At 44.9% G+C, this 71,705-nt stretch overlaps 1 protein-coding gene across 4 annotated transcripts; it reads left to right on the top strand.

Annotated features, from left to right (window-relative positions):
• The first annotated feature begins 36,779 nt into the window (after positions 1-36,779).
• BTBD3 (BTB domain containing 3) lies at positions 36,780-65,436 on the top strand. 4 transcript variants are annotated; one of them, XM_054983877.1, is made up of 6 exons: positions 36,780-36,841; positions 50,803-51,064; positions 51,496-51,586; positions 52,223-52,341; positions 57,071-58,189; positions 63,332-65,436. In XM_054983877.1, exons 2-5 carry the CDS (start codon positions 50,922-50,924, stop codon positions 58,101-58,103), a joined length of 1,386 nt encoding a protein of 461 aa, XP_054839852.1. In that variant the 5' UTR covers positions 36,780-36,841; positions 50,803-50,921; the 3' UTR covers positions 58,104-58,189; positions 63,332-65,436. The 4 variants fall into 4 exon arrangements, with proteins under 4 accessions (XP_054839852.1, XP_054839835.1, XP_054839843.1 ...); XM_054983860.1 differs by lacking the exon at positions 36,780-36,841 and having other exon boundaries at positions 50,745-51,064; positions 63,332-63,543; positions 65,233-65,436; XM_054983868.1 differs by lacking the exon at positions 36,780-36,841 and having other exon boundaries at positions 50,745-51,064; positions 65,233-65,436.
• Positions 65,437-71,705: the final 6,269 nt, after the last annotated feature.

The following is a 71,705-nucleotide window of genomic DNA, read 5'->3' as shown; positions in this document are numbered from 1 at the left end:
GGGGAGGCTTGTCTTGCCAGGGGTGGCATTTTGCATGCAAGATGCCCCCCAACCCTTAGGGGCCCTTCTCCCACCCTTCCTCCCACCCCCCCACCAAGGCACAGCCTGCTCCCACTTGGGGGGGGGGCATTTCATGGCCTCCCCAAGTAGGTGCTCTTTTCTCTACTACTTACAGCTGGGGGAGGCTTGTCTTGCCAGGGGTGGCATTTTGCATGCAAAATGCCCCCCAACCCTCAGGGGCCCTTCTCCCACCTTTCCTCCCACCCCCCACCAAGGCACAGCCTGCTCCCACTTGGGGGGGGCATTTCATGGCCTCCCCAAGTAGGTGCTCTCAGCCCCCAAAGTCCACCTCCTACAGCCCCACACAAATCCAATTCCCCCCCAGCTGCCACACACAGACCCAAATCCCCACATTAGCCCCTCACAGACCCAAGGTTACACAGCAGGGGGGCACACCAAAGGGCATGGCAGCAGTATCTTACACAAAACTAACACAACTCACTTCACATCAGAGAATCACCCAAACACAATTGCTGTCAAAAACGGTGAAGTGGGTTGTATTATTTTGTGTAGTACACTGCTATCATGTCCTGTTGTGCCCTCCTACTGTGTAACCTAAAGCTGTTCAAGAAATAAAGTTTTTTTGACAGGAATTGTGTTTTTGTGATTCTCTGATGTTAAGTGAGTTGTGTTATTTTTGTGAGGTGGAATGCTGGAATGTCCTTTGGTGTGCCCCCCCCCCCGCTGTGTATCCTAAAGCTGTTCAAGAAATAAAGTGTTTTTGACAGGAATAGTGCTTTTGTGATTCTCTGATGTGAAGTGAGTTGTGTTATTTTTGTGTAAGATACTGCTGCCATGCCCTTTGGTGTGCCCCCCTGCTGTGTAACCTAAAGCTGTTCAAGAAATAAAGTGTTTTTGACAGGAATTGTGCTTTGTGATTCTCTGATGTTAAGTGAGTTGTGTTATTTTTCTGTGTGGGGGACTGCTGGTGTAATGTGTCATAATGCTTTGCCTACTTGTACTTTGAAAGGGAGAAAATAATTTTTTAAAAACTTTATTTTGTGTTGTTCATGTTTTATTCTTTGTTGTGCGGTTGGTTCCCATCATAGGGAACAATGGGGCATCTCTGTAGGTGGTGGGGGAATTTGAGGGAGGGTGTCTGTGGTTCAGGTGCTCTTTCCCAGGGACCAGCTGGCACTCAGAAGTGTGCCCACCATTGTGGCACCCCTGGGCGGTGCAGAATTGCCCAGGGAAAGAGAGTTTAGAAGTTCCCAGCATAGGGAACAAAGGGAGAGGGCTGGCCTTTGCCAGCCTGTTCCTGGGGTTATGGGTGTGGGGCTGCTGGGGGTGGATTTGGTTCTGTGAGGGTCTAATGTGGGGATTTGGGTCTGTGTTTGGCAGCTGGGGGGAATTGGGTTTGTGTGGGGCTGTAGGGGGTGGACTTTGGGGGCTGAGAGCACCTACTTGGGGAGGCCATGAAATGCCCCCCCCAAGTGGGAGCAGGCTGAGCCTTGGTGGGGGGTGGGAGTAGAGGTGGAAGAAAGGGCCCCTGAGGGTTGGGGGGGGCATTTTGCATGCAAAATGCCACCCCTGGCAAGACAAGCCTCTCCCAGCTGTAAGTAGTAGAGAAAAGAGCACCTACTTGGGGAGGCCATGAAATGCCCCCCCAAGTGGGAGCAGGCTGTGCCTTGGTGGGGGGTAGGAGGAAGGGTGGGAGAAGGGCCCCAGAGGGTTGGGGGGCATTTTGCATGCAAAATGCCACCCCTGGCAAAGGAAGCCTGCCTCTTCATTTTTTCCCCATAGGAAATAATGAAGAAGAAGATGAGCAGCAGCAAGATAACAATATGCTCACTCTTCCCTTTCTTATGCGAGGATAGGGGGACCTGGTTTGGGGGTCCATAACATGGCCCCCCAAAGTCCAATCGGTCTGAAACTTGGGGGGTTGTTAGAGAGGGGTTAGAGGAAGGTCCCCACCAATATTGGGATGATTCGGTGGGAAAATGCCCCCCCCCAGGCATCCTGGAAGACGGAGGCATTTTCCCATTGAAAAACCCGAAAGAAAGCTGAAACAAGCAGAAACAAACCCGAAAGCCGAAAGCCGAAACGGCTAGCTGTTTCGGCTTTTGCCTGTATCCGAAACAGATTCTTGTTTCGGGTAAACCCGAAACAAGAATAACGAAACAGTGTGCCTTTGCACACCCCTAGAGATAAGGGCCGATTCCAGACGACTAACCTGAAGGCGCTGCATGCCGCCATGTTCCAGATCGCGATGGGGAAAACGCGAAATATTGTGTTTTCTCGCGCGAGTTTGGTGCGACGTGTGAATTTCAATGGCTTCCCTGTGCAGTCTGACAAAGTAGTTGGAAGTGTTGTCCAGTATTTTGGTGTCCTGGAATAAGATACTGTGCCCTGTTTGCGTTAGGCTATGTTCAGCCACTGCTGATTTTTCAGGTTGTCCAAGTCTGCAGTGTCTTTCATGTTCTTTTATTCTTGTCTGGATGCTACGCTTTGTGGTCCCAATGTAAACTTGTCCACAGCTGCAGGGTATACGGTATACTCCTGCAGAGGTGAGGGGGTCTTCACAAGCATAAGCAAAACTTCAACAGGAAAGAAGAAACCTTAAGAATGAACAGAGCATGGTTTCCAGTTCTGAAAAACACCAGGCTAACAAAACACTCTATACTCAACAATAGCCCTGCAGAGAAGATTAGCACATCAAGCCCCAATCCATATGCAAAAGAACCTCCTCAGGATACAGTGAAGCCTCCCGCCATTAGCATTCCACACCCTGGGAAACTCTTACAGAATGACTCAGCTCAACCCCACCCCTCCTGAGTAGATATAAATGACCTGCCAACATCTTTTCCACACTGTGACACTGAGAGATCTCTGTCTTATGGTGCTACACCTCTGAAGATGCCAGCCACAGCTGCTGGTGAAACGTCAGGAACTACAATGCCAAGACCACGGCAATACAGCCCGGAAAACCCACAACAACCATCGTTCTCCGGCCGTGAAAGCCTTCGACAATACATCAATTTTAATTTGTTATTTTTCAGCCATTTTACTATGGCTGTCAGGCAGCGATCTAAGATTTCTACTGCATCCTGTCAGGACCTGAATAGCGAGATATAGAGTTGGGTATCATCTGCATATTGATGACATCCAGCTCCATAGCTGCGAATGAGTTCTCCTAAAGGTTTTACGTAGAGGTTGAATAACATGGGAGATAAGACTGCGCCCTGCAGAACCCCACAGGATAGTTCCCATTCTTGATATAGCTGATCTCTGATGGTAATCCTTTGAGTCCGTTCCATGAGAAACTATTTAAACCAGTCCATTGCACATCATTTGATGCCCGCTTCTGTTTCTAAATGCCGCAACAGGATGGCATGGTCTACTGTGTCAAAAGCTGCAGACAGATCCAGGAGGAGCAATAAGGAGGCATGGCCTTTGTCTACATTCAAACGGAGATCATCCACTAATGCTACTAGAGCTGTCTCTGTCCCATGCCCTGGTCTGAATCACTTTGCCCAGAATGGGCAGATTAGAGACTGGACGATAATTGGCCACGTCAGTTGTATCTAGAGATGGTTTTTTAATTAGTGGACGGATAGCTGCCTGTTTGAGCAGCTGGGGGAAGGTGCCCTGAGTTAGCAATTAATTTACAATACATCTCAGTGGTTCACTTATGTGATATTTATTTTAACAGCCAAGATGGGCAAGGATCAAGTGCACAAGTAGTGGCTTTCATAGATGCCAGGATCCTGTTAAGGTCTGTCATTGTAATTGGTTCAAAACAGTCCAAATATAGGCCAGATGGTGTATTAAGCATTTCTTCTATCTTGTTTTTATTGCAGCTAGCATCTAGATCAGAGTGTATTTGTGCTATATTATCAGCGAAAAACTTAGCAAAGGCTTCGCAGCTAATTGTCTGTTCTTGGGTCTGTAAAGGTTCAGATTTAGGGATTAGAAGGTGTCTGGATACCCTAAACAATTGGGACAGTTGTGAACTATCTGATGCAATGGTTGCCGAGAAGTAACATTTCTTTGCCACTTTCATTTCTGCTTATAGATCCTCCAGTGTGTTCTGTAGCAAGTTCTATCAATTTCTGTGCTCATTTTACGCCAGTGTCTTTCTAGACGTCTTCAAGCCCTCTTCAGGTCAGCCAGCTCTGTGCTAAACCATGGTGCCGGCTTCCATCCCAAGGGCCAGAGGGGTTGACAAGGAGCAATGGTGTTGATAGCTTCCAGGAGCTTTTTGTTCCACGCTGCTACAGCAGCTTCTGGGGAGCTTGTGTCTGGAATTCTAAAATCCCCCAAGGCATTTTGGAATCTGGGTCTATGAGCCTTTGTGGGTGAATCTGGACCCCCTATTTTGTGGAGTGTTGGGGCCATATTCACTTTTGTTTTCAGCAGATGATGACTGGACCACGATTCAGGCCAGGTCTCTAATGTTGAAATAAGACTTTCCTTCAAAGGGTCAGTGCAAATTATTAAGTCTAGCGTGCGGCCTTTTTCATGTGTAGGGCCTGACACTATTTGAAAGAGGCCCAGAGAAGCTATACATTCCTGAGCCAGGCTTGACTTTGAACACTCAGCATGGATGTTGAAGATTTCTGCAGATGCCATCTTCACAACAATCTGCACCTAAAGAACAGTCTCTCTTCTTTGGCATCTGGTGCAAATACCTCAAGAAATTCCATCCCAGATAAGGTTGTCTGGAATAATACAGGACTAGACTTGGGCACGAACAGCATTACGAACAGAAAAAACCCACGAACAGCCTAATCAGCTGTTCTCGAACAAGCTGTTCGTGAGGCCCCATCCTAAATGAACAGGTGGTCGTTGCAAGCCTCGTTCGTTGCCTTCGGCAGCCTGGCAAGCAGACAGTCTGGCACTTGCAATCAATCCCCTTGGCAACCGGAGGCAGGGAGGGACCGGACTCTGTCTGAACTCCTTCTGGCTTTCCTTCTGGCTTTAACCCTTCAAAGTACTTCCAACAGAGAGTCTCATTTTTGCCACTGTGGAGAAGAAATGACAGCCAATGGGGAGACCGATGGAGCATGCCTTTCCCAGGGTGCAATCTCTCTGAAACTTGGGGGGTCTTCAGGGGACAGTGAAGACTATGTCCCCTGCAAATTTGGTGGGTATTGGACATTGGGAAGGTCACTTTTGTAATCCCTCAAACTAACTGCCAGCAGACACTGCTGTTTTTGCCGGGACAGGGCCCTTTAAACTATCAGCTGGCAGGCAGCAGGGGGGAATGCCCCCCTGCTGCCTGCCAGCTGATCGTTTAAAGGGATCTTTAAAGGGCCAGGTAAGTGGGTTTGAGGGGAGGGGGGCTAAGTGGGGTGGTTTGGGGTGGGGGTGGTTTTGTCCCCCACGAACAACGAACAACGAACAACAAGCATGTCCGGGAACAGTTCATGTCCATCCATGTTCGTTGTTCGTTGTTCGTGGATGGCAACGAACGATGAACAGGGTGTTCAGGTTTTTTTTCTGTTTGTGCCCATGTCTATACAGGACCTTGGTGAGAGGGGGGAGCAGTATTAAACCCCTTTTGCTCCCATCCTTGGTGATGATGTCACTAACAGAAGTGATGTCATTGCACTGACCTCACTTCTGGGTTCCCATGCTGGCTGGCCACTCTTGTTGGCACCGTACAGCTTCAGGAGGCCAGCTAGGCACCTGGGCTTGTTGGCCACTCCCACCCTCTCCCTGGCAAAGTGGAATCCCCCTACTTATTTGCAGATGGCGCCACCTGTCGTCCATGGCTCCATGCTGAGGAAGAGATGCATCTTGAGGGGCCTGGCAAGCTGGCTGTGTTACAGCTTGCCCAACTGGGTGACTAACAAGTCAGCCCGGGCAAGCTCAAGGTCATTGCCCTGTTTGAATTTGGGGCTTCCCCTAGCCCCAGCACAAGTCCACCCTGTGGCTGGTGCTCAAGGCTCCCTGAGTGGCACAAAATGCCAAGGTGATGGGAGTTAGTGCCTCTATGAAGGAAGCCACTGTGCAGCAAGTGTCATTGCCGCCGCCACAGATGGAAGGTAGCCATGATGGGGTAGGACTGGTACACCCCCACCTGCAATTCCTGATCGACAGGATGCTAGGGCAAGTGGCACCATAGGGGGAGACTCACAGAGAGGGTGCTGGAGCCCCTGGCTGCAGGGTTGTCTCAAACCATGGGGGCATGGCTAGGGAGGCTGGGCTAGAGATGAGGCAGGGAGATAAAAGGGGTATCTTCATCCAGGCCAGGAAGGATGAGAGGGGAGAGACTGCTGTGAGCAAGAAGAAGGGGCCAGCCAACAGCAGTTTCTGAAGGGAGCAAAGAGGCTTGGGTGACACAACCTCTGAATGCTCCCAATTCTGAGGCCGGGGGGAACCCCTACAGCAGGAAAGGCCTGGACGATGGAGGCCCCACACCTACTAACTTCCATTAAGCTGTTAAAATCAGGGGCCTGATTTTACTTTTTAAAGTAAAATTAATTTCCAGTGACTTCAAATGTGTTAAAATGAGTACCAATCAGAAACACACATTTTCTTGAAGTGTTAACCATATGCTAAATCCCCACTTGGCTTATCTAGAAATGAAATTTTCCAGTGAAAGGCTTTTCCTTGTTATGAACACTTGAAAGTTACAGCTACTTGAAACGTATTTTACCAAACCAATTTCACATATTTTGTAGTGGAGTGTTTTGAAGAGAAAGATCACTACAATTATTTCCAAAGCCATAAACATGGCAGCACAAAACTCAATTCTTGCATAAAATTTATTACATCCAATTAAGTGGCTTGCCTTTTTTTTCTCCTTTGGCTGGACCCCAACTGCTGAGCATTTTAATTCTCCAACACAAGCAGAATGTCCATAATACTATAATTAGTTGTGGAAGCTTGTAGGGTGTTTTTTTCCCTTAAGACTACTAATTAGGCAATTGTAGCAGAACAATAATTGAAAGTATAGGGGGCAAGGAAGTTAGAAAGTTAATGTTGTTCCTTGTCAACCAATAGGAACAGAAGAAAAATGGATTAAACTTAACATGCAGCGCAATCAAAGAAGGGTCTTAAGGCTCCACAGATGCCTTCTCATCTAGTACCATAATAGCTCACCCTTTGGTTGCAGGAAAGATTGAAAGACTGTGGCTATCCAGAGTGATTTAGAATTTTTTCCATTAATACCAAAAGGGGATTTACACAGCCTTTCAAAATAAACCATTGTATTCCAAACAATGCTTTGTAGAAATTTTTCATCCATAAGGGGTTTCTTCAACTCCTCTATGTCTTAATCTTTCTTAACAGCAGGGAAAAAAAGTATCTCTGAATAAAGCAGTTGATTAAGACAGTCAGCCAAGACTTGGGAGATCTAGTTCTATTCCCAATCTGTAATGACTATATACTGTAGATTAAGTCAGATGGATTTAATTTGCTGAATTGAAGTACAGTTGCCTTGAGGCAATGCAAAAATGTTCCAAGTATTTACAGTCTCCAGAAAGTCTTCAAGCAGGTTGCAGAACCCAAAATCTTCCCATTTGCTTCCTTTCTCAGTAGCTGGAATTCAGAGCTGTGCTACTTTGTTGCATGGATTGGTCTGTCCTCAACAATCAATGTCTAATTCTTCACATGTCCAAATTTGTGAATACTTAAATCCAGGGGTTGGAGCCATGGGCAGATAAGATAGATCTTTCTGCAAATCTGGAAAAAAAAAGTTTCAAGAAGAATCTGAGATCATTAAAAAAATACATTGGGAGTTTTAAAAAAGCCGAAATAACAGAAGAAGCATCTGGAGCTTAAAGAAATAAGTGCCCTTAGTGGCCGTTGCTAGGCAACCACAACTGGATTGACTTTAGTTTTTCACTTTGAGCTTTTTTGTTTTTTCGTCAGGAGTTTTCCATTTCTTTTGAAACCACTTTTACCCCATCTCTTTCTAGAAGACAATTTTTGAGTCGATATTCAAGTCTTCAAGACAATTAATGAGACTTCACAGCTGTCAAGAGAGTGTAAGTTGCTTACTCTTTTTTCTATCACTGTGAGTTAGGGTAACTTGACCTTTAATTCTTACAAGATTGAATATAGCTGAAGACTTCTATGCATTAAAGAGGAAGGATTGTAAAATTTGTTTAAAATTATGTTAGAGACATGTTTATCCTCTCTGCCAAACTTCAAGTAGAAGCCAGATGAAGAAAAAGAAGCCAAAAAGAGAAAACATGAAAAAGAAGGGAGGTTAATTCCACTTAATTAATTTATTAGATTCCTACCTATTTATCTTATGATATCAAAACAGCATATTTTGTTAACAATGAGTTATGGGGTCACTGTTATATGGTTATATGTAGTGGCAAGATCAGTGTTTGAGTCAAAATTATACCATCAGAAAATTTTAAGAGCAATTCATTGTTAATTTAGCAAATTTATGGATTTAACAATTGGTTTGGCAAACAAAGACTAATTAATTGCATTAGCATTGATGTATTAGAATTAATTAATTAATGGTATTAGATTTGATGTAGTAGAATTGATAAATCAGCTTGCCTTTTTAAAATATAATAAAAAGGGGAAAGATGCCAAGACAAAAGAACCCATCATCTTCTGGAGAAGTCTGATTAAAGATAAATCATTGTCTAGCTTTATGGTTAATTGGAAACCCCTTATTGACTTTCTCCATGGGATGAAAAAAAAATGAATTGATGATTTGTGGATTTGATTTTTAAGAAGATAAATTTGGGAAAAATAAATAGAAGGGGATAATATTAAAAAGGTAAATTTGGGAGGTATCAAATCTACAAATCCAATGTTTGTAAAGATATGGTAGGTGCCTAGGGAGGTGGTGGTGAGCCCCCCTTCACTGGCAGTTTTCAAGAAGAGGCTGGATGAATCTTTGTCAGGGATGCTTTAGGCTCATCCTGCATTGGGCAGGGGGTTGGACTAGAAGGTCCGTATGACCCCTTCCAGCTCTGTGATTCTGTGTTGTAGAGAATAAGGGAAAATGAAATGTATTATTTTTCTTTGATTTTTTCTTTAATTTTTGTTCTTTTCTTTTTCTTTTTTTCTTTTTCTCTTTTTCTATTTCTTTTTCCTACTTTCTTTTTTCTCTGCCCTTTTTATTGGGCTTTTAATCTTGTTAATAAAACAATAAAGTATTCAAAAAAATCTTTGGAAGAAGTCTCCCCAACAGATGTTGCCTTTCTCTCAAAAATATAAGTGATTTTCTGGTGACAGAACAGATTATGAATAAACGAAATGAATCAGAACTCTTGTTAGTGAGTGCCTTAGAGAAAAAGTTGAAAAGCAATAAAAAAGAACCTAACAGGTGCCATAAAGTTTACACAAGTTAAAGGACCCCAAAAAAGTAGTAAACCAACTAAAGACTAACGGTGAAATTTTGTAGTCAAACTGCACTTTTAACAAGGCTAGACAAAAGTGAATAACTAGAAGATAAAACTGAATAAATTAACAAAAAATTTTGTAGATCTTGCCTTCAAGAAGTCAAAGGGAAAAAAAGAAGTCAAAGAAAAGGAAGAAGTTCATCGTCATCATCATCACAACTGCGCTTATATACCGCTCTTCTAGACAGATTAGCACCTCAGCCAGAATGGTGAACAAGTTAGTGTTATTATTATCCCCACAATACACCTGGGGCTGAGAGGAGTGGCTTACCCAAGGCCACCTACTGAGCTCATGGCAGTAGTTGGATTTGAACCGGCAGAGTGCTGATTCTCAGCCAAACCACTTAACCACTGGTTGTTGTGGATTTTCCGGGCTGTATAGCCGTGGTCTTGGCATTGTAGTTCCTGACGTTTCGCCAGCAGCTGTGGCTGGCATCTTCAGAGGTGTAGCACCAAAAGACAGAGATCTCTCAGTGTCACAGAGTGGAAAAGAATTTGGCAGGTCATTTATATCTACTCAGGAGGGGTGGGGTTGAGCTGAGTCATCCTGTAAGAGTTTCCCAGGGTGTGGAATGCTAATGGCAGGAGGCTTCACTGTATCCTGAGGAGGTTCTTTTGCATATGAATTGGGGCTTGATGTGCTAATCTTCTCTGCAGGGCTATTGTTGAGTATAGAGTGTTTTGTTAGCCTGGTGTTTTTCAGAACTGGAAACCATGCTCTGTTCATTCTTAAGGTTTCTTCTTTCCTGTTGAAGTTTTGCTTATGCTTGTGAATTTCAATGGCTTCCCTGTGCAGTCTGACAAAGTAGTTGGAAGTGTTGTCCAGTATTTTGGTGTCCTGGAATAAGATACTGTGCCCTGTTTGAGTTAGGCTATGTTCAGCCACTGCTGATTTTTCAGGTTGTCCAAGTCTGCATTGTCTTTCATGTTCTTTTATTCTTGTCTGGATGCTATGCTTTGTGGTCCCGATGTAAACTTGTCCACAGCTGCAGGGTATATGGTATACTCCTGCAGAGGTGAGGGGGTCTCTACTGTCTTTTGCTGATCGTAGCATCTGTTGTATTTTTCAGGTGGGTCTGAATACTGCTTGAAGGTTATGCTTTTTCATAAGCTTTCCCATCTGATCAGTAATTCCTTTGATATATGGCAAAAACACTTTTCCTGTAGGAGACTGTTTTTCCTTGGTTGTTTGATTTATCCTTGGTTTACTCGCTCTTCTGATTTCATTTCTGGAGTAGCCATTTGCTTGAAGTGCATAGTTTAGATGATTAATTTCCTCGTTGAGAAAGTGTGGTTCACATATCCGTCACATATCCATTCACAATCGCACTTATTAATCAGATTTTTCCAGACGATGTAACAGCCTTATTCCACCATTGTCTGACAACCAGTTACTTCCAATGTGATAACGAATTCTATGAACAGATGGATGGGGTGGCCATGGGAAGCCCTCTCAGCCCAGTTATAGCAAACTTCTACATGGAACATTTTGAAAAAACAGCTCTAGAATCAGCACCCCACAAACCTGCAGTCTGGTTCCGGTTCGTGGATGATACCTTTATAATTTGGAGCCATGGTGAGGAAGAATTGATGTAGTTTTTAAACCACCTCAACAATATCCACCTGAACATACAATTCACCATGGAGAAAGAAAACCGAGGGTAAACTTCCATTTCTAGATATCTTGGTCATCCGCAAAGCAAACTTTCAGTTAGGTCACAAGGTCTACAGGAAACCAACTCACACGGATCGGTACTTACACAAAAACTCCAATCACCACCCTTGACAGAAAAGAGGCATAATAAGAAAATTAGTAGACCGTGCAAGACGGATATGTGAACTGCACTTTCTCAATGAATCACTGATCAGATGAGAAAGCTTAGGAAAAAGCACGGCTTACAAACAGTATTCAGACCCACTAGAAAAATACAACAGATGCTACGTTCAGCAAAAGACAGTAGAGACCTCCTCACCTCTGCAGGAGTATACCGTATACCCTGCAGCTGTGGACAAGTTTACATCGGGACCACAAAGCGTAGCATCCAGACAAGAATAAAAGAACATGAAAGACAATGCAGACTTGGCCATCCTGAAAAATCAGCCATGGCTGAACATAGCCTAACTCAAACAGGACACAGTATCCTATTCCAGGACACTAAAATACTTGACAACACTTCCAACTACTTTGTCAGACTGCACAGGGAAGCCATTGAAATTCATAAGCATAAGCACAATTTCAACAGGAAAGAAGAGACTTTAAGAATGAATAGAGCATGGTTTCCAGTCCTGAAAAACACCAGGCTAACAAAACACTCCACACCCGACAATAGCCCTGCAGAGAAGATTAGCACGTCAAGCACCAATCCAGATGCAAAAGAACCTCCTCAGGATACAGTGAAGCCTCCCACCATTAGCATTCCACACCCTGGGAAACTCTTACAGGATGACTCAGCCCAACTCCACCCCTCCTGAGTAGATATAAATGACCTGCCAAATTCTTTTCCACACTGTGACACTGAGAGATCTCTGTCTTTTGGTGCTACACCTCTGAAGATGCCAGCCACAGCTGCTGGCGAAACGTCAGGAACTACAATGCCAAGACCACGGCTATACAGCCCAGAAAATCCACAACAACCATCGTTCTCCAGCCGTGAAAGCCTTCGACAATACACTTAACCACTGTGTGCTACTCCTGAAGAATTATTCTCTGGAGTTTTAGGTTCTGTCTATGCTGAATGTAAATGTAGTATCGTTGCGTTTTAAAACAAAGATGGTTCTAGGTTAACCTGTACTGAATGAGTAGCAAAAGGGTTTGTGTGTTATTACAGGAAATTACATACATCTCAAGCTGTCAGGTGTTGACAGAGTAAATCTTGAATTTTATGAAGCTTTTATCTTGCTTGTTGCTCAGCCTTTATTAACAGCAACAAACACAATTTTTAGAGATAAACAACTTTCTCAGTTACGGACAGAGTAAAAAAAATGATTGTAATACCGAAACCCAGAAAAGATTTAACCTAGGTAAGTTCCTGTCACACTCCTTGCCTCTTAAATTATGATTATAAGGTACTAACATCGGTATTGGCTAATAAAGTGAAAAAATATAAGTAGACCTTCCCAGAACAGACAGGTTTCATCCCTGGGAGATTAGCGTGCGCGCGCGCACACACACACACACACACACACACAATACAAGGAACATTACCAGTTTAATAGAATGTGTTTAATTAAACAAGATGAAATCATTATTTCTCTTCTAAGATGCTGAGGAAGCCTTCGATAGAGCTGAACAGCAATTTCTATTGAAGTGTCAGGAATGGATGCCTTCAGATTTGGGGAAAGATTTAAAGATTGGGCCAAAAGCATTTATATTAGCTCAGCATTAACCATGCAAAATCCTCACCAATAGATGTTAACCGAAGAGTGGAGCGTTACTTTTTAAATCTGGAATACTTAGCATGCTCCGTAAGGAAGGCCCAAAATATGACAGGAATTTGGACTGGAACAAATCACTACCAATTTAACCTTTTTGCAGATGATATAACTCAGCTGTGACCTGCTAGATGACCCCTCACACACACATACATACTTAGAGTAACCCTCCAGGCATCACCTGGAGCCCATACCTTTTTTATTGTAGCTCCCAGCCCATGTTACAGGCTTCCCCCGATATGTGTTTAGGAGGCACTGTAGAGCTGTTCTATTTTGCCAGGGGTTTTGCAGCTGCATATGGTGGTTGAGACAGGTGAGCCATCCAAGAGGCCACCTCCCATAGAGAGGTGTTACCCCCCTGATCTGCAATACATCTGGCAGCTGGCCACCCCACCCTATGGGTTTTTTTTTGGTATTGATGGATTTGTGAAATATGTGAGCTGCTGTGTTTTTACTGAATGTTGTTGATTTATTGTCATGCTATCTTGTTTTTAGCTTTTATACTGTGTTCATTGATGTAATTCACTCTGGGCCTGTTTGTAGGGAGAGCAGACAATAAGTGTAATTAATTAAATGAATATAGGCTATGCACAAGGCTGGTGCTCCTGGCAATGAAGACACACACACAACTGTTTGGGAGAAAATTGGCCACAACTTTATTGACTACAGCCACTGTAGCATTGACACAGCACAGTGCACAGATCCTCAGCATCGAATGACCCACCTGCTGTTCAATGGCATGTCTATCCCAGCCTGCCTGCTGAGCACCATGCGTGGAATAGTAGGAGAGCCAGCCCAATGCCCCATAGTGAAGTGGTGACAGGCATCCCAGCCAACGGTGAAGGAGGCTGCTGGTGTGCAGCCAAGCTCACCTCTCTCCCCCTCTCTATGCATCCCACGGGGGGCCTTGAAGGAGCATGTGAACCTGCTCTGCCCTTGGTGGATGGCTGCTGCCTCAGCAGGAGCTGCTTGCCCACTGACCAGCCTTGCCTCCCAGCTAAATGATGCCTACATGTGGGAGTGGGGGGATGTTGAGTTTTATTGCATTCTGGGGGGTTTTTCCCTCCAAAATTTGAATCTGTAACCCACCTTCAACAATGCAAAAGGCAGGATATAAATATTTTACTAAAATTTGGTTTGGGGGTATGCAATTTGAAAAACCGTTTAGAAGTATACAAGAATACCATCCTATGCAATGCTAAAAGCCCACAACTCACAGAGATGTGAATTCCTGCACTTCCTCCCATTTATTACACCTCTCTGGTTCCATTTGAAGCTGTAATTCCTTCTGGGGGGAAAAACATACTATTTCAGAAAGGCTCTCACCCACTTTTCCTTGGAATAATATCAGGTACTCTTCATCTGGCAATTTATGGCAATTTCTTCATTTCTGCCCTATTGGCATGCTGTAATTTCTTTTTCTACTACCTACTGCCAAGCATGAAATATGACAGATTACCAGCACAAACAGAAGTGCACTAATGGAAATGGGTTTGACTGTCACACCACTTTTGGAGCAATTTTTGGGACATACAGTCAGGATGGAATCAAAATGCATGTTATCCATGGACCACCCTTTAATATGCAAATGCGGGCCAGTTTACAAACATAGAGGTTTGTAACACGGTTTGTCTGCTCAGAAGCGCCAAGTACTATTCAAAAAATTACAGTAATGACAAAAGCAAAGAGCAGTTAACTTTGCTGTTTTAGTTTCCTGCTCTTCACAATATTTTTGGTCCTTTATAGTTAACCTGGAAGTTTTCCCTCCACTTATTCTACAAGCACTCTCTTTGCATGCTAGTCGCAGATCTCAATTCTGCATCCATTGACCTTAATTAAACTCATTCCTGTAAAAATGCACACACCAGGCAATTCACTGAATAAATAGCTTCACAAATATTGCCACCGAAAAGCTTTAAAGACACATATCAAGCTCCTAATTGGTAATGACGGATTTTAAATTGGTGCAAGACCTTCTCTTTCTCCTCTCAGAAAGATGGAAATGACAGTGGTGGCGAGATGTCCTAAACAACCTGCTTCAGAATAGTTGTTCAAATGACCGTGAAAGCATATGGCAGAACCTCATACATAAATGGACATTATTAGCAGCTACAGAATTGTACCCCAGAAGAGGAACAGAGAATAGCAGGGAATGCAGATGGCCAGTTAGGCGTCCCCATGAAGGGATGGCATGGCACAAAGACGTCCAGGTTTCTGTTTTTAATGGGGAATGATTGGCAGTGGCAACAGATCCACACACAATATCAGGCCTTTTGTTGTATTCTATTTAAATATACAGGGCTCATTTTGAGGGGGAACGCACAGGAATGCAGTTCTGGCAGTTCCCCAAAGAGGTCACATGTCAGGTGGCCCTGCCCACCTGACTCTTGGCCACTTGGGGCCCGTTTCATCCTGGATTGGGCCTCTGACGGGTGGTGGATCACTCTCCTGTTCAGCAGCGGCCCGATCCTGACCATTTTGGGCCCCTTTTTGGCTATTTTCAGCCACTTTTTGCCATTTGGGGCCCCTTTTCGGCCCTGAATGGCCAGGGTTGGGTCCAAAACAGCCAGGATAGGTGGTGTCAGGGGGTGTGGCATATGCAAATCAGTTACGCTAATGACACATTTCTGGTGATGTCAAGGGGCGTGGCATATGCTAATGAGTTATGCTAATGAGTTCCTCCAGCTTTTTTTCTACAAAATGACCCCTGTATATATATATAAATAAATAGTTTGCCATTTTGAATGGTGTAAGCTTTACAGCTTCTTGAAGCCTGTCTTGCCTTCCTTTTTGTGACTGCATGAAGTTGAGGGGTGTTTTAACATTCAAGAAGCTACTGATGGCATTTACTGGCCTGCTCATTTTGATGCCTGCCGGTCTTTGATATTAGCTGCCTGGGCTCTTTGAGGGAACAGCAGAGGCCAATATGAACTGTGTAGTACCTGCAGCAGCAAAGGAAGGCAAGGAGAAGTGGTGGCAAGTGGGGCCAAAGATTTGGCTCCACCTTTTCTCTGTCGAGATATAGGCCTCTTACTTGCCCCAGGAGGAAAACATTGAAAGGCCCTTGTTTCCTTCCCAGCTGGAAGCCTGATGCCACACTTCCAGGCAGAGGCCTATATTAACTGTGGAGGGCATGTGGAAGGGCCAAAGGAGGACTCCATCATAAGGGTGATGATGACAGCCCTCTACGGGTGCCTCACAATAATAACTGATGGTAAGACCACACCATCAGCTGGAAGATGGGCGGCTGGGGGTTGGATACCCAAGACAGTTTATACTTCTTTCATGGATCTGTACTTTTGGAGGCTGGGAGGCATAAAGGTCATATCCCCATCATTAAATTTATTGAGTCAAATTAATGTTAACTGTAGGTATCTCAAGTTGCCCTCAATAGTTATATAGGCAAAAAGGAAATGTATTTTTCTAAACAAGTCAAGAAAGCCTTTATTGGCATATATAAAATATAAAATTTTTAAATACAGAGACTCCATACAAAATGAGATTAAAATACAGATAGGAGCAGGACAACAGTGCAACAAAACCAGTACAGAATATTACTTGATTTTTCTAAACAAATGCTTTGTGTCTGGATTGTTTCGCCTTTTCCTTAATTATTATTCCTGTCTTGATTAGGTTCTCTTTTTGAACTTCTTGCGAATCAGGGTAAATACTGTGATCCTCTAAGGAATTAAGATCATTTTATAGGAACTGATTTCTTTTTCTAGTTTGGTAATTAACTTTCAGTTTAGTCGAATAAAATTTTCTATAAATGGTGTTTCTGTTGATACATTTTTTAGCTTAATTTTCAACTTGATTTTCAGACTTTATGTTTGTAATAATTTGCTGTAATCTTTAGCACTAGGATTTTGGGGGTTATTAATGTTTAACCCTTTTATAGTTTCAGCTAATAAAGGGAAAATAATTATCTAGCAATGTACACCACCAAAGTGCTAAGATGGTAAAGAAGATAAAGATGTTGGGAGGTCAGAATCTTTGCTGGGATATGTGAAAGATTTATGAATCAAATAACTGGAAAAACATAGAGGAGGGGGATAATACAAAATGAAGAACTGAGTAGGGAAAAACACCAAGAGAGCAAACCAGAACAATGTGATAAAAATATAGAAAGGAAACTAAACGACATCCAAAGAACTGAATTGCAGGGTACTGAATAAGACAAAAGGAAGCAAATAAGGGTGTAGGTGATGGAAAAAATAAATTGAAGGGTAAACTAGTTGAGGCAGACCAGATCACAGGAATTATTACTAAAGAAGATAAACATAACCTAAAATTTAGGTTTGACAGAAAATGTGGAAAGAATCTGTGGAGGGTTTATTTTAATTTTTAGCAGAACCACCTATAGGAGTCCTGAAGGACCACCTACTCACTCATGAAGCTACCAGGCCACTGTGATGCTCTTCTGAGGCCCTGATTCCAAAGCCCCCACCTTCTAAGACTAGGTGGGTAGCAACTGGGGAGAGGGCCTTCTCAGTGGTAGAGATGGGCATGAAATGGGGGGGGGGGAAATGAAACGAGCGTTTTGTGTTTTGTCGTATTCCATAAATCAGGAATTTTCATGAAATTGTCCTGTTTCATGAAACGATTCATTAGTTTCGTAATTCGCCAGAACCCAGGGCACTTCAATGGCCCCCTTCATACCCAGAGATGCCAAACTCACAGGGAGACTTCAGCAGGCTCTCCTCCACCCACCCTCACCCAACAAGCCAGCAAGAACAAATGCTCAAAATAAGAATATGAGCAAAGAAAATTAAAGGGAAAAAAGCTAGGCCTCAGTCAACCTAGTCCCCAGAGCCAAGAGCCAAGGGACTCCTCTGAATGTAGATGAAAAGGGAGAGGCACTGCCTATCGCAGGGACTACAATATATGAATTCTTGCAATTTTTATATAAAGTGCAAGAAGTGCTCAATAATACAAACCATCACAATAATTCAATAAATACATTCAGTACATACTACATACAATAAATATTCTGAAAATATTCAGAAGAGGTCCAGTGATCAATCACATCACTGGTAAAGGTTAAGTAAGGTAAGTTTGCAATCCTGAAACAGTTTTTAATCTTGTATTTTCTTTATATTTCTTTTTGCAGATGTAGAAAAGTGCTTCTGTTGTCGAGTATCTACAGGAAGGCCGGCAAGTACACCTTCTGACAAAGATGTACGAAAAGTCAATAAAGCTTTTGTTCAATTCGCAAATATGGCTGTATTTGAGATTCACAAAGGGGGTGGAACTTGATGAGTGTGTGCCAGCATTATAATCAAGTTTCGTGATAAACACTTTCTCAAAAGCTCATTTTGACCACGACAATCACTAAAAGAAATTAAACGTATTAAAAACAACCATATAAAATTAATCTACTGTCCAAGCATTCCCGTACCCAAATGGAAATGCTGCTACAGTGGCGCAACAGGCCCTGGATTGCTCTACAAATGGGCTGTACAAAGGGCTCCTGCACTCTGCAGCGGTCCAATTTTGGCCCATTTGAGGCACTTCAGGGCCTGTTGTGTCTCCCTGACAGCATTCCTGTGCTCCACAGCAGGCCGATTTTGAGCCCAAATAGGCCCGCTGTGGAGTGCAGGAGCCATTTAAGTCACATGTCAAAACCCAAAGGGGAACCATAGCTCTTTTTGTAGCAACATTTTGCATCCATTTTTTAATCTGGCACTATGTTGGAGGACATCCTATGAGACCAGCTTGTGTGGGTCATAGGAGACTTAGCTCTTCAGTGTTGCCTTTTAGCTGTGCCAGACTTGACCTTAAAGACAGCTTTAGAAACGAAAAGACTGGCTTAGAGGACAGAACGAGAAGCCATCTCTCCCATTGCGCTCATGGGCAGAAGATTGTATGAATGCTATACTTTGACATTCCTCCTGACAGTGGCAAGATCCGTTCCCCAGCCATAATACTTACAAGTTTTGGCTTAATGAATTGTTGTACAAACATTTTGACAAGATAGGTACTCAATATAAAAATGAAGAAGAAGAAAGCAGCCACTTCAGAACTAATTGTTTTTTACTTTGGAGACAATAAAGGCACAGGGAAGGAGAAGCAAAATTATATGAAACTGGAAGCTTGGAATCACCTTGTGGTTTGTACCTAGGCTGCTAGGTTCTCTTACCTTCACAGTGGGCATGGGCAGGGGACAAGGGCGGGGGACATACCCAGCAACCTTTTTCTTTGCAAGTGCACACAAAGCTCCCGGGCCTGTGTGATGATGTCACTTCTGGGAAATGACATCATTGTGCAGGCCTGGGAGCAGTGCGCGCTTCACATCGAGTTGATTTGGGCCTCTGCAAAGCGCAAGAGTGCCCCCGGGGCAACACGATGACGCCACTCCCAAGAGTGATGCTGTCACACTGCCCTGGGAGGTTTGTTTCTCCACACACACACACACACACACACACACACACACACACACACACACACACACATATGCTGGCCAGGTGAGTGGGTCCCCTGCCCCCACCAGGGAAATGGCAATTTCCATTAATTCCCCTTCTCACGGCACAAAACCAGTGTTTGGAGTTCCACAGCCATGTCACAATAAGAGTTCCAATTCAAATGAACTCCACAGAAGTTATTTAAGAGCAGAACCACAAGTGACAAAAGGCACAGATTGGACACTTGTCTGCTTCCCTCAAGTTTTGATGGGAAATGTAGGCAGCTTGGCGGAATGTTGGACAAGTGACAGTTGAAAAGCCCAATGGACAGCAGTCGGAGAGCCAAGCTGTGAGACCAGGATGCCTACATTTCCCATCAAAACTTGAGGGAAGCAGACAAGTGTCCAATCTGTGCCTTTTGTCACTTGTGGTTCTGCTCTTAATGTAAATTCTGACAGTGACCAGACCAAGGGCAATGCCAATATTAGCTAAATAGACTGAAACACACTTTCCTACAGTCCTGGTGAAATAATGCTCCTTAAAGAAGACTCTCAGTAATGAGATTTTTATTTTTAATTTTTGCAGACAACTTTAAAAGCCTATTAAACTCTTTTTGTAATTTTAGCAGTTCAAGAATTCTTTAAAATACAGGAATTGAGAGATTACTTTCATCTTTCACGACTCTCATTTTGTACTCGACTGCACTAGAAGAGTTCTCACTGCTATCATTGGCTTCATTAAGTAACAAAAAGCTAGATTTCTCCAATTGAACTCAAAAAGTAAATTTCGCAGTGCCGTATGCTGCAGCAGTATGTTGCTTTTGACTGATTTCCCACGAGTCCGGCAGCGCAGGAATCTCCTTGAAGACAGGTAATGGAGACCGCTATGTAACCCAAACGATTCAAAACAAGGCTGTAGGTCTCTCGCACAGACACTCGCACACATCCTCTTCTGTTCTGTGGCGTGAGCAAATGGAAGGCAGCTTCTGCTTTGGGATTGCTGTGATTTACACACAGTCAAGGACGGTGATTTAATTGACAGAAGAATTTTTTAAAAGTCTTGCGGAATCAGACCAGGGGTCCAACTATGACAGATTTCCTAGGGGCTAGACCTAGAGATGGGCATGAACAGCAATACAAACCCCAAAAAAGCCACGAACAGCCCAATTGGCTGTTTGCGAACAAGCTGTTCATGAGGCCCCATTCTAAATGAACAGGTGGTCGTTGCAAGCCTCATTCGTTGCTGTTCGTCAAGCCAGACAGTCTGGCACCTGCAATCAATTCCCTTGGCAACTAAGGCAGGGATTGTCTGAACTCCTGCTGTTGCCTTGGAAACCCCAATCTAAGCCCAATTTAGCTTGATAGGCAGGACTTCCTTTCCTTTCACCGCCCAGAGCCCCTGGGGATGGGCGGTATATAAATTGAAAAAATAAATAAAATAAAAAAATAAGTGTGGAGCTCCAAATTTGTTACAAGGAAGCAAAGAGCAGGGGGGAGGGGGGCTTCCAGCTCTGGTTTGCAGATGGTGGAGAGGGAGAGACGGTTGCTGTTGGCATTTTGAGAGAGAGACAGGGAGAGTGCATTGGAGCTTCAATTTTCTTTGTGTGTGGTAGGATAGAGATCTGCCTCTTCAAGTTCCAGGGCTGCTGCCAGGCTCTGGGCCAAGCTATTATTTATTACTGGTCCCTTTCCTGCTGCCTGCTCAGGTAGGGTTTCTGGGAGTGGTGTGATAGGGATCTTGATGGCTGGAGGAGGGTCTGCTGGCCCTCCACGAACAACGAACATGATCGTGAACAGGTCATGTTCGTTAATGTTCATTGTTTGTACTTCATGGATGGCAATGAACAATGAACACCATGTTCATTTTTTTTCTGTCCGTGCCCATGTCTAGCTAGAACCACCTCACAGAACATTTCCTGTCACAATTTCCTACCTATCCAACTGTACCAGGTCCCCAGATCCCTTTTAAAAAAGATTCAAGGGGGCTGAATCTGGCCCTGAGTATAAACACAACCAAGGCTGTGTCAACAACTGAGGGATAATGAGATAAATTAACAGGCACGAGATGGCTTACTTTTAAAAGCAACCAAGAATGAAGCTCATTCAGAAAAAAACGCAGAATGAGGTAAATATTAACTCTTCACCAGGCGTTGAGGAGGGGGAGATAGGTTTTAAATAATGTGACAACTTTGTACTCGGTTCATCTGACAATGAGATTTAAACAAAGATCCAGTATCTGTACAGATCTTTCATTCCCACAGGTGTAAAAATAACCCTTCCCCACTCACTCACTTACCTCTCACTCCCAACTAGGCTCCCATTTCCCTCTGTTGATGCTACAGGACCTGGATCTTGCTCTTCTACCACAGACTAACACCCACCTGAAACCTTTTCCTTCGCCAGCTCTCGTTTCCCACCATCACCGCTGCAGCTGGCAGGAGAAAAATAATTTTAAAAAATCATCATCAGGTGACAACGTCACTTCCAGGGAAAAAAAACCCAGAAGTGATTCTATCCTTGCTGGGAATTTCCAGAAAGTCTGTGGAGGACAAGAGAGGCGTGACATCACTACCAGTTTTTCCCCAGAGGTAACGTCATGCTGTCGCTGATGGCACCTGCCCATGTCTACACCCCACAGTCTCCTGCTAGTTACCACACCATGCCTGGTAACCCAACCTTCTAAAACTGACTAAATGTCCCTCTCGCATTTTAACTCCTCCCTAGTACACAGCCTGGTTCAGGCTGCTGATCTAATTGGCTCCTATGTTGCAGGGTAAATTTCTGTCACAGCAACTCAACCAAGTTAGATTACTATCATGCACTTTAAGTGAGGCTTCCTCAAAAGATGTCCAGACTGCAAGAGCTAGATTGCAGTCAAGGACTGGATAGACACTTCCCCAATGCGGCAAGATTTGTGCTATGAACAAGTGGGAAACCCCACCCGGGAAATAACAAGACGTTTCCAGTTGCAATATCTCTTCAATTTATGCTATAAACTTGTATTAAAGTGGCCAGTGCTCAAATACAGGGAAACACATTTCATCAATTACATACAATTCATACAGGTGAAATCTCATCAATTTCATACAATTTATACAAAAGATGTCTACGGTAGTGATAATAAGAACACTCTCCTTAGGGTTTCCAAGGAACCAGGGTAGTTGCTCCGGGAACACACAGAAAGTAAGTATTAATCAGTTCCTGTAAGTTCTTGAAGTTCATGTAACTTTTCTATTCTTTGTTAATTTCTCTCAGTGATTCTGAGGGCCAAGCTACACATGACGAATGACACTTGAACGACAAGTGGATTCAGTGGAGGGCAAGTGAACAGGGAGAAATACACTTGCTGTTCAAGTGTCATTCGTCATGTGTAGCTTGGCCCTGAGTTGACTCGGCGAGCAGATGGAGCCGGCTGTCAGGAACACAGCTTTCGTCCCGCAGACTTCCTCAGGAGCAAACCGATGGTCCACTATAACATTTACATGTATCTTAATCAACCAGCAAGCACTCTTGACATAATTAATATGTCAATATGTCCCCCTTCTCCCCAGAGGTTGCCTGAAGGGGCACCTGGGAAGCCCTGTCTTGTGCCCTCTCACTGCCTCCTTTACCTCAGGGCTGCAGGGCCTGCTGGGCCGGGCATGGAGGTGGCTGTGAGCCAGGAGGCAGGGTGACTTGCAGCCTCCTGCAGTGAGGGCCATCATGGCGACTCCATCCTGCACTTCCTCCCTTCCACCCCACCTTCCTTCCTTCTCCAGTACCTCAGTCCAGCCCGGTTGCCCTCCTGGGCTGCCCACTTAGCGCAGCAAAAACGCTCTCAACGGTATCTCACTAACTGACCCTCCCCCCACTTGCCACATCCTGTTCTTGTGTCCCTTCCATCAGAGAGAGCTGTGTTCAGGTTCTTAACATGCACTTCCCATCCTTAGTTGACCTCAGTGATCATTCCTCCCCACACACATTAGTTGTGGATTCTATGAGCCAATGGATCAGAATTTTTGCTGCAGAAAATTCATTCAGAGAGAGATCAGACATGGATGTTTACACCGTATTTGCTGGTTTTAGCATCTGTGAAGTAGCCAAATCAGAAGTACAGGGCACATGAAAAGCTGGGCATAGGGTTATCTCGGCTACCCTCCTAGAGCTGGCAGAATCAAGATGGCACAGATGAAAGTAACACAAGCACCGGGATAGACTAACTAAACAGTACAATGTATCCAGACTTCTAGGCACAATACATAAAGGGCAGTGGGCTGGATCCAGCCACAGGGCAGCAGAAGACACTGGCAGATGCAGATCTTCCCTGCTTTCCCTACCCAGCAGCAGTTCACAGGACCCCGTGGAGTAAGAGACATGCAGGTTGGTGAGGAGGAAGGAGGCTCAGGGCCAAGCTAGTAGTGACGAATGACACTTGAATGGCAAGTGAACAGACTCAGGGCCAAGCTACACATGACGAATGACACTTGAATGGCAAGTGTATTTCTCCCTGTTCACTTGCCCTCCACTCAATCCACTTGCCGTTCAAGTGTCATTCGTCATGTGTAGCTTGGCCCTCACATGTATTCCTCCCTGTTCACTTGCACTCCACTTGCGCTCGCCTCAATCACTTGAATGGCAAGTGAACAGACTGACGGCCAAGCTACAAGTGACACCTGACACAGGTTGGACACTTGCCAGCTTCCCTCAAGTTTTGATGGGAAATGTAGGCACCTTGGCAGAATGTTGGACAAGTGACAGTTGAAAAGTCCATTGGACAGCAGTTGGAGAGCCAAGCTGCAAGACCAGGACACCTACATTTCCCATCGAAACTTGAGGGAAGCTGACAAGTGTCCAACCTGTGTCAGGCATCACTTGTAGCTTGGCCCTCACATGTATTCCTCCCTGTTCACTTGCGCTCCACTTGCACTCCACTCGATCACTTGAATGGCAAGTGAACAGACTCACGTGTTCCTCCCTGTTCACTTGTGCTCCACTTGCTCTCCACTCGATCACTTGAATGGCAAGTGGAGTGCAAGTGGAGCACAAGTGAACAGGGAGGAATACATGTGAGTGGAGTGCAAGTGGAGCGCAAGTGAACAGGGAGGAATACATGTGAGTCTGTTCACTTGCCATTCAAGTGTCATTCGTCACTTCTAGCTTGGCCCTAAGAAAGCAATCCAAAGTAGGTCTACTTAGAATCCTACTGAGGTAAACTCAGGGCCAAGCTACACCTGACGAATGACACTTGAACGGCAAGTGTATTTCTCCCTGTTCACTTGCCCTCCAATCAATCCACTTGCCGTTCAAGTGTCATTCGTCATGTGTAGCTTGGCCCTATGTGTGGCTTACACCCAGGAAAGTGTTTTTAGGGTTTCACTGAAAATCACCCTTCCTAACTATAGCTGGAAAGACTGAGGAGGTGGGATGGGGGGGGGGCGGGAATTGGGAAGATCTGCGTGCCTTCCAGTGGATATTACCTATTCCCTTTACCCATTGCAAGGCAATATATCTTTGACAGACAAAGGGAACAGAGGAAAGCGTTTGCGTTTGCACCCTTTTTGTGAGCTTCAGGGGTTATATAACTGCTGTTGAAAATTCCAGAAAACTGGATTAAATGAACCCTTGGCCTGCTCCTGTAAGGCAATTCTTATGTACTTAAAATGATATTCCTGCTATCTCTTAATAACGTTAATCTTAAAATAAGACCACATCCAACTTGCTTGGATAGTCCTTGATAACACTGTTGTGATCTTAAACTGACATTTGAAACTTAACATGGGGTTATGGTATTGTAAGGTATGATAAATCTGCTATTATTAACACTCTGCCCTTTCTTATTGCCAGTTTAATTTCATTCAAAGTTTAATGCTCTGCTTCTCGATTGTGCCTTGGGGGGTTGAGGCATAATGGAATAATCATTTTCCTTTCTAATTTTCTATTGAAATACCAAATTATTTTGCCTGCAAAGTTCAAGACACTGGCCTAGTTCTCATTTGGGTGGTAATTTTGTGTCAGGGATGTACCACTTTGAGTTTTGAAAAGGAGCTCCACGGGGGGGGGGGGCAATGCTTTCGATATAGCTTTCTCTTTGACATGCTAATTCCATCTATATTTTTGTATGGAGGAATATTCCACCCAGTGAGCTCCCATCTGTAATCTGCTTAGGGCCAAGCTAGAAGAGACGAATTACACTTGAATGCCAAGTGAACAGACTCTCGTGTATTCCTCCCTGTTCACTTGCACTCCACTTGATCACATGATCGAGTGGAGTGCAAGTGGAGCGCAAGTGAACAGGGAGGAATACACGTGAGTCTTTTCACTTGCCTTTCAAGTGCAATTCGTCACTTCTAGCTTGGCCCTTAGGGCTCTGTTCAACAGATGAAATCTTTCCGTCTGTTTGGGGATGACACTTCCCATGCCTTGGAGTTTGGGACCATTCCCCCTGTCCTTTGTTTTGCATCATGAAGATCAACATGTGTTCCGGGCTCCAAAGCAGGCTCCAGTTAATGTCTGAAGTCCATTCTGGCTATGGTGATTGTAAAGACAGCTAGAGGCCGCTCTGCAGTGGTAGGTCCACAACAGAAGCAGCATGGGCCAGAACTGATGGTGCTGTTGGGAGCCAGGGCGCTGCCGCGAGAGTCTATGGTAAGGAGGCAACATTTGTGGGTTAGAAGAAACCCGAAAAACTATACCAGGGCTACCTACATGTAATAAGCCAGTTGCTGGAGGTGCCATTTTGGATTACCATAGCATGCCAAAACTGGTGGTGGAAGCGGTGAAGTGGCAGTGCAGAAAGGGTGGGGGGGGGGAGTACAGGCTCCAAAGACAAGGAGGGGGAAGCTGGAAGCGAGGGGAAGAAGGAGAAGCTGGACCTGGTAGAGAGGAGGAGGGCAGAAGGGGAAAATGGGATTCCACCCTCCACAATTTTTGACAGGTCTTCACTTGTATTAGTCCTGATCCACAATTGTTCATGAAATAGGGCAATAATGTACAGAAGGGTCAACAGAATAAACACTGTGTTTCTCGTACATGTAAGACTCTCGTTTCTGCTGCATTGGGGGGAAGGGGTTAAACCACTTGCTTGTATTTCAGTTGCTACTCAGACTCCCTGATGGCATCATTTTTCAGGCCCTTTGTCTCTGTATGTTCCTCTTTCCTCTTTTATCCTCCTCTTCATGATGGGCAGCCTGTTTGGGAATCCGTCATTACCTGCCTGGTTAAATTGCTCTGTGTGTGTGTGTGTGTGTCCTTCCTCTTTGCTCTGCTGACATTGCGCCGCAAGCTGCACCTTCAGATGGAGGTTTGACTTCTTCTGCGCTTATTGCTGCTTTAACTTTCTTTAGCAGCAAAGGGAAAGTGGGCTTGTGCTGATTTTAGGTGTGCATCTGCCGCAGCCTGAGGTGATTGCTGACTGGCACACAGTGAACATCTGCACAGGCTAGATTTTGGCACCGGGGGCTGGCTGTAGCTTGAAAAGCTGTGATTGCAGTCGAGAGCAAGATACATTCAGCAGACTCCTTCCCGTGCCTCTTGGGAGATGCACAGCTGCTTCCGTGCGGCTAAAAGTTTGCATGAGCTGATTGAAAGCAATGGCTGCCATGGGCTGTCAGACCAGAGATTATGCTTGACAATTCTTTGACTGCAATCCTTGGCCTTTGTTGAAGCTTGCAGTCTCCCTGTGAAGTAGGCTTGCTGTCCCCCCACTGTGGGTGAGGGAAACCCAGCCCCCATCTGCTGTCCCAGGCCCTGCTCACCTGGCCAGCAAGGGGGGGGAGGTATGGGGGGGGGAAGAAGTGAGCTCCTAGGCTCCTACATCCCACTGAACTGGTTTCAGTGTGGCCTTCATTTCCTCCCATGTGCTGGGAGAATCAGCCCCAAATGAAGGACGGGAGCACTCCCACAGCCATCGCGATGATGTCACTTCTGGAAGTGACATCACTGCATCTGCTGGGAGCGCACGTGCTGCATGTGTTCCCAGGATACCTGCTGGTGGCGGGTGATCTCCAGGCAGCCCAAAATCTCCTGCCAGTTGCCAGCGCCCCGTGAAATGTGAAAAGAGGAACCCACTCGGAACATAGGCTATTACAAACAGTGGTGAACACAGGAGTGGGTGGCAAACACAGTCGGAAACATCGAAAAAATTCACAAAAACGTGATGCAATCACATATGAGTCACAATGATAAAGAACAAATCAAAGAAACAGTGGAGTACAGGTGCATGTATCCACGCTCAATCACCAAGTAAGTACAGGTAAGTGCAATTGTAAAAGTCAAAGTTCATATAACAAGGAGTCCTGTAGATTACAGGTGAAGAAAATACACGAGGCTGCATAAAGCAGAGCCACGGCGCCCTACAAGCTTGTGTTTGCCACCCACTCCTGTGTTCACCACTGTTTGTAGTTGCCAGCGACCAGCAGGCAAGCAGGTAAACTGCTGGAAGATTGCCTGCCACCGGCAGAAACCCGGGGTTCCTACTTCCTGCCCTAATCTGGGATCTGGGTTCCATTTCATATGGCCTGGCTCATCTGTAGGGTAAGGGTCCTCGCTTGTGGCCACTTTTAGAATTCTGAGAATGGGCCTTGGGCATCATCACAAAATGGCTGCCAAGAGAGCTGGGGCCAATCACAAAATGGCTGCCAAGAGAGCTGGGGGCAATCACAAAACGGCTGCCCAGAGAGCTGGGGCCAATCACAAAATGGCTGCCAAGAGTTACTGGTGCCAGTCCCCAAATATTGGGATGTTGCACGCCTAACATCCTTCTGTGATGAGGGCGGCTGCTTCCGTTCCCTGCAGCCTCAAAGGTTATGTTTACTCCGTTGGTCTGAAGCACCTCCTGCTCAGATGAAGGGAGGACTGGCCGTTTGCGTTGGGAAAGAACCATTGGTGGTTCCCAAAGATGCCACATGGGGAATCACTGCTCTAAGGCATAGAAACAGAGCCCAGTATCTTGGGCGCCATTTGCCAGATGATTTTATAGTTTCTATCACCTCCAGAATCCTTTGCACAGCATTGAGGATCCTTCCCCCAAAGTATGTGCTCATAAAAATTGAATTGGCTCCTGTTGTCCTGACGCTCCTTCAGCTGGGACTCACTGGAGATATTGCAGATGTCTCCTTGTGTAATTTATTCCAGGAAAGTGCTGCTTGGAACACATCAGATTAGTTATATATAGCCATCTCTAAGTCCATAACACATTGTCTAGAGACTGTCCTCCAGATACTGAACAAGTAAAAAAAAATATGACTGCCTTGGAAGATAGAGCTTCAGAGTAATTCTGTAAAGGTTCCTTTCCTCTTTTGTCAAGAAAATTCAGATTGACTGTTATTAAGAGTTAGTTAATCAAAACAACATTAATTCGCGCTAAGAAGCTGTAACGTATATCTGATGATATTCCCAAACTGACAGCCAATAACTAGTTGTCACTTTAAAAAAAAATACCTGCAGTATCTGAGACGTAGATGCCTACTCTGTAGCTCAGTTCATTTGTATTTTTCCGCAGTAGTTTTGCTGCATTGAGGAAGACCTTTTTTTGCAAGCTGTAGAAAGCAGGAGTGGGCTTGGGGTGCTATTTGTACTTATTTATTTACAACATTTTTATGCTGCTTTGCTCCCCCAAGCAGTTTGCAGGAAAAATACCAAAATACAGTCCATCAATTTGGACAAATAATACGATTAAACCAAACAAACACATGCTTGCCTCGTCTTGATTGGCAAGACTTACATAACACAGGCCCCAGGCTGCGAGACAAGAGCCTGTCGGCTCTGGGTCAAGGGCTTGTGCCTCTGGCCCTGCCCAGGCTTCTCATGTCTGCAAGGAGAAGAGAATCAACTGAACCCAGGTAGAACTCTGCTGCTGCTAGCTTTCTGCTAGCAAGGTCTTTGTCGCTGCCAGGTCACCTGGGTAGGAAGTAGACCAAGTCCCATTCATATCATCATATTCATGTGCATCAGTCAAACACAGGGTCTGCACCGAAGACTACTGCTATTGGTGTATTTGATGTGGCATCTGCATGGCACCAAAAGAAGGGCTGATGTCAGATATGTGCTACGTGTATCGAACATGGTGTGTTATAGAGCTGTATCCTCACAAGCTTCCTTTATTTCCTGCTTTATAGTTATTATTACAATCTGTCCCAATTCCAAGCAAATTACTAGTAACTGGGGTAGGGGGGTTCCATGGGCATACTTATACGGTTTCTCCCCTGCCAACCCATGTGAATATGTTGCACAGCAGCATGGAGGAAAGAGAGGAGCAACGGCCCAAATTAGATTTGAAACTCAGGGAGTTGTCTCCCAGACAGGCAACTTTCCATATTCTTTTAACTTCCATATTATGATATATTTTTTTTAAATTTGATAACTGCTTAAGTCATGGTTTTCGTTTGCAGTATATCTCTTATTCTGTCTCCCCCCCCCCACCCCCACTGTTAAACTTAGGACAATAACCTTTCCAAGATGCCAACGCTAGGAAGTTCATGGAGACTTTCCAAAAGACAAAAAAGAAATTCAGAGCTGTTGCCAAAGAGGTGTTTAATGAGAAGAAGCAATTAAAAATACCTTTGAGCACTTGGTAAAAAACACCAGCGTGCAGACTTACTGTGGAAACAAAGGGATCTCCAAGAAACAAAGCTGAAGGGATACATTTCACTAGCTGCTGGCTCAGAATTGTCACGGAAGTTCATAGCTGTTCCTTTATGCATCATAATAACCAAGTCCCACCTATCTCTGTGCAAACAAATGGCTATTCATGTCCAGGGGTGGTCTGGCAATTTGATTTACAGGGAAATTGCCCAGTGGGTCACTGCCCTAAAGGACCGCTGGGGGCCAGTCCCCGGAAACTCTGCCAGTGCCTGCTCAGGCCCTTCATTGGTAACGAGCATCAGCTCAACAATAGAGGTGTGCAATGAGAAAATTTGCATTTCACTTTTGAATCCGGGGTTTCAAAGTGAACTATTTACCCTTATTAGTGTTTTCCGGGTGAGACGTTTCCAGTTTGGATCTAATCTGGTTAGGGTTTTTTCAAATTATCGTGAGTTTCAGCAAGGGTCATTTCGTAGAAAAAGAGCAGGAGGAACTCATTAGCATAACTCATTAGCATAACTCATCAGCATATGCCATGACCCTTGCCGCCACCGGAAGTGTGTCATTAGCATAACTGATTTACATATGCCACACCCCCTGACATCACCTATCCTGGCTGTTTTGGACCCAATCCTGGCCATTCAGGGCCAAAATTGGGCCCAAAATGGCAAAAGGGGCTGAAAATGGCTGAAAAGGTGCCCAAAATGGTCAGGATCATGCCGCTGCTGAGTGGGAGAATGATCCACCACCCGTCAGAGGCCCGATCTGGGACGTTTCGGCCCCAATTCAGGCTGAAACGGGCCCAGAATGGCCGAGGGTCAGGTGGGCGGGGCCACTTGACATGTGAGCTCTTTGGGGAACTGCTGGAACTGCGTTCCTGCGCTTTCCCCCTCTAAATGAGCCCTGAGTTTCAACCCCATTCTTTGCAATGAGGACTTCCAGGCTCTTTGGGGAAGCAGTTTTTGCACTTAATGGCACCAAGATGCATATTATCCCCCCAAAAGTCCCATGTTATTCAGTACTACCGACTCCCAGGGAAGTCTCTTTACAATGGCAGCCTATGATTGAGGTCTTCCGGGTCTTTTAGCATGTTCAATTCATTGAACAGACCACTTGCACCCCACCCAGGGTCGCCATTCCTCTCCTTGCCAACACTTAGTGCCCTGATGGGGGTGGGGTAGACAGGCCAGTGCCCGGGTAGCTCTGCAAAAAATCTCCAAGAGGCACATCCCCCCTTCCCTCCAACAGAGCTAAAGGAGCATTTCCAAAGCCGATAGGTGGAGAGGGCTCTTCCCTTGAGAGGACTGAGAGCCAAGCTGCAAGTGACGCCTGACACAGGTTGGACACTTGTCAGCTTCCCTCAAGTTTTGATGGGAAATGTAGGCGTCCTGGTCTTGCAGCTGTAATGGAGAGCCAAGCTGTAAAACCAGGATGCCTACATTTCCCATCAAAACTTGAGGGAAGCTGACAAGTGTCCAACCTGTGTAAGGCGTCACTTGTAGCTTGGCTCTCAGTTGTACATTCCACACATTCCCTTTTCCTGCCAACACGATTACTTGGGTGGTATAACATAACATAAGGGCTCTCTCCTCTTGGGATCCAACTGGTGAATGCCATTAAGGAAAACATGGTGCTGCCATGCCAGCCTGCTGCCGCCATATAGTAAGAACCAAAATGAAACACGAACTTTTGGGTGGGAGGGTATCGTTATAACTTGGTTTCCCAGATTCCTTGGTTCACTGTTCCAGAAGCCACTTTAACAAAATGAAAAACAAAATTCCAGGCATATATCCGGCTTGTATGCTTCATTTTGCACACCCTTACTCCACAATTGTCCTCTGCTGCACTGCCACCATTTTGTGGGAGGAGGCAAAGATGAGCCAATGTTTAGCTTCAGCCCAGGGCTGCCAGCTCTGTGCTGGTGCCAGTGGCGCAGAGGGCAATCTATACTCCCCTCTGTCTGGAGATCAGGGGGCAGGGCCACCGGCCATATGACCATTTTCGCCAAGGGTGATTGAAACTTTAAAAAACTCCCCCCCTGTTCCAGCTGACCCAAAGTGATGTCATTGTGCAATCCTGGGAGGGTGCATGCTCTTTGCACATGCACATGTGGTTCTGGGGGCACCACCTCCCGCCAGGAGTAGTCCCCTGTGCTGGCAACCCACTGAGTTCCACCTCCTTTTTCCCAGAAAAAAAGCCCTGCCTAATTGTATATACAGATTTAAACGTTTATCAGGACATCTGTCCCACCATATAATCAGAAATTAATGAGACAGAATGATCACCTTTTATAAAGGGGTCTCTTACTACGATTCTTGCATTTAAAAGTAATGTTTTAACATTCAGTCAGAAAATAAGGAAAAATTATAGTGGTTATCTTAAGTTAAGCAAGCAGTTTAAATTCATTTCAAACACTGAGTATTTTGTTAGCTTCCCAAGCCTCAATTAAACGATCATTTTCACTCTACAATTCAAAACATGTATTCCTCTGGTAAAGGTCCTTAATAGCTGTAAAGAGAGAGAGAGAAAGTGTAGACTTTGTTTCTTCTTAATGTCACTTTATTCTAAATAGACATGATATAGCAGCAGAAGGTATTGATTATCCACAGTGCTGTCTGACTCATTGTTAAAAACTACCATCTAATATGCCATATGTAGTAAGGGTAAGTGACTGTCAACTGTAATCTAAATTAAGAAATTCATTCTTTTCAAAAAAACCCAAATGGTTCTCAAAACACGTCTATGTGTTTCAACATACATTGCCAGCAGCATGTCCTAATTTTCCTTGTGTTTCGATGTTTTGGTGTCAGCAATCTTGTGTGTCTATACAGGGCTTTTTTTCTGGGAAAAGAGGTGGTGGAACTCAGTGGGTTGCCAGCACAGGGGGCAACTGTTGGCGGGAGGTGGTGCCCCTGGTACTACATGTGCGTGCGCAAAGTGCACACATGCTCCCAGGGCCTATGACGTCACTTTGGGTGAGCTGAAACAGAGGGGGAGTTTTTAAAAGTTTAAATCGCCCTCGGTGAAAATATGGTCACATGGCTGGTGGCCCCACCCCCTGATCTCCAGACAGAGGGGAGTTTAGATTGCCCTCTGCACGGTGCGGAGGGCAATCTAAACTCCCCTCTGTCTGGAGATCAGGGGGCGGGGCCACGTGACCATTTTCAAGAGGTTCTGGAACTCCGTTCCACCGTGTTCCAGCTGAAAAAAAGCCCTGTGTCTATATAAAGATTTTGAACAGGGAGGCATTTGATTATTTACTGGTTTGTATGTTTTTTTCAATAGGAGGCTTGCACCCTGGCTGCAGCATTCTGCACCAACAGAAGTTTCCAAATTCTTTTCAAGGGCAGCCCCACATGAGTGCACTGCAGTCATCTATATGCAACCTGAGCATACTCTGCAGTGGTCCGTCTTTTTGCCTAGGAAAAGCTGCAGCTGGCTAAGCAGCCGAAGCTGGTAAAAGGCACCCCTGGCCACAGCTGCCACCTGCTCATCCAGCGGCAGGCCTGGGCCCAAGAGAAACCCCCAACTACAAACCCGTTTTTTCAAGGGCAGTGCAACCTCATCCAAAATGAGTGACACCTTAAATCCTGGGTCAGACTTTCTGCTCACCAGTATCACTTCTGTCTTGTCAGTAAGCATGCATATTGTGTTGTATTACAGAGGGTGGTCTTAATGAAAGCCTTTTGTGTGTTAAGTAACCATCTGAGCTGAAAGTCAACCTATTTGTAGTATATGGAGGAGGGACCACTTGATTCCTTGTATTGGGACTAGCTGCAGTATGTGAATGAAAGTATTTATTTATTTGCTGTATTTATACCCACTTTTTCCAGTCTGCCCAAACCAGATGGAGCAGTCCACATTAATAACAATGTAATGAACCACTGATTATTTTTAAATCATAAGATCAATGATAAGTCAACAATAAAAGAACAATCATCCCACAGATTTCTTGAACTACCGGTAGAGCATTCTTGCCCTGGTGCTCCATGCAATATCCATCATGATGCATAGATGAAAACGTGCTGGAACATAATCTGCAGTGCCTGTTTTCTTAGATAACCTTCAGATGCAGAATTGTTTAAATCATTCATCCTCCAGTGAGTGGGTCCCTCTGTTATAGATCAGCCATTTTGCTTGGTTCTGTGCAGGGCTTTTTTTCAGCTGGAACGCGGTGGAACAGAGTTCTGGAACCGCTTGAAAATGGTCACATGGCTGGTGGCCCCGCCCCCTGATCTCCAGACAGAGGGGAGTTTAGATTGCCCTCCGTGCCACTGCGCAGAGGGCAATCTAAACTCCCCTCTGTCTGGAGATTGGGGCGGGGCCACCAGCCATGTGACCATTTTCGCCAAGGGCGATTTAAACTCCACCCTTGTTCCAGCAGGCCCAAAGTGACATAATTGGTCCTGGGAGCATATGTGCACTTTGCGCGTGCACATGTGCTACCAGGGGTACCACCTCCCGCCAAGAGTTGTCCCCTGTACTGGCAACCCACTGAGTTCTACCACCTCTTTTCCCAGAAAAAAAGCCCTGATTCTGTGGGCTTTGGGGAATGGCCCAAAACTACGTCACTCTGAAAAAAAAAAATTAAACCCCTTTATTACAGAAGAAGCACTGCACATTTATAGCACCCCTACACATTCTTAAAGCCTGTATCGCTCCATTTATTAAATGTAAAGACTGTCTTCTTGCTGATAAAAAGAAACGGGAAGTTTACTGAAATGAATAACCACATGCCAAGAGAGAGGATGTGAAAAGAAGGGGTCCCTGGAAAGCAAGAAAATGTACCTATTGTCGCCAAAGTAACATGATGTACTAAATGACTGTCTTCAAGAGAAGCCTGATAGCACATTTCAAACCAATCCCATCTCCCTCCCTTATCACACACAATTTTGCTATCTTCCTCATTCCCCTCAATAGAGAAAACGCCTGTGGCATATTTTCTGCACAATCCATGGTTTTTTTGGTCTCATTTTCCCCACTTGTTACTGATCCAGTTAAGTAAATAAACTGTACAAATAAGTAGATCCTAATTACAGTGAATTTTCCAGAGTCAGTGGCATAGCTGTGTTAGTCTGGTGCAGCAAAAATAAACAGGAATCTTGGGGCTTTAACATGAGTCTTTGAGGTTTACTGTTACCTCCCCAGAAGTAATACATGTTTGTAATTCATTTTGTTCACAATATTAAAGTCATTCGAAACATTTCTGATGCGCACAACATACATCTATTATTCACATTACTGGCTCCAGGGCTTTTTTTCTGGGGAAAGAGGTGGTGGAACTCAGTGGGTTGCCCTTGGAGAAAATGGTCACATGGCTGGTGGCCCCGCCCCCTGATCTCCAGACAGAGGGGAGTTGAGATTGGGCAATCTCAACTCCCCTCTGTCTGGAGATCAGGGGGCGGGGCCACCAGCCATGTGACCATTTTCAAGCGGTTCCAGAACTCCGTTCCCCCGCGTTCCAGCTGAAAAAAAGCCCTGACTGGTTCCCATTTTTCTTCATCGTAGTGCAGCAGATCCTACAGTGTTCCGAAATAGATTCTTGTTTCGGGTAAAGCCGAAACAAGAAAGCCGAAAAAGTTTGGCTTGCACACCCCTATGCCCCACTAACAAGTTAGCAAGAAATTTAGCTCTACCCTGTTCAAGGGTTTGTTGGGGAGTTTTGCCATTGCCTTCTACTAAGTCAAACCAAGGTCTGCCAAGGTCAGTACTGTCTGCTCAAACTGGCAGAGACTTTCCAGGGTATCACAAGCAGAAGTCTTTCATGCCATCTATGAACTGATCCTTGTAAGTGGAGCTGCTGTGGGGTAGAATCTGGGGCGAATTTGTGCTATGATTGCTTTTGCTGCCATGAGATGTACTTTGTCCATAGGCTTTTCTCAGGATAAGATTCTTAGCATTGTACCAAGTCATGGCAATATCCGCAAGGAAGATCATAGGTCCTTTATCTGAATTTCCAACTTAAAAAGTGCATAGTAGCCCTTTTGGAGGCGGTTTGACATGGCTACGCCTGGAGGTTTTCATAGCATGAGACTAGCAGAGGTAGTTTGCCATTGCCTGCCTCTGCACCCCTGGTCTTTGTTTGAGGTCTCCCATCCAAGTACTAACCAAGGCAGACCCTGCTTAGCTTTCGAGAACCACAGCTCTCTGCATGTGACGAAGACACCTGTGGTTCTCGAAAGCTTATGCTACAATAAAGTTGGTTAGTCTCAAAGCTGCTACTGGACTCTGCTATATCGTATTGCGAGGAAAGCATTTTTTCTCAGGATAAAGTCCTTCTCCTCATGGGGAATTCACATGGAGGCGGCCAGCGTTGCCAGCTCCAAGCTGGGAAATTCCTGGAGATCTGGGGGTTGAAACCTGGAGAAACCTGGAGAAAGTAGAGTTTGGGGAGGGAAAGGACCTTGATCTCTTTGGCCTGGAGACCAGTTGTCATTCTGGGAGATCTCCAGCTACTACCTGGAGGCTGGCAACCCTACCCCTTGGTTAGATTGGTTTGACTGGAGGTTTGGTGCTACTTTGCCCCTTTTTTAGGCTCCAGGTGGCAGAACCTCCTTGTGTTTTGGGCTCGCCCCCAGGAGGCTGGCAACCCTCCCGTAGCCCCCCCCCCTCAAAACTGTAACCGGTGAAAAGGGAAGGGGGTCCGGGGGGGGGCATCTTTTTTCCTTCACGATTCTGACGTGACGCTCAAGGCCGAAGCGGCAAAACTTTCCGAGCCTGTTTGTCAAGGGGGGGGGGGGTTGCCTTGGCAACGGGGCGCTTCCCGAGCGAGGCAAGGCCGCGTCTCCCAGGCAGGCTTCGAGGCGGCTTTTCAAGGGCGGGGGGGGGGGGGGCTTTGGAAAGGCCTCACGGACCCCCCCCCTCCTCCTTCAGGGCCGCGCTTCGTGAGGGGGCGGCAGGCCTGGGGGCCGCCCGAGGCCGCGGCCGAGGCGGGAGGAGCCGGGCCCGGCTCCTCCCGCCTCGGCCGCGGCCTCCCCACCGGCGGGCGGGCGGGCGGGCGGGCGGTCGCGCGCGCCGAGCCCGCCTTCCCGCCTGAGGCCCGCCAGCAGCCGGAGGAGGCAGCCCGGTAGGTGGCGGCGGCGGCGGCGGCGGGGCCTTCGCGCTCGGGGGCGGCGGGCCTGCCCGGAGGAGCGCCCGGGGCGTCGCGGTGGGGCTGCGGGCTGCCGCGGAGCCGCCTTGGGGATTGGGGGGGCGCAGGCCGGCCGGCCTTCCTGCGGAGGGCCCGGGGCGGGCAGGGCGCGGGGCACTGGCCCGGTTGCCAGGTCCAGGCTGGGACATCCCTGGAGATTTGGGGTGTGTGTGTGTGTGTGTGTGTAGGATGGAAAGGGCGGGGGTCTGGGGAGGGGCATAATTCATTTCATTTATTTTATTCGAGTTGTATTCCGCCCTCCGCGCATCAGCCCTAGAGGCCTCCCTCCGAAGCAGCCGCTTCCCCCCCAAGGGAACCGATCTCTCTGTGACCTGGAGATCATTTGTCATTCCAGGCATCACCTGGAGGCTGGCAACCCCACTGGCTTGCCCCCCCCCCGAAACAGCCGCTTTCTCCAGGGGGTGGGAACTCTGCAGCCTGGAGATCATTTGTCATTCCGGGAGATCCGCAGGCCCCCCACACCTGGAGATTGGCAAGCGAGTTGCAAGCCAGCTGGGAGCGGATAGGATGAGTGGCTGCATTCTGCACAAACAAAATTGGGCAAGCCCAGGAGAAGGTTGGGCAGTTATCCCTGATGCACTAGTTTTCTGCATGGGGGGAGCCTTTTATTGTTGGTTTGGAGTATCAGTGGGCAATCATACTACAACATAGGGTTGCCAACTCCAGGAGGGGAAATTACTGGAGATTTGGAAGGGGTGGAGCCTGAAGCGGTCAGGGTTTGGGGAGCGGAGAGACCTGTGCAGGGTATAACACCACCGAGTCTACCAAAGCAGCCATTTTCTCAAGGAAAGTGATCTTTGTGTTTCCTGGAGATCAGTTGTAATTTTCGGAGAGCTCTAGCTACCAACCCTACTACAGCACCAGGAGCTCCTATTCCCCCCGCCCTCCCATGCGCACCCAGTTTTAAGAGACATTGGATGCAAAGCCTTTGGGTTAGGATCACTTCTACCTCCCCATATTAGCTGACATAGGCCTAGTCAATGGCTGTGTCCAGGTTGTTGCGTTACAGACTGCAGTTGGGAATCTGGGTGGCAAGTTCCAATGTGATTCTCTCCCTGATACTAGCTTTCTGTGTGTAGGAGTGTACAGACCCCACTTGCATGCAGAAATCCAGGCCCTGGTTTAGGAAAAGCACAGCCTGAATTTAGGAACATGCCCCCCCCCCCCCGGCAAGCAGCCCTTGAGGTGGGGGGCATGTTCCCATCCTTCACGCACTCTTCTCTGTCCCTCAGGGGTGCTCATTTGCTCCACAATATCTAGCTAATAAGTAACTGAATCAACTAGCAGGTGAAAGAAAAGCCAAGTTAATTTCCCCTCTCGTGCTATCACTGATTACCTCCTTGAAAGTTTAGCAACATATAATGTGTATTTCTCATCAGGAATATATTCACCTTTAGCAGCTGCTCGTAGGAGGGCTTGAAAGGAAGATGAATCTCTGAGGGCTCCTGTCACAACCCCTGATCCAGGCCTTTGTCTTGTTACGGTTTTTTCCCCTGTTACTTTTATTTTTGTCATTGAAGCCTTTGGTACCGCTTAGTACTGATAGTCCCTCATAATGGTGATGCCTGGGCACAGGATGCCACCCGGATGACATTTACGTGGCCTGTTATGAGGGGATTTTAGGCTTGAAGCAAGCAGAGAGTGGGCGTGAAGAATGCAACTAAAAAAGTCAGCGCCTGTCTCGGTTGCTTCTTATTTTCCTATTCTCCCACGTTCTCAGTATTACAGTAACCAACTAACCGGAGTGGGGCCTGAGAAAGCCTAGCAGTTACAAAGCTTGTTTAACTGATTCAGACTGATAACATGGCACTGAGAATAGCACCCAAACTCCCGCATGTCACAATCGCTCACTGTAGTCCCTAGCAGACACCCCTGCCTGGGCCAGGGTCCCTCCTAACCCTCATGTTCCCTCCAGAAGTCCAGCCGCCTCTTTCCTCTGTTGATGGTTGACCATTCCACCCTCCCCTTCAAAGTTTCGTTGGCCGCTTTCAATGGGATTGGTCAACTCTAACCAGGGAAGATGGCACCCAGAACCTTCTCCTGTCCATCACAGCTCTTTCATCTCTTCTGCAGTTCCAGGATGGATGACATGTTCACATATGTGTGTATGGATCACGGAGGTCTATCTGTCTGGGATATTTGTATCAAGGCGCTCAGAAAGCCCCCCCCCCCCCATTTTATTTCCACAATATCCCTGTGAGGTAGCTTAAGTGGGAGAAAATGACTGGGCCATGATTACCCTAGTCCTCTCCTGATGCTCCAACTGCTATAGCACACTGACTGGTCTATACATCACAGGAGGTAGAAACTCTTTAATCTCTTTAAATTGTAACAAGCGATAATCCTACGCTAATAATAATCCCACACATGTCTACCTCCAGTGATGTAGACATGTCACCAAGCTATAGTTAGATGCAGTTTCACAGTACATGTACATATAGGAATGTCTGTGTGTGTACGATTATCACACGTTACAATTTAAAGAGTTTCATTCTTTTCCAAAATGCTTTGCTTGTAGAAATTTGATGTTGCCAGGCAATACTGAGTAATCCTGTGAATAAAGATAAGAAATAGAGACTATGCACACAGAACTGCTAGAAATGGCTGATGAAACCTGTTAATCTTGTAACTCGAATCCACTTACAAATTTTGTTGCCAATTTTGTCTATGTTGGATTTGGGGAGAGAAATTTAAAACAAGGACTTGGCTTATGTGTGCCATGACATGGGAGTAGATGCATCTGACGAAGAGAACTGTGATTCTCGAAAGCTTATGCTACAGTAAAGTTGGTTAGTCTTTTTTTAAAAAAATAAGATTTTATTGGATAGGTTGAGAACAAACAAACATAGACACTTCACTATCTCTTTCTCATACAAAGTACAGATTCATCCCAATCCACCCTTTCCCTCCCCTCCCTTCAGACCTCCAACAGCTCTTCTACCCTTTAATTCATAAAATACTTCCTCTAGTTCTATTATTTTCCATAATCTTCAAAGGTAAAGTTACAGTCAGTATAAAATTCAACAAATTACAAGGTACTCATCAAAAATTGTCCATAGACCACAGTTGGTCTTTTACGTCCCAATTCTTTTCCAGATAATCTTTAAATTTTCTCCAGTCCATCAAAAAATCATTTGAACTTTGTTCTTTTAACTTTCTAGTTAATTTATCCATTTCCACCGTATAGTAAAGTCAGTTAGTCTTAAAGGTGCTACGGGACTCTTTTCTATTATGACATGGGAGTATGTCTCTAAATAACCTCAAATTTGCAGTACTGTTCTGCAATACAGGCATTGTTTTGTGTCCAGAATAATCTCTTTCTTAGTGACCGGCCGATGCAAAAGAGAAGAAAACGAAAGAAGCAGGGACTTGGAGAATGTTAATTCCTAGCAATAGCAACTAGGGCATGTTTAATCCGAAGCAAGGCACATCGTGTGCGTGAGGCTTGCTTCCAAATGAACCTGTATAAGGCTACAGCCTGTGTGATTTTGAGAACCTATTCCTTCACGCAGCCTTCAAATTACCACACGCACACATTTTAAATGATCTGCATTAGTTATTGACCGCTACAAGACATTTACAAATATGTGCTTGTTCTGTTTCTTCATCAGCAAAATAAATGCTGAAGGGCTGTGGCTTAGTGGAAGAGCCCCTTGTGCTAAGAAGGTCGCAGGTTCAGAGCTCAGCATCACCAGTTAAAAGAGCGATGGGAAAGACCTTCCTCTACCTGAGATCCTGGAGCGCTGCTGCCAGTCAGAGCGCTGATCTAGTTAGGTGAATGGCCTGACGCAGCAGCAGCCCTGGACAGGCACCCCAGTTGCTCGTTCAGTCAAAGTACCTGGAGGAGGGCAGCGACCAGCACGCTGACCCCCACCCCTGTGATCGCTGCGTGGAGGCAAGACAGGACCAGCGTGCCGAGGGCTGCTCCCCCTTGCAGTCGTGTTGATCGAATATGCAGTTGGAAAAGTACATGCAGGGCTGCTTCAACACGGCATCTTCATGTGTCTGTGCTTAGTCGTGATAGCTGTGTGACTTCACAGATTACAGCATTAGAAATGGGGACCGTAGGTCGTGACGCCATGATTTCATGTGCTGGTAAACAAGACAGTTCTTGTAGAACAGTGTGGATGCTGGAAGTGTAATCCAAATAGAGATACACCCTCTGAGTCAATTGAAGTCAATGGGCTTGGAAGGGTGTAATTGTTTTTAGGATTGCACTGCTACTTAAGAATGTTGTCCTAGATTTTTGAGGTCCAGTCTTCTTCTTCTTCTTGTTGATTTATAGTCTACCTTTCTCACCGAGATCCAAGGCAGTTTACATACTGCCAAGTGACTAGAACATAATCAATAGTTAGAACATTCACAGAGCAAAAAGAAAACATCCGCCGTTAGAACATTCAATGGTATGGTAGCCGCAAATTTGGAAAACAAGCAGAAAGCCAAACAGAGATGAAACCTCTCTGAATTTAAAGCGTAAGTAATTAACATGACATCATTAGCCCTGTCAAACTATTCAGGAGGAATGTGTCTACATTAGCAGACCGAACACAATAGCTTAGTCTGTAGTCCCTGTCCTTCAGTAAGGTATCTCTCAGTTATTACTTATGACCCAGCCCTATAATCTGAGTAGAATATGCAAGAATAATTGTCTTGCATAGTTTGTGGAAAGTCAGGAGAGGGGGAGCTTTTCTCAGCTCCTCAAGCAAGCTAACTAACACGGCTAACTCCTCTGCATCAAGCAAGCCGTTCCACAAGGTGGGGGCTACCCAAAAGAGAGCATTTGTACAGGCAGTTGTTTGTTTAGTCCGACTGCAGGGTAGTATCTGCGGAAGATCCCGTTCAGATGAGCGAAACTGCCTTGGTGGAACGTAGGGAATGAGGCACTCGTGCGGATTTGACCGTCTGAGGCATGAAGAGCTTTGAATGTAAACAGTCATGACTTTGAATTGAGCCTGGTAACTGATGGGTAGCCAGCGGAGTGACTGCAGAATGGGAATGACACGTGTGCTAGCTCCTGGAAGTAAACGAGCAGCGGTGTTTTGCACCAGCTGGGGTTTCCGAGTTGATTTTGGGGGGAGACCTATATAGAGTGGATTACATTGGCCTAATCGTGATGCACCCGTGGCGTGAATCCAACTGGCCAGATAAACCATGTCAAGGCAGGGGGCCATCTTCCAGTCTAGTCTAAGGAGAAGGCCTTTTTTTGCTGCTGCCTTCACTTGCTGCTCTAGCAGCCCTGCTGGATCAGGAAGTTTGATGGGTTTTCCCCCTTTCCCTCTTGCAAGGAGGTCTGTTAAGGATTGAAGCCTTTGTGTTTCCATGTAAGAGAAAATAAATGCATGTCCTAAAAAGCTGAATCTAAAGGTTTTAGATACTTTGTGGAATAGTGCATGTGATTGTAGCATGCAACGTGGTCAAACTGTCTGATTTTCAATGTATTGTCGAAGGCTTTCACGGCCGGAGACCGATGGTTGTTGTGGGTTTTCCGGGCTGTATTGCCGTGGTCTTGGCATTGTAGTTCCTGACGTTTCGCCAGCAGCTGTGGCTGGCATCTTCAGAGGTGTAGCACCAAAAGACAGAGATCACCTGGTGACACTGAGAGATCTCTGTCTTTTGGTGCTACACCTCTGAGGAACTGATTTTCAGTTTCTAACCATGTTAGATTTGATGTTAAACACTATGGCCCTTATATTGCTGCTCTTTCTGATACTACTGTGTGCATGCCTGCCCAGTTTGAGGTAAGGGGAACTGCTAAATGGGACAGCCTTTCTCTTTCATATTAAAAATATATACGTATAGTTGTACACCCTTTGCATGCAACAGTAACTTAGTAAGTGTGTGTCCATCTGTCCATACACACACACACGTGTGTGATTGCTACAAGTATGTAAAAAAAAACCAGTACAGATTCAGTTTGATTCTAACTGTTGGCTTAGTGATTTTTCTAAACCATAAGTTAATCCATGAGTGATCCTGAGATAAGAAGTACTTGCTCCAGCCCAGAGGTAAACTCCCCAGCTCTTCAAGAGCAGAGAGGGAGCATCTGCACGGTCTTGAAATGTGCACCATCTTGAAACTGGAGTCCTTTCTTGAAAGCTTGCAAGATGGGAGTGGTTCCAGGGGAGAGGGGAAGACCCTGTAGATTCTCCAGGGTTCATCTGTTTACCAAGTTGAATCCCAGAGGCTGGGAAGCTTTATGCAAGGGCAAGATAATTTAGCAAAATAGGAGATCCCCCCCACACACACACACGCAGCAAGCACATGGCTGCAAGGTGAGGAGGTGCTCCATGTGATTTTCTGTCTTTACCTGCTTCTTCCAACCCCCCCCCCCCCTTCCACAAAACTCTGGGACATTCCTTGTCATCTCTGGGGAACATCATCCCAGAAGGTGACTCAGGAAACAAAGGAGGGTGTGATATTTTAAAATTTATTTCTCTTTATTCAGAGAATAAAGACAGGCTTCCCTGCCTGTCTCCTATTAGTGGGGGGGCTATATGAGTAATCTGCCCCTTGTAGGAATGGTGGCAAATCGCGCACCAACTCATGCCTCCACCCCTCTCTTCCCTTGACAGGGAAGGGTGAAGTGAATCCACCCTGGGATATTAGGAACATGGTACAGAGTTTGTTTTTATGCCCCTAAATCTGGCTTTTATCATTATACTGTTTTATCAATGTGTTTTTATTTGTATGTTGTGATCCGCCCTGAGCCTGTTCGCAGGGAGGGCAGACTATAAATCTAATAAAGAAGAAGAAGAAGAAGAAGAAGAAGAAGAATTGTTTTGATCAGTTTTGATAAAAATAATAAGAATTTTTTTGATCAGACTGGAGCAACTCTGCTTAGGATTTCACTCTAAAGCTTGTATCCCGGCTACTGAGTGCCCAAAGCTTTCTGAGGAGGCCGTTGCAAGATTGTCTCTCTGCGAGCTGCGAGAAGCATCTAATCTAGAGTCTTCGTTGCTCCGTACTAGCGACTTTTAAAGTATGATCCAAATATTTGTCTTGCTAATAAAAATCGTACCTGAAGTAGCCCACACGTGGTAGTGGTGGAAAGCGCCATCAAGTTGTAGTCGACTTATGGCGACCCCTTCTGGAGTTTTCAAGGCAGGAGACTAAAAGAGGTGGTTTGCCATTACCTGTTTTTGCATACCAACCCTGGTCTTCTTTTGACGTCTCCCATCCAGTTACCAACCAAGGCCAACCCTACTTAGTTTCTGAGATCGGCCGAGATCAGGCTTGCCTGGGCTGTCCGGGTCAGGGCAGTCCAAACATAGTAGCCAAAAAAGAAAGGTGTTGTCTAAGGGGCCTTCTTTTTTCTTTCATCCCAGTACATCATTGTCCTCTTCTCTTTTGGTACCCAGATGGAACATTCTGCTTTCTGCCTGTCACAATGAGTGTTATTTAGTCATTCCCAGACAGTCCTTTCTTAATGGAGGGCGGGGGGGGGGGGGAATGCCATACGTTTGGAAGCAGCGTGTTGAAAAAAACCAAACGCGTTGTTCTTTCCCAAGCCATGCATATGAAGTGCTTTCTCTTAAAATGGAAAGTGGCAGGTAAAGAACTGTGATAAAACTGTTGGCTCATAAATGAATTAATAGATGGGTTGCAATTGGAATGTTAAAAATGTTCAATAATAGACCTGTATTTTCAAATCTAGTATTTCATATGAAAGATTCTGCTTGATATTCATCACGCCTGGGAGTATTCAGTCAGAGCAAGACGTCCACAAAATGGGGAAGATGTATGCAAATTGGAATCTTGTTAATTTCCTGAAATTATGATGTGTTGGAAAGGCATTGACCTGCATGTCAAAGGAGTCCAGTTGGCACATTTGTGTTGCTTGTGGAATTTTAAAGCTAGTTTTGTAGTGCCTCCTAGAACTAAAATGCAGCTTACCGTGGAAATAGCCAGTGCTTTATCTTTGCGCCAGATGCCATAGAGAATTTACCTTGTCCGCACATTCAAAAACTATTTCTGTTACACTTTGATTTAGTTCATTTGGGGGGAAGTGGTAGGCTGATCATGAAAATCAAGGTCTTGAGTACTGCTACACACAAAAGCATTAGGGAAGGAGCACAGGTTGTCTTCTTTGCATTTGAAGCGGCAGTTCTGGTGCTTCGCTTTCCCCAAGGTCTACCGAACAGAGTTAAATTTTGGCTCCTGGGTTTTCCCAGGACCGCTGCAGGGATTCTCTTTATTTCTCAGTTGCGGGCGGTGGCTCCATACTAGCGCGCATGATTAGGTACGATTTGCATGCAGATTCGTTTGAGGTTTAATCCCCAGCATCTTCAGGTTGAAAAAAAGGGTAGACCTGAGAGACCCACTGCCACTCCAAGGAAACAGTATTGAGTTTGGTAAACCAGTGGTCTGTGCTTGCATCTCATTACTTCGGATGGTTCTGTCTACTATGCCATAGTGGCTGTCAGGTTAAGATTTAGGAGCACTGCATTTCTTAATACTCCAGTGCAGCCTGAATTTCAGAACTACGGGTAAATACTGATAACATAATTATTCCATAATGATTCTACTGAGTCTTAACATTTCCAATACAGAATATGAGTTAATTGCAGAATATGCTTTGCTTTTTGTTGATAGTATTTCCTTGTAAAGTATGTGGAAATGAATACATTTACTGAATATAATAAGTTCACCTGATTGCAGTCTGTAATGTGTGGCTTGGAAAATGGCACTATCTCTTGTCTAAATAAAATGATGAGAGTCTTTCTAAAGGTATCGGTAGTCCTTAATGAAAATAACCATTACAGCATTTGTTTCTCCTGAGATTAATCGTGACGTTGCCTCTCCCCCCCTTAATTGTATTGTCAAGAAGGAAATTATGCATTGCTAGCACTCTAAATGTTGTTTCTTGGCAATTTTCTCAAATACACAATGAGAAAATAAGTATTGCCATGTTGGTAAAATCATACAGCATAGCAGGAAAACTTAAAATGTCATTCCCTCTCAAGTAGTCTGGTATAACAAAATGACTATAAGCTAATTTAGTTCCATAAGCAATTTCAGTTCTGAAGATTCTGTCTTGGTGATGCTTCCGTTTGTCAAATGTGTGTGGATTTTCTTAAAGAGGGCACAGAGTTGTTAGGAGAGGAATGAGAATGAAGAAAGAGAAGAAAAAAGACTGGAGATGAACTCGAGACAGTAGTGAACCAAGTAGGGCTAAGACAGAGGAAGGGAAACCGTCTCTCACTGCCCAAGTGGGTTTATACTGTATTGCAAGTAGGGGCAAAGATGGGGAGAGCGACAATATGCCGGAGAGCTGCAAGCAGTGGGGGCTATTTCTGGGCTAGATATTGGTCTCCGGATGATGCCTCCTCGTCTGCAGAAAGGGCCCCACTGTCGTTTCGTCCCACAGGTCAAAGTTGCATTGAGTATTTTATCTACTCTTAGCATCTTAGCATTTGACACAGCCAATTATAAATAAACCATCCTAGTTACACATTTCTGGGTTGTGTGAGATTGTACCAAGTGACATCTCCTCTGCTTGGATGAGCACACTCCCAGCTGTTGCCCTGGTTGTAGTATACAATCCTCTGAGTGTAACTTCAGCTACTGGGGTGTGTTCTCCGCTGTCATTTTTAACAGCATCCATTATCTGTTAACCCCCAGCCTTCCAAAACCCTCTCTTTTACTTACAAAGGTATAAATGCTACACAGTAATAACTCTAAATGATGCAAGTGGCATTTTTCTCTGACATTATCTTAATCTCTTTTGTATTTAGTGTGAAGGTATTTAAACTACCCCACCTCACGTGCGTGCATGCACACACAGAGTGCCAAACAGGACACTACAAAACACAGTTTTTGTCTTGCTAGTGTGAATTTAATGTACTGTTTTCTTCCATAGTATTTAGTATTTGTCCCATTAGGAGCTCAGGGATGTAGTCAGGCATTTTAAAATTGCACTCAGGTTTACAAAATGTGTCTTCTCTATTTCTACCCTACTCAAAATGTATACACTCATGTAGGCATTCTAGATGAAACTGGAGCAGGGAGGGCTGTCTAGTATGTAATACCTCAGTAGGAAGGTGGTTTTGCACTGTCATAGCATCCCAGCAAGTGCAAAGAGACCACTTCCAGAAACAGGACAGGGGTATTGTACAAAGCTGTTGTGGTTATATCAAATATCTGACCCAAAAGTGGTCCTTGGCACCATTGCCTGTGTAACATCGCAGTCACATTTGAGCCCGTCATGAAGCCAGCTAGGTCAAGGTAACCTTGTGATTTTGAAACATGTTTACAGAGCAGCTGCAACTGATGGTCTGGTCAGCAGACAGGATAACACCCAGTGGGCCATACAGAGGATACAGCTGCCATTGTTGCAGTAATCTGTACTCCGTAGCAGTTGTATGTGTTAAGGTATTCAGAGCAGACTGAGCCATTCCAGAACGGGGCTGTCCCTAAGAACAGCATTCTCACATTAGAGTTTCCCTATCCTGTTGGCACACAACGGTGTAGACCAGGGAGGGGAAACTTACAATGCAATGGGAGAGGAAAGAGCGCAACACGGGGATACAGTTTTCCACAGCAACTCCATGTCTTCGATACCGCCTAGTTCTTTTTCATCCTGCGCTGATATATTCATGAATGAGCCCTGCTGGGCTAAGGCAGCCCGCCAGCATATGGGCGTGTTACAGCTTTGTAGCCATACCGCTTTTTGAGCTGCGTTCTGTGTCCATTGTGTATCATTTCCTTTCTGTGTATTAAAATATTGGTAATCCTTTCTTTCTCCAAAGACTGCTAATAAAATCCAAAATAGTGAGAAATATGATACAAAAAATAAGTCAACAAGTATCAGTAGAACTCGAAGCCTGACAGCCCCAATTCACTGGCCGTCTTCAGGCAGCCCTTGACATTAATCACGAAAGAACTACCTCAGCGAGGAGTCCTTTGCGAAAAGGGGCCTTGCGCGCCCTTCTTTTTTTAAAAAAAAAAACCTTTATTTTTCATTTTTTAACAACGAATACAACAAATATATAACTAGTCTAACTTTTTCTCGCACACCCTTCTAAAAGTAGGCAGCAGCAGGCACCCTGTGAACCTCTCCTGGTGGCTCATTTCAAAGCTTTGGCGCCGTGACTGAGGAGGCCTTAAGCTCAGAGGCGGAACAAAGAACTCTGACCAGAGAGGAGAGCTTGAGCAGAAGCTCTTTATACACAGGTTGATGCGGGGAGATGTTTCCATGCATCCTGCCACTGCACTGAGCAAAGTCCGAAGCCTTTCCTCAGGCTAAGGACCCATCCTCCAATGGAAGAGCCACTTCAGGCGGGAGGAACCGAGAGGGTACATGCTGGAGTCCTTCGGATGTGTGGGTCCCAAGTCAGGAATGCTTTCTAAGCGCCTTAAAACAAACCTGTAAGAGAATAGGCTGCCTGTGTAGATCCTTCAAGGAAGGCATTAGGTGTCCACAGCAGCTCATCCCCATTTAAAGACAACCTGCTGCATTTTGCATTAATTGAAGCCTCTGAGTTGCCTTTAAAGACAGCCCAATGCAGACGGCATTCGTTAGATCCGGTGCAAGGGCGGAGCTGCTCCTGAATGCCGCTGCAGTTGTGCCACACAAGTGCCTCTGCGCTGCTTCCTCCCCCCCCCCCGCCCCTTTGTGTGGCATCCTTTGGGCAACAGACGTTGGCAAGGTGGGCCAGCCAGACCAAGAAGAGGCTGCAAGGTTCCTGTGGCATTGATTGCGCCGAAATGGTATATTTTACCCTTTGCAGAACCATGTGTGTGTTGTGTAAGGCTGCAGCTGCGCACAGTGAGTCTCTGTGGACATCTGCACCTTCTTGTGTAGATGTGCTGAGACCTGTTGGAGAATGGAGTTTGGCCTGAAACGTACTCCATCCTTGAAGATCCTATGGATTGTTTGAAGAGTTATATTCACTGCAAGCCATTTTCTATTCCGGGCTATCAACCACATTTCTGTAATGACTCTGTTATCAGGCTCCTTTCTGAACTGCACAAAACAGGGAATATTTCAGCTAGAAGGGAAGTGGTTTAACCTATTAGATGCCAGGTGTTGGGGAAAGAATACCCTTAATTTTGAAGGCTGATTGTTGTTTGTTTTTGGCATGCTTCTAGCAGAAAGTGATGGGTTTTGATTTATGTTATGCTCTCAGTCTGATGCTGTGATGCTGCCACAGCTCAAGGGAAGTAGGACAGAGCATTGAGCTGCTCAGTAGTTTGAGCAGAGCCTTTTCCCTGGTAATCAGGGATGCTCTTTTATCAGGCAAAGAAGCACCCAGGACATACTCCTTGCGCTTGCCCCCTTGGGTAAAAGCATAAGAAGTTTGCAGTATCCTTTTCTCTCTTTGCCCGCAAAAAGCATGTTGTGGTCTAACACATGGAGAGCCAGCGCGGTGCAGCGGTTAGAGTGTTGTACTAGGATCTGAGAGGCCCAGGTTCAAATCCCCACTCTGCCATGGAAGCTTGCTGGGTAGCCTTGGGCCAGTCACACACTTTCCGCAGGGTTGTTGTGAGGATAAAATGAATGAGAACAGAATGATGGAACGATTCAGCGAAGTGAATAAATAAGTTGGCATTGGAACAGAGGGCGAGCTCTTCCTTTATGCCCGGAGACTGTTAGACCAGATTCTGTCTTTGTGCTCAGTCTGGGTGGCATTGATGTATTAAGCAAGCATCTTGTCGGCATGGAATTTTAGTGAGTCTCTTCCGTATGAAAGAAGAATTTTCCCCCTCTGAACAATTGAAAGGTGTAGAAATTTATTTCTGGGTTGCACATGGAGAGATTTTGCTGTGATGCTACGCAACCATCTCCAGTGTAATCTGACCTAATTAGCCTCTGCTTAGCGAGTTGCAATGGCTGTGAAGGACCGTTACGTTAGCAGCAAAACATAGTTAAAAGCTTGTGCAATGACCTCATCCCTATTCATTTAATTTGAGAATATAAACCGCCCTGAAAAGGAAACCGTTGAACGTGTTGTCGGTCCGTTTTATGCTGCAAGTTAATCTGCTTTAGTTTGAATATGAGCTCCATCTGATTCAGCTGTTTTGATCACACAATGGGAAAAGAATTTGCGGGGGGGGGGCGGACTCTCAACTCTGTTTGTGCTCTGCTTGCAAACATTTCTCATTTTCGTGAAAACCGTATTACTCATTCTTACTTTACTGGGGTCTCTGAAAAAATTTCCTTATGTAAAAACGAGTGTGACATTGAGGGCAGCTTATTAGCCAAGGACCTCTAGAAAAGGCTCATGTTCAGATCATTTCTATTGGATTCACTTTGAGCAAGCAGTTTCTCTTACCACTTAAACCGATCATTAAATGAGAGTGTAGCCACTGGGTGTTTTTTTTTTTTAATATTAGAGCTATGCACATCTACAGTGGGAGTCACTGTGCTGCCGGACCAATCGTTACTTGTGACATCAGCGATTGGCTCCGAACGCTGCCTGTCTGCCTCCATCTGCAGAGCTTTAACACCTACTGTGTTCAGATCCATTCAGCGCACAACTTGAGCCAGCTGACGAACAGGCAGCACATCTTGCTTTAACCTTGCTTCGCACAGCATCGCAGTTTCAGGTGATTCAGTTCCCAGGCGTTTGAGGGGAAAGCGCTCACAAGCAAATGAAACTGGGAATCATGACTAGGAGGAGTTTAACAGATCAAGTATTGGATCAAACTTGAATAAAAGCTGGTTTCTTATTCAGCACGCTAGGAAAGGTCACCTTGTCTGGCTGGAAAAGAAGCACAATCTCCTTTTTTTTTTTTTTTTTTTCTGCTGCCTGTTTTAGCATCTTCTGCTCTCTCTGTTACCTAGTTAGGCTATCTGATTAAACAGACCAGGATACTCATGGTAGATGACAAGGGAAAGAACATGAAATGTCTCACCTTCTTCTTGATGCTTCCAGAGACAGTTAAGAACAGGTCCAAGAAAAGCTCTAAGAAGGTAAACAGTGGCGGCGGCGGCAGCAAGTTACCTCCCGTTTGCTATGAAATCATTACCTTGAAGACTAAAAAGAAGAAGAAGATGGCTGCTGATATTTTCCCCCGAAAGAAGCCAGCTAACAGTAACACAGCTGCTGTCCAGCAGTACCATCAGCAGAATATCAATAACAACAATATTATCCCTGCTCCCAACTGGCAAGGACTGTACCCCACTATCCGAGAAAGGTAAGTTTTTATTTCGGTCTACCAGCAGTCTGGAATGAAATGTTTTCCATGTTCAGGATAGCCTCTTTCTTGTCACCCCTGTTGAAAAGAGGGAGGAATGTTTCTCTTCTCCAGCAGCGCAGTTCAGTTGTTTTCCTTCTTCTGCAAAGGTGCTAAGTGAGACATAGAGAATGTGCTTCTCTGCCTCTGGCTTGGCACATGATCTTGGGTTTTACTTTCTGCAAAAAGTTCTTGCCCGAGCTTTTTGGTAACATCATACTTTGAATAAAGACAGTGGTCATGAAGTCTCTTAAAATGTGTCACCCGGGTATTTCTTTTCTTATGCTGTTGTCGAAACACTGATGAAAGGTTTTAAGGGGCTGAAATGCCTGGAAGTGGGGAGGGAACCTGATGCTGAACGCCCTGAATTAACACGTTGCCTCTGTTTGTAGAAATGCAGTGATGTTCAACAACGACTTGATGGCCGATGTTCATTTTGTGGTTGGGCCGCCAGGTGGGACCCAGCGGTTACCAGGACACAAAGTAAGCAACAGCTGCGTCACCAGCTTCGACACGGGAAAAGTGAGGGAAACCTCTCCTGTTATGACTCAGTGTAGGAGGCTTGAGCTCCAGATGGATGTAATAATATAGGCTTTTAAGCATCTTTGCCCAGTGAAATGCTTTAGCAGTTCCCCTCACCTTAAGCACTATGTTACTGTGTTCTTGATTTCCCCCTCCTATTTTTACTCTGCCCTGCCCCCAAAGGGCTCAGGGCAGTCTCTATAGCCCTCTTTTAGCCCCACAATAACCCTGAAAGGTAGTTTAGGCTGACAAATAGTTGGCTTTCTGGCTTGTCCAGGATTTGAACTGAGGCATCCCTATTTTAATGCTCTACGCAGTGCACCACACTGGCTTTCAGTGTGGGTAGCATTGTAGAAAAACAGGAGTGCATTCAAGAATTATAAAGGTTTCCAAAAGCCAATGGAAAACTCAGCAATTAGCTTTGCTGTAAAAAAAAAAAATCACATGAAATGCTGAAGACACGCAAGGCTCTCTGGAAACCAATTATACCTTGCACAGCCTTGGTTTCAATGCTCACTGTAATTTCTACCTTTTCTGTATTATTTTGGCAATAGATTTTATTCTAAAGTATGAAACAATATTTCCCTTTTCAAACAGTATGTCTTAGCTGTTGGGAGTTCTGTATTCCATGCCATGTTTTATGGAGAGCTTGCAGAGGACAAAGATGAAATCCGTATACCAGATGTGGAGCCCGCTGCTTTCCTCGCTATGCTGAAGTAAGCCCCGTTCTCTGGAAGTAAAATCTGTACTAGTAAAAGTTCGGCGTTATTATAAATGGAGAACTAGGCACGGGGAGTCAATCATGTCTTAGAAATACAGCGTCTGTAGTTGTGTGTTTTTAATCACTAAAAAGAGTCCCATTTGTAGATGGAAGCCTGTCTTCCTAAATCTCTTGCTTAGTCCGCTAGAAACTTTAGTAAGACCCTCAGTTAATAAACTATATGAAGAAGGGAGAATAATATGACAGTGCTGTCCTCTCTCTGGTGTCTCCTTGAAAACATGGTTGAAACATTCCGATTTCCTCTGTGTGTGTGTGTGTGTACGTACATCATCCCTTTTGTAAATATGAATCATTCCTGTCTATTCAGGTCTCATTCTGACTTCTGGAATGTGGTCAGTAATTACTTTCTATAAACTATTTTTAAATATATATATAAAATCAAAAGTTCTTCATAAATGCAATTTTAGCCTTTAAAATTGTGGAAAAATATCTAAAAAAATTTTTTGCAAATTCCCCTCCCCTCCAGTATGGTTTTCTTGTCTTGCTTGGGGAGTGGGACATAAGGAAAAGCAAGTTGTTCATAAATTCAGAAATTAAAGTGAAAGTTGTAGGTGCAGATCTATGTACTTTTTTTTTTTACACAATAATATTCTTTAATTTCTGCTGTGGTTTATGCCACTGTTTTTCATATCTGGTGAACATCGCTTCAATATTTCATCGATTAGGGTGGAGGCTGAACTTATTACTGATAGATCTTAGTGTCGTTATTGGGCTGTCTCAGGTTATTAAAAAAAAGCTTCGTAACATTTCCTCAGATTAATGTATACCGCTTGTACCTGCAGAGTTTGTCAGGACAGACATGTATGGAGTCCAACGAGGGAAGATAGTTTTCATAAGAAGGCGATCACAGCACGTTACACGCAACCAAGATGTCACTGCCCTTTCTTGTGGTCAGACGTGTCAGAAATATCACAGGGATTGTACTTTATTTAGCTTTTTAAATACAAGTTTAGTTCTTGGTGAAAACAAGTCAAAAGGGCAAAGAGTCTATCATTCTCTTACTCTGTAAGCAGAGGCAATGGCCAAAGCTGCATTACGGGTTCTTCAGTTAGACCTTATTGGTGTAGATTAGCTGTAGCCCCTGTAACGTTCGCTGTATGAAGTGGTGTTATCTGGCTAAACACAGGTACTAAGAGATGCGCTCGATTAGGGCACATTTGAGTGTGTTTAAACGCTTGTTGATTTCAGTTGTGTGATCGTCTGTGTACTTGACTGTGTACTTGGTGTATACGGTAATGGAACAAGACCAGGCAAGGCAGACAGGTGCACCCTAAGAATAGCTCCCCCCCTCAACTCCAAGTTGCCAAAACAGGCCAACACTATTGGGACATCACCAGCAGAGCTAGATAGATACTGGCTGCATAACACATGCTGGGTTGTATATATACTGTAGGCAGGGCTTTTTTCCAGCTGGAACGCGGTGGAACGGAGTTCCGGCACCGCTTGAAAATGGTCACATGGGCGGTGGCCCCGCCCCCTGATCTCCAGACAGAGACGAGTTTAGATTGCCCTCCACGCCATGTGGCACGGAGGGCAATCTAAACACCCCTCTATCTGGAGATCAGGGGGCGGGGCCACTGGCCATGTGATCATTTTCGCCAAGGTCGATTTAAACTTTAAAAAACTCCCCCCTTTTTCCAGCTGACCCAAAGTGACGTCATTGTGCAGTCCTGAGTTCCACCATCTCTTCCCAGAAAAAAAAGCCCTGACTGTATGATATTCCTTGATACCATCCCCCCATCCCATTTTTTTGATAATCTGTTTCTCATCTTCCTATTGTAATTTGTTCATGTTTAATGGAGAAGCTAAAATATATGATGTGACTTATATATCATAATTAAAGCAAAATATGGCCCTTGGTCTGGGACACACCATTATCTATTCTATGATCTAGTCTGCTGGCTTGAATCTCTCCTAGCATCTGTGGAGCAAAGCGTCCCTGCCTCCTCCTTCCTGCTGTGGCCCCTGGAATGGTGCTCCTGGGGGACCCCAAGGAATAGATTCAGGGAGCAGTTGGAGAGCCACTGCAGGAGGGGGGAATAGTATCCCACCCCCCACACACACCTTCTACCCATGGAAATTTTAAGTGTGGTGTTGGAACACATCTGCTGCATACAAATCATACATAAGATGGTAGAGAACAACTATAATTCATGACCAATTGTTGTTTCATGGGTTCTGAATATAAAAGGAAGTAAAACTATTTATTTTGCTTGCCAGATGCAGACAGAAATAAAACCCAGTACAATGTGTGCCCTTTACTGTTCCAGCTCCCCTTTAACAGCTGCATTTAATCTATCAAAAATCAAGCAGCAGTTCCACTGCTGAAAGTTTCATTTTTTTCAGAAATATATAGGTGAAAATCCTCATGCTGCTGCCGTATATGATGACTCCTTCATGTGTAGCTAACTGCAAGTTAAATATTTACGTTAGTTGTTGTAGATTTTCCGGGCTGTATAGCCGTAGTCTTGGCATTGTAAGAATGAATAGGGCATGGTTTCCAGTCCTGAAAAACACCAGACTAACAATATACATCTTACAGTAGCCCTGCAGATAAGATTAGCATATCAAGCACCAATCCATATACAAAAGAACCTCCTCAGGATACAGTGAAGCTTCCCCCCAGTAGCATTCCACACCCTGGGAAACTCTTACAGGATGACTCAGCCCAAACCCACCTTCCTGAGTAGATATAAATTACCTGCTAACATCTTTTCCACACTGTGACACTGAGAGATCTCTGTCTTTCGGTGCTACAGCTCTGAAGATGCCAGTCACAGCTGCTGGTGAAACGACAGGAACTACAATGCCAAGACCACGGCCGTACAGCCCAGAAAATCTACAACAACTAACGTTCTCCGTCCGTAAAAGCCTTCGACAATATATTAAATATTTACCTTTTTAGAGTGTCGCCTTTACTTTGTTTTCCTTGTGACGCTGAAAAGCAGTTGTCTGCTGTTGCAGCTAGAGGTACGCGTTAGAGCGTTTGACATTCAAGGGAGCTTATGCTGTAAATGACCATCACTGGTCTATGGAGGAACCCTTAAAGGCCTAAGCATGAATCTTTTCAACAAGAGCTTAAATGGGATTGACCTTAGGGCTTTGCACATTAGTTTGAAATGTTTTCTGCCTCTCGTGGTAAAAGTAGCACAAACAGTACATGCGTTTTAAAATGATGATTGCTCAACTATCTTTATTCCTTTTTCCTACACCAATCTCGGTTCATCAGAGGTGTTCAAAAACAGATTCACTTTATTCAGTGAAATTACAAAATATATTCTCCCAGAAATGTTTGGCTACCTATCCAGTTTTTCAACAGTAGTAAAATCTCTGAAAGAAACGTATTTCTATTTTAGCCATTTAGAAATTTTTGCGGCTGTGGGATGCCATGGATATTCTGATTAATGCTGAATTTCTGTGGGTGTCAAAACCAACTTGCCTGTTTTCACCCAAATGCTTCATATTGTGAAAATTACTGTGGATTCCCTTGCAAACTGCAAAAAAAGGCAGTTTTGGTGCTTACAATTTGCAAAACTGAAACTAGAGCATGTGTAAGCGAAGCATTTTCTTGTTCCCTTGCTGTAGTAAGTCTCTCTCCCTTCACTTTGTGGCCAGGCTGGGGATCTGGATGCATACAAGTAGCTCAAGCCGAGGGTACCTCAGAGCACATATTTTGGAACATGCTTTCAGTTCACTAGAGGGACAGCCAAGCTGCTTCTGATCTGGCCAGCTCCCCTAGCAAACTGCGAGCGCACACCAGAACCTGCCTCCTGATGACTTATGCAGCCTGGTCTCTGGAGAGCTCTCCGTTCACAAGGTGAACCAGCTAAAATATACACAGTGCAGTTGGCTCCCTTGAGAGACTTGGAGAGCATAAGAAGAGCACAGCTGGCCCAGACCGAGGGCCCAGCTTCCTCTTTCCACAGTGATGGCCACCATAGATGCTTCTGTGGACCCACAAACAGGGCATGTGAAGGTAGCATCCTTCCTGCGCTGTTTCCTTGCAGTAGGTGGTATTCAGGAATATACGGCCTCTGGACTGGAGGAATGAAAGCTTTAATCCATCACTACATTTGTGAATTCCATGAGCTATTACGTAAAGAAGTACTTTATGTCTTTTTTGAAGGTGCCTGTTGGCATTTTACCTCCTGACATCCCCCGATAGTTCACCACAATAGCAATAAGGTTGCAAGGTTTAGATTAAGCAACTAAATTTTTGATTGGTCAGGATGTGAGTTACGGGCACCCTTTCCTTGTTTTTTGCTGAGACTTCTTTTGTTGCCACTATTTGTTTGGTGGGATGGGAACGAAATATTAAAAGAGGGTCTTCTGCAGTGATTCACTAGTAGCTTTTGTTTAAATTGTGAGTTAGCTGACACTTTTGTTGCCTTCTCAGAAAGGAACTTATATTGAAGCTTAAAGAACATGCTATGTGGTTAACTTTCGATCTGTTAATGAAGCAGTTAAAACATGAGCGATCATCTTTCATCCACTGACAGCCCTGCAATTTAAATATCTAAAATAAGTATTTACTGAATAAATTTGTTAGTGTGCCCTAGCTTCCATTATTGCTGACCAGTGGCTCTCCCCCACTGTCTCCTCCCTCCCTCCCTTCCTTTGCTGTCTGCTAAACAACAGCATTACAAGTATACCTTTTATTACAGGTACATATACTGTGACGAGATTGACTTGGCCGCTGATACGGTTCTGGCGACTCTTTACGCTGCCAAGAAATACATCGTTCCCCATCTGGCCCGAGCCTGCGTCAACTTCCTAGAGACGAGCCTGAGTGCAAAAAACGCGTGCGTGCTGCTCTCCCAGAGCTGCCTGTTTGAGGAGCCAGACCTGACGGAACGCTGCTGGGAAGTGATTGATGCCCAGGCGGAGCTGGCTTTGAAGTCCGAGGGGTTCTGTGACATTGATTTTCAAACCCTTGAAAGCATTCTCCAGAGGGAGACCTTGAACGCCAAAGAGATTGTGGTTTTCGAAGCGGCTCTCGGTTGGGCCGAAGTAGAGTGTCAACGGCAAGAATTACCGGCGAGCATAGAAAATAAGCGCAAAGTCCTGGGGAAGGCGCTCTATCTCATTCGCATCCCTACAATGGCACTTGATGACTTTGCCAACGGCGCCGCTCAGTCTGGCATTCTGACCCTCAACGAAACAAATGATATCTTTCTTTGGTACACGGCTGCCAAAAAGCCAGAGCTGCAGTTTGTGAGCAATGCCCGGAAAGGCCTCGTTCCACAGCGTTGCCACCGTTTTCAGTCTTGTGCCTACCGCAGCAACCAGTGGCGTTACAGAGGCCGATGTGACAGCATCCAGTTTGCGGTCGATAAGCGCGTTTTCATTGCTGGCTTTGGGCTCTATGGCTCCAGCTGCGGATCTGCAGAGTACAGCGCCAAGATTGAACTCAAACGCCAAGGTGTTATCCTGGGGCAGAACTTGAGCAAGTATTTCTCAGATGGATCTAGCAACACTTTCCCAGTGTGGTTTGAGTATCCTGTGCAAATTGAACCCGATACCTTTTACACCGCTAGCGTGATTCTGGATGGCAATGAACTCAGCTATTTTGGACAGGAAGGGATGACAGAGGTTCAGTGTGGGAAAGTAACTGTACAGTTCCAGTGCTCTTCAGACAGTACCAACGGCACTGGGGTTCAAGGAGGGCAGATCCCAGAGCTTATCTTTTATGCCTGAAAGAAGAGGGATATCGCAAGGGAGAGCCAGGTTTCAGACCCCAATTGATGCTTAGCTTGTTGTCTGCAGATACGTGATCAGTTCCGGTAATTTTTAATCTTTTTATTTATATGTTATTTATAGTCCACCTTTCTTACTGAGACTCAAGGTGGATTACGCAGTGTAAGTCAACACTGTCAACCGCTGGGCCATTCAATAACACACTACGGTATGATCCAGAGGAGTTACCCGTGTTAGTCTGTAGTAGCAAAATCAGAAAGAGTCCAGTAGCACCTTTAAGACTAACCAATTTTATTGTAGCATAAGCTTTCGAGAATCACGTTCTCTTCGTCAGATGCATGGAGGGCAGAAGGAAACTGGCCAAATATAGAGGAGGAGAGGGGAGGGGAGGAGGAGAGGAGGGATGTAAACAACTCCTTTGATATGGAGATGCAAACAGCTCCTTTTGATGTGGGGATCAGTTTGCTTGTGTAAAGGTTCAAAGGAGTTTGCCGTGTTAGTCTGTAGTAGCAAAATCAAAAAGAGTCCAGCAGCACCTCCAGGACCAACCAATTCCACTGCAGCACAAGCCTTCGAGAACCACAGCCAGATGCATCTAACTCCTCTGGATCTATACCCTGCTGTATTCTGTTTTTCACAGTTTGTACCATGCATCTGACGAAGAGAACTTGATTCTCGAAAGCTTATGCTACAATAAAATTGGTTAGTCTTAAAGGTGCTACTGGACTCTTTCTGACAATACGGTATGGGTTACAGACATCTTAAAATAGAAGCATGGATCCAAATACAAATATAAAACATTGCAGAAACAAAGCAGAAGGAATTTGAAATGATGCATTAAACAACATGGAAACTCCCAGTAGGAACATATTAACAGAGAGCACCCAGGAGAATAGTCTACAGTGCCTGTCCCTTTATCATTTCTTACAGCACATGCCTATTATCTGAGTGAAAAAGGCCTCCTGAATAGTTTAGTTTTGCAATGTTTGCTGAAAGCCGAGAGAGTGGGAGCTTTCCTGTCCTCTTTAGGTAGGCCATTCCACAAAGTGGGGGGGTCACACCAGAGAATGTGCTTCTTGCCCATTTGCAGAGTGGTGCCTGCCGGAAGCCCTGTTGAGATGAGTGAAGATGTTGGGTGGGGCATAGGGAGACAGGCAGTTCTGAAGATATGAGGGACCAAGGTCACGAAAGTCTTTGTATGATTGCTAAAGAAACTTCCATGTTCAGAGGCAGTCTATCTAAGTACTATTTGATAGCAACTAGATAGAAGAGTATTATTTTAAATCTTTTTGCTTACCTGCCCGTTGTTCAATCTCTCATTCTTGGATTCTTTGCTGAAGTTCAGCCGTCGCATCATCTGTTGCATGCAAGCTTTTCCAGGCATGTTGTCTAGCCAGTTCTGTACCTTTTCTTCACGTAACCACATTTCAGTGCATCTTTGGTCTTTTGGATTTCTTGAGAAGCCCCTTCAGTTTTTTTTTCTTGGTAAGCAGCAGTGTCAGGGAGATGTACACAATGCTCTTGGAGGTGATGAGATGAAAGGCCTCCCTTCCTTTTTGAAGAAATTGGGGGGAGGAAGGACTTCAAATCCATTTTAGGAGCTTGCAGTCCCTGCTGGCCCAGTCCTGGGTGCTGAGCATGCACAACAAGCTGGGCAGAGGCCAGCCTCCCATGTGCCTAGCATTGTAAAGAAAGGTGCCCAACTAGATGGTAATTGCTAGCAATCTCCAATATTATTTAAGGATATTGGGGAGTCTGGTTCACAGCACTGACCCCGACATGTGGCTTAATCCTTGCCCTTGTCTGCACTCAGCCGCCCCCCAGTGTGGCTCCCCCCCCCTTGGCTTCCTCTGGGTCGACCTCTCCATCCAAAGGGCCCGCCATCCTCGGTAAGGGCAGCATTGGCATTCCTGGGACCGCTTGCCCAATTAGGCGCTCAGGTGAGCTGCTTGCTTTCCTTTGGCCCAGAAAATGGGCCCAGATGGGCCGCACCCAGGCCTGAGCTGCACCCCGCCTTGGCTGGCTGGAGAGGGGAGAGGGTTGCCTGTGGGCCCCATCACAGAGCTCCCTCTCATCACGCTGCCGAAGCACCTGGGACCACACAGAATGTCCCTAAATGCAGTCTAACCCTTTCATTGCCAAAATGTAATCATCGTCTTTGACTGGAAAATCTCAAGAACAAGCAAACTAGCAAATTAAGAGCTTCAGTTGGTATCTGAAGAAGGAAGCTTTGACTCTCGAAAGCTTATACCCTGAAAACATTGTTTGTCATTAAGGTGTCAGTGGACTTGGCTCTTGCTGTAGTAAATTAAGAGTCAGAGTTTCCCAGCCTTCCCACACCTGGCACCTACCCTCTATGGTAGCTGCCAATACCGTTCTTTAATTTGTTTTTTAAAAGCGGGATTTTTTTCTATCCCTCTCCCATGCCTTTGTAGACTAGTTTATTACAGACTTCTCAGGTTTCGCGTTCCTTCAGCTTTCCTGCTTCTCGGATCTCCCACCCCTCCCAGACTTGATGCTGGTTTAGCAGCAACATCATCGCCATGCACAAGTTTGGTTAAGGGGGAACACTGGCCAGATAAGCCGTCTCTCGGGGGCTCTCATGCACAGGCTTCTCTTTGAGCGCCTCAGAATCTAGCTATAAAAGGTCATGCTGCATTACGCCAGCGTATTGAAGTAAATGCTTCTGCTATTGCAGTGCTTCAATAGTAGTAGTAGTGGTTCCTTTGCTTTGTAAAATATATAGAGATGTATTTCTCCATTTAATCAAGCAAGGCAGCTATTATACAGACTGCTTTTTTGGTTCCAGTCTCTTTTTGTTATCAAAGTATTTAAAAAGGCAGTTAGTTTTATGCGGGTTATTATTTTTTTTAAGTTGAGCAAGAACATGTTTAGTATGGAGTCATTTTTCTCCTCCCAGTAATAACTAAAAATCTTTGGAGGTTTACATTGCTGTCAGTCGCAATGGAATGTATTAGTTCTACAGCTGCAATTTTTGTTCCCTTAACTGCATCTTGAATGTTATTAATCCCACACAAATTTAGTAATTGGATAATTAAATAGTGAGAAGCAAGTTGGCTCCAAAGACCCTATGCCTTTCTGAGCAAGAACCAAACATTAGGCTGGACGTAATGCAATTATGCTTAGAATATTGATTAATATTAATTAATGTCGATTAATAGTAAGCCAAGATGCACCCTTGCAGAATTTATTGTGCAGCTGCTGGGCCAGATAATCACACGACTGCAATACTCCGTCTGGTTGTCTCTGCAGCAAATGGTCGCATTGGGTAGCATTCATAACTACACAACCCAGAATAATAATTCAAATGAACATCTAGACCTCATTGTACATTTCATTTGCGCGTGGGTTACACGTGTGCTTTTAAGTGATTCTAACACCATCAGTGACTCCAGCCTTAAAAAAGGGATACTTTGCACTGGTGTTTTGCCTGCAGATTTGTATTGTGACAGTCTTCAAGTCAGAGCTGAAATGCGAGTTTCATTGGCCGAAAGCATTCTGCACCTTCCCGCCCCCCCCCCCCCCGCCCGCCCCAGTTGGTTGTCAGGTTTCATGCGGAACGGCCTACACTCCTGGCAGGAAAAGACGGCAGGCTGACCGGTAGTAAAAATGGAAGGGAAGGAGCATCACTGAAGGACACAGAGCAACTGCATGTTCGTGAAATAAAAGCCCACTTTCAGAAGGATAGGGCCGTAATCCTAAGCTGATTTTTCCCCCTGTTTTATATCTGCAAAGTAGCTTTGTTTCTTAGTTTGTTTTACTTCCATACTACTAAGTTGATGATCAAGTGGTTTCTTCTTTAAGGTAAACATGAACAGTTTCAGTATCTCGCTGAAGGTACTCCATACCTGAACGTTACATTGAATCCATCCAATTACAATATTTTTCCTATTTGATTCATTATCCGTTAGTATTATTACTCTAAATGCTTTAGACTGCTGGAATCCTGGCATCTGGTTATTAGTGTTTGGAATTGTTTGCAGTGCCCAGAAGTGCCCCGGACATGGAAGAATCTAAAGCCAAACGTTTCTGACACATACAAAGAAAAGCAATGTGTATGCTGCTTTTTTTTTAGAACAGTGCCTGTTCTTATGTCTTAATCACTGCGTTATATAATATGAAACAAATTACACATTTTTCCCGTTGTTTAAATATTCTCAGAATATATAGGAGTTGTTTACAAAACGACCTACATGAAAACAGTCTGACAATTCGTGTAATTGGTGCATAATGTTTTTGGGAAAGGATCCTGCAGGCTTTCTCCCAAAGCAATTAACTATACTTACATGTTATTCAGGAACCCATAATAAAAAATGCTGTGAAATTGCATGGTTTGAGCAGGATAGACGGTCGCCAATCACGTTCCTCTGCTTTCAGACACAGTTTTACCCTGCTGTCGGATCTGTAAAAGCTAGCATTTGGGCCTTTTAACTTCTTGGTCCCATGTCACTTCCTGTGCTCTCTGTGCCTGTAGTGTTTATTTTGCCCCAGCAGAATGGTATCTGGGTACAGCACTTTATATTTCCCATAGAAGCGCATGGCTGCTATTGACTTTGTTGGGAAAAGGAACAGGGGGGGATAGTCAGGAGCTATGTTAGGAGCAATGTTAGGCTGCACTCTTCAGCCCCCCTCCCCTTCACTAGGATCATGGTTGTGCTATTTTTTTATGAATGAAGTTGGAAGCAAAAGAGAAAATCAGTGAATACTTGTGTGCAGGGCTTTTTTTCTGGGAAAAGAGGTGGTGGAACTCTGTGGGTTGCTAGCACAGGGGGCAACTCTTGGTGGGAGGTGGTGCCGCTGGTACCACATGTGCGCGAGCAAAGTTCACGCATGCTCCCAAGGCCGATGACGTCACTTTGGGTCAGCTGGAACAAGGGGGGAGCTTTTAAAAGTTTAAATCACCCTTGGCGAAAATGGTCACATGGCTGGTGGCCCCGCCCCCCGTGCCCCCACCATGTGGCGCAGAGGGCAATCTCAACTCCCCTCTGTCTGGAGATCAGGGGGCGGGGCCACCAGCCATGTGACCATTTTCAAGAGGTTCCGGAACTCCGTTCCACCGCGTTCCAGCTGGAAAAAAGGCCCTGCTTGTATGCCTCTTACGGAGCCAGCAGCCCTTATGCCAGTAGCACAATGCTAAATTACTTTCCTTCTGTAGCTGTGAATTTAAATGCACCTCTTCTGTCTTTACTACTCATGTTCAATTATAGTGAGGCACAGTGGCAGATGCCGAAAATGGTACCACTCATTTCTCAAAGTAATATAAATATTGGGATGCTGGTTACTTCCAACAAGAGAAGAGAAGCAAAGGCCCCGCTCTGTGAGATGTGGAATGCGGCCGCTGCATCTGAGCTGCCTTAAGATGGCCAAGAAGCCTCAGAGTTGCCCATTCCAAACGTTTTTGTTTTTGTTTTAAAATGAGGTGAGTTTGGGGTTTTCCATGTATGAAACTGGCTGGTTTACAATGGATAAAAATTGGAATGATTTAAAACGTTTTTAAAAAATTCACACTTAAGGTATGTACTGCAGAGATGCTGAAAGATTTTTCTCTGCAGCTGGATCTGAAAAACCTTTCACAAGCGTTTCTGCCTAGTTTGAGAATCTCAATGCAGTAGAGTTGCACTGCAGTCCAGTACAGAGTTACTCTAAGTCCATTAATGCCGGTGAGCTTAGACGGGAGGAACTGTGCAAAGGACTGCACTGCAGGTGATGTTTCTGTGTCATTAAATACGTGTATTCTTTCTGACTGGTATATTTTTATCTTGAGTGTTTCAAAAAATGGGATATGAAGCCTGCTAACCATCGCTGCTGACAGTTTTCAGTTTCAATCCCTTAGAAAATGCAATTAAATCTGGAGCTGCTTCTAAGATGAATGACTGAAAAGTAGCTCTAGGATCAAAAGCCAGAGCACTAATAAGAGGATGGTTAGGTTTCTTTCTTTTCTCTTTTTTTTTACTTGCCTCTAAAGAATGTGAAGAACTAACAGGGTAACCTGCATTTTTTAAGGTGCTGCAGAAACTAGAGTTGATATATGTAGACAAAGATCTGAACATCAAATATTACTCTGCTAATGTCAATTGGAACATTTATGGGGAAGCTAGTGGCTGGGACTGAAAATTTGCCTAAACACCAGTCAATTGTTCTCCTCCAGAGAGCAACCCAGTGAGAACTGGAGGCGCAGACACCCTCCCTGAGTGCAGTAGCTGACTCCAGGATCCATCCCTGGCTGAAATGGGGGAGACGTGCAGTTTCAACACAGTTGGGATGTTTCTCTGAATATCCAACCTTGTATCTGAGGACAGAAATTACTTTAAGATGAACAGATTAACAAATTAATGTTGATCAGCATCTCTGATACGTAGAAAAGGTTTCTCTTTTATGTTCTGTGGGCGAAAGAGTGATTTACTTATTCAGCAGGGAATCTCTATGCAGGCACACAGCATTGCTCATCATAGAAAAAGGAACGGGAGATTTTTGCACACATGGAGATTCTCTGTCACATCCCAGACCTTTGCCTGTTAAATATACAAAGAGGTGTCTCATACTGGGCATATGGAAATACTAGTTATCTTAAAACATGTGTTGAACTTTAACAATACTGTTTAAGTAGTTGCTGCTGGCCACACCATAATGGAAACCTTTACCCACATGGAAACGGATCAGGGCTTTAATTAGGTGCCTGTGTGAGCCATAGCTACCCAAAATAGGTTAGATTCATTATGGTCAAAGTTACGTGTTTGTGGATAGTATCAAACTATCTACCTGGAGTAACTCAGTAGGATTAGAGGATTGCTTCCAAGTAAGAGCCCTCTATCTAAACAGAAACTTGGTTCTAAATGTATGTATTTCTGAATTTATTGGTTTATGTTTCTAATATGACCAGACATACCTGTCTGAAGCATAACAGGAGCTGAAAAATGAGAAAATTTTAGAAATGCCACTTAAATTACACGTAACATCATCTTACATGATGAACTGAAGGGAGAAGGAAGCTTTACTGGATTTGTGGTGTAATATACTTTAACATATCTGACATAAGTATTTAAGTAAATGTTCTAATTTCTACAGTAATTGCACTGAACTGAAAAATGTTTAAACTCTGTTATTTCAGACACAACTGCATCCAGGTGTGGTTGGAATATTGCTCAACTATAGCAACTGGTGGCATTATTTATGAAGGACAGATATATAAATATGAAGTACCTCAAGTTGAATGTTATCGTACTGTATCTTTAACGTAACAGTGCAGAATTTTAGTAGACATATGAATGTGTATAATCACATTTAAAAGAAATAAAAATTAAACCAATTCTTACCTGGTTTCCTAGTGTGCTTTTTATACTTTGGTGACTAAGCAGAAAACAGTCTGACAGTGCAGTCCTAAGCTGTTACCGCCTTGAAAGCCAAATCCTCTGGCCACATCCAGTTTAGATCACCGTCTCGCACTCTGCATGGCTCTGACATTTCAGCTGGTCCAGAATGTGGCTGTTGCCATCCTTTGTGGACACACAGCTACAATCAGCCTTCTGTGACAATGTCAAGCAGCCCTTGGGTACATTCTGCTCTCTCAAATCACCATGACTGTCATTGTTCTTCTCATACTCACCACCACGTGCCCAACGCCATACCTAACCTTCCTCCATCGCCCTTGTATGAAACAGTCTTGCAGTGACTCGGACCGTTGGTCTACCTTGCCCAGGGAGAACTGCTTGGGCTGGCAGCTGCTCTTGAAGGCCTCAAGCTGGGCAGGGGGTTTCTCTGACAGCTGTTTCTTGAGATCCTTTGCAAGTGAAGTTGCCAGCCTTTGCATGTGGGATTTTCTGCCTGTCTCAAAAGGGTCCTACTACTGAGCAATCACCTCTCTGCTTTGGAGGCTGTACCTCGTAGAGGCCAAATTGGCCTCTCACGAGTGGAGGACATTTTGTTTCCCATTGTGTTTCCCATTGAGCTACCAGGAAACTCCCAGGATGCCTTGTGGTATCTCTCGACTTTACTTACAGGAAAAGGATGTGCCCAATGAAAGCTGCCTTGTCACCCATGCCAGGTAGGGTGCATAAAGCATGATGTGCTGGTGCTGCCGGCCTGCAGCGCCACCCAGCATCTTCTGAACAGCACAGGAGCTCTCATCGTGCCGGGCACCCAAACCCTATCTCCCGCAGCCAGCTTCTGCAACCCCTCTCCAACAGGATATCCAAAGAAAGGTCACCACTTTTGCATTTAGAATTAGAATCTTAGAGGGGGAAACCCACATATATCCGGGAAAATACAGACATTCATTTTTTCGTCGTAGGATTCATCAGCTAACTGGTTACCTAAAAGAAATTCACGTATCACACCTGGAAGAGCAACGGAGACAATTGACTACCTTCACTACTATTTTCCTGCTTACCACTCTTCCTGTATTTGAGGGGGAGAAAGAAACATGATATGGTAATGAGTAGGACTTGCAAGCAGAGATGGAGGAATATGACAATCTTCCTTCAATTTTTCTCCACTTTTCCCCATTAGAAAGCATGCTGTAACTCCATTGCTTCATATTTTCAAAGGATTAAGTTCAAAGTGATGGTGAAATCTGGAAAGATTAGCGTAATTTTGCTTAAAGGACTATAGGTTGCCATTATGTTAAAAGACCAACTTAGAGGCAGATGTTTTCTCAAACAATATGAGCAATGCAGTGAAAGCAACACCTTAATGGGTGCGCGTTCAAATTAATTTTGCTGTAGAATGTTTTGACCTTATGGCTGAAAAGCGGAGAGGTGTGCTTTAGACTTCATTAGAAACTTTATAGCAGTAATTAGAGCCAATCTCAATATACGCATCTTTAAAACAAGCTAGTTTCTGGTTAGTTGGTTTCAGAGCTGAGGTCCTTGGGGAAAGATTGCTGAAGATTGCCGCGGTGAGAGAAGAAAGCCTCCAGGGTCATCCGTAGTTTGTGTACCTGACGGAGCCAAGCTAGATACCACATTGCGGGAGACGAGAATAATTTCCCGGCTTTCTGAAAAACACTCTTGGAAGCTGTGTTCATAGAGAGTGATTCTTTAACCCTTTTCTATTTAATCTCTTTCCCACTATTGATCAGCTTCAAATTCTGCATACCCTTAACTGCTTTTCGTCGATTTGGGGTAGCCCTGGGCCAACGACCCCAAGGAACTGGGGGTGGGGGGTGGGGAAGAGGAACATTGCTGGTGCGGCAATGTCATGAACAGCTTTTTTTTTTCATTAAAAATCCTCTTTAAAACAAGATAATACAAAAAAGCTTTCCAGGCATTGTGTACTTGGAACGATGTTCTTTGTGTGTCTGGAAGGGAAAGAAAATCCTCTCTTCACAAAAAAAAGTTTTAAGTATTGTAACTTATTCCAGGTCAACTTAAATACTGAATCACTTTTTGGAATTGCAAGCAGAGCTGATAATGAATTATGTGTTGGGAACCTGACCTGGGAAAAGGCAGCGTTAGCTCCTTGTTAGATCCAAGCTTGGCTCTCAGAGAAAAGCTACAAGTGACACCTTACAGAGGTTGGATACTTGTCAGCTTACCTCAAGTTTTGATGGGAAACGTAGGCGTCCTGGTTTTACAGCTTGGCTCTCCATTACAGCTTCAAGAACAGGATGCCTACATTTCCCATCAAAACTTGAGGGAAGCTGACCAGTGTCCAACCTGTGTCAGGCGTCACTTATAGCTTGGCTCTCAGTGTGTGGAGGGTCATAGAAGTTGGGATGGAGTGGTGGCAGTATGTTGCTGGCTATGTAGAAAAGGCAGGGTATCTCTGTCATATATTTATTTACTTAGGGCATTTATATGGCCCACTTTTCTCCTGACACAGCCAACACCCAAGGTAGGTATAAATAGTACAATACAATACAAACATAATCAAGGATTATAAGTTGGTTTTTTTTCATTTTTTAAGATAAGGAGTAAAAATAGGTCAGAATCTTTAACAGTACTTTATCTTAATGCTCTTAAAGGCTACGACAATCAGATACATTACTATTGTTAATAATTGCCTTTTTTCTGAATTATTACTAAAATAATGAGTAGAAATAGATTTGAATTTTGCATGTGTTTAATTGGAAAAAGATATACTAAATAGGCTTAATTATTACTCTAATCTCTATTCTAATATCTATAAAGGTTATGATTTTTGTATCTGGTATATTTTAACAATCCTTGTAGCACACAGTTTTATATTTGCCTTGCTTGCCCCCTTTTTCTCCCCTTCTTTTCTGTATTCCCTTTTTGTTTTAATAAAATAAAAAAAATAAAAAAACAAAGGTTAAAGTTAGCAAAACATAATTAAAACACAATCCAGAGCTGACACTTACAACCTTCAAATTATCTCTAGATTGTCTCCATTTTGCAACTTTTCCTGAAGGCCTCCTGAAGGCTGGCCCTGGGAGACTGGAGAGAGCAAGAGTTACCCAAATGGCACCCTGCGACACCCTCTTTTCCAGCTGCATAGCCAGAAGTGATGCCACTTTGTCATGGGATACTCTAGCATTTGCTAGGTAAACCATAGAGTCCGGAGCAGATCCAACATCTCCCCATGATGTGCTAATGTTGCTTCTGGTTACACAACCTGAAATGACATCGCAGTATCAACAGGCACCGTTTTGTTCCCTCCATTTTTTTGCCACCCCACGGAGTGCTCAACAACTACAGAGGAACCCTCACAAGAACTAAGCCTACCAATATAAATACAAGGGCAAACAATGTAACAACAATATACCAAATATAACAAAATTTAATATATCAATGATGAATAGAGGTTCAAAACTGAACCAAACATAAAATGAAGCCCCCAAACACAAGGGAGACACAGGCAGCAATAGTCAGTGCAGCATAGCAACGTTTTAGGGTGCAAGGTAAGTGCAGTGGAAATCTTTGAAGATCTTGTTTGAAGACAAAGCCTTTAGATCTTAATGTTGCTTGACTTGTGTGTTTTCTCTGCAGGTGTCCACGACCAAACAAGGGGTACAAAGACCCCAACGACTCTACAAGGAGCCAGCAAAGAACTTGTTTCAATTTCTCTTCCTCAGGAGTTGAAAAATCCAAGGAACACCTTGAACACAATAAAGCACCTAGAATCTCTATTGTGGCAACATGATGCCTACGAAGCCAAAAAGCCTGTGGAAACGGCCATTTAAACTTTTCCTGCCCCTTGCAAGTGGCAGATCCCTTTAAACTATCAGCTGGCAGGCGGCAGGGGGGAATCCCCCCTCGCCGCCCGCCAGCTAATAGTTTAAAGACCTGCTGCTTGCAAGCGGCAGGGCCTTTTAAACACCCAAACATCACAAACCCCACCCCCATCCTCCCAGCCCCACACTTACCTTGCCTGGTGGCTCCACGGCCGTGGCCTCCTCCCCCTCCTCCCGCGAGGGGCAGGAAGGCCGTTTTTGGCCTCCTCTGTCACTCTGTGGGCCCGCACAGTGGCAGAGGAGGCCAAAAATGGCCTTCCTGCCACTCGCAGGAGGAGGGGGGGAGGCCACGGGCCAGCAGGCCGGCTGGAGCGACGAATCAAGGTAAGTGTGGGGCTGGGGGGGTGTGACTGGGGTTTGTGGGCCATTTAAAGGGCCCTGCCGCTTGCAGGTGGCAGGAAAGGGCCCTTTAAACAATCAAATGCCCCCTTCCTTGCTGCTAAGCAGCCGGAAAGGGGCATTTAAACTCCACGAACCACGAACTGGTTTGCGAACTTGCCCCAGTTCATGGGAGTTCGTGGTTCATGGAAACCCATGAACCAGGACCCGCATGGTTCAGGTTTTTTTGGTCCGTGCCCATCTCTAATTCCTACCAGATACGTTTGTCCAGAGAATCCAGGAACATAGACTCAATAGGGTTGGAAGGAACCTCCAGGGTCATCTAGTCCAACCCCCCTGCACATTGCAGGAAATTCACAACTACCTCTCCCCCCCCCCACACACACACATATACCAGTGACCCTTGCTCCATGTCCAGAAGGTGGCAAAACACCTCCAGGATCCCTAGCCAAACTGGCCAGGGGAAAATTGCTACCTGACCACAAGGTGGCGATTGGCCTTACTCTGGGCATGTAAGAAGGGGCCATGAGAACTAAGCACTGATGTAGCCCTTCCTGCCCTCCCTCTCATGATCTGCCCAGGTTCACAGAATCAGCATTGCTGTCAGAAAGCCATCTAGCTGTAAGATTCTGTCAAGTAACTCTCAATGACTTCACTGCGTGAGTCCGGGAACTGCATGAGTTAAAGCAATTTTATTGATAAGCTGCTAGTATCATTCCCTATTACATTCCTTGCCAGGAATGGCGTTTCACCACAAGCGCATGACATGTATAGGATTCTAAGCACAGCCTAATCCTCACAGAGTCCCCACCCCCCTTCAGGAAACAGCTAAATTCAAGAGAGGAGCAGCAGGACAAAGCAGAGATGACGTGTTAGGCACCCCTAGGCCATGAGGCCCAGCGCCTCAGGCGAAAGAGAAGCCGCGGAGATAACCGCAGGCTTTCACATTCCAGGCAGAGAACAGCTTCATCTTCTGACATCAGACAGTCAAACAGAATCAAACAGTACACAGGCTTTGCAGAGTGCAAACAATATACAGGACCACGCAGAGTATTAAAAACTGCTTTAAAACCTCCAAAGAAGGAGAGTCCACCACCTCCCGAGGAAGCCTGTTCCACTGAGGGACCACTCTAACTGTCAGGAAATTCTTCCTGATGTTCAGCCGAAAACTCTTTTGATTTTATTTCAACCTTTTGGTTCTGGTCAGACCTTCTGGGGCAGCGGAAAACAGCTCCGCACCGTCCTCTATATGACATCCCTTCAAGTACTTCAAGATGGTCATCATATCACCTCTCAGTCCTCTCCTCTCCAGACTAAACATTCCGAGCTTCTTCAACCTTTCCTCATAGGACTTGGTCTCCAGACCCCTCACCATCTTCGTTGCCCTTCTCTGTACATGTTCCCATTTGTCTATATCCTCCTGAAATTGTGGTTTCCAAAACTGAACACAATATTCTAGGTGAGGTCTAACCAGAGCAGAGTAGAGCGATACCATCACTTCGCATGATCTGGACACTATGCTTCTGTTGATACAGCCCCAAACCGCATTTGCCTTTTTAGCTACCACATCACACTGCTGGCTCATGTTCAGTGTATGGTTTACAAAGACCCCTGGATCCTTTTTGCACATACTACTGCCAAGACAAGTCCCCCCCACCCAATCTTATAATTATGCTTTTGATTTTTCCTTCCTAAATGCAGAACTTTGCATCTCTCTCTGATGAAATTCATTTTTTTTTGTTTTAGCCCAGTTTTCCAGCCTGTCAAGATCATCCTGTATCCTCCTGACTCTCTATCAATTTAGTACCATCTGCAAATTTAATAAGCATGCCTTCTATTCCTGAGGCCATTTTCCTGACCCTCAATGTTCAAGTTGCAAGCAATGTTCTTGAAAGTGACAACTTGAAGGTGCCTTTGACAGGCAATGAACCAAACAATTTAACTTCAGGGGTGGAGAATACTGAGAAGGTAAGATTTGTATTGTGCAGTTAGAGAGTCTTTTTGTCATTACTTGCATTGCAGCTTTTAAGGGAGGAGGGAGAGATTTTATC

Source organism: Eublepharis macularius, chromosome 1 (assembly GCF_028583425.1).
Source record: "Eublepharis macularius isolate TG4126 chromosome 1, MPM_Emac_v1.0, whole genome shotgun sequence".
Lineage (NCBI taxonomy): Eukaryota > Metazoa > Chordata > Lepidosauria > Squamata > Eublepharidae > Eublepharis > Eublepharis macularius.
This window is presented reverse-complemented; position numbering and strand designations above follow the sequence as displayed.

Coding starts and splice junctions, on each gene's coding strand:
- BTBD3 (XM_054983868.1), top strand. CDS start 50,745: ATGGTAGATGACAAGGGAAAGAACATGAAATGTCTCACCTTCTTCTTG. Junction 51,587..52,222: donor AGCGGTTACCAGGACACAAA/GTAAGCAACAGC, acceptor CTTTTCAAACAG/TATGTCTTAGCTGTTGGGAG. Junction 52,342..57,070: donor GCTTTCCTCGCTATGCTGAA/GTAAGCCCCGTT, acceptor CTTTTATTACAG/GTACATATACTGTGACGAGA.